At 42.2% G+C, this 72,089-nt stretch overlaps 1 protein-coding gene across 1 annotated transcript; it reads right to left on the bottom strand.

Moving 5' to 3' along the window:
• Positions 1–37,128: 37,128 nt before the first annotated feature.
• LOC131227066 (probable F-box protein At5g04010) lies at positions 37,129–38,030 on the bottom strand. The gene has a single exon (XM_058222772.1). The coding sequence runs from the start codon at positions 38,013–38,015 to the stop codon at positions 37,209–37,211; it is 807 nt and encodes a 268-aa protein (XP_058078755.1). The 5' UTR covers positions 38,016–38,030; the 3' UTR covers positions 37,129–37,208.
• Between the last annotated feature and the right edge of the window lie 34,059 nt (positions 38,031–72,089).

Genomic DNA, 72,089 nt, shown 5'->3' on the forward strand with positions numbered 1-72,089 from the left:
TGTGATTGTGTCTTGGATGCTTTGAGATGCGGTTACTAGACCATGATACTAATTGTATGTCCACTCAATCAAGTGAAATTATGACATCGACAACCTGCCCATGTGGGAGCTTAATAAAGTGGTTGCCCATAGATGTATGAGTTGTAATATAATAATAATAAGTAACCATCTCACCTTAAGTCTCTTATTATGACAAGTAGAGTGACATTTTTGTGGCCACTCAGCCATACAGACTTCTGATAATAGAGTGGCCATAAGATTATATGGGCATATGAGAATTGTGTGATTATTTAGACTTGTGGACTATGCTGATGGTGTAACCTCTTCTGTATGTGAACTTAGGGCATGTGTCAGATTGATTATGGACCCTACCTTGGTGTGAGTATTGCATATTTCATCATTTCTTCATTAGGCTAGCTAAATCTAGAATATGATTCCAAAATGGCCTAAATCCAATTCCTAAATAAGTCAGACGACATGAAATAGTGTTAATTGAACGTATAACTTTCAAACACTTGTGAACCCACTCAATGTATGTATTTTATCCACACTGTTCAATTGTTTTGCTAACTAAATAGTTTAATGATGGAGCCTGCCGCTGTGTGCCTTATGCATCTGAACTGTTCTTCCTTGTACTACCTTAATGTATGTGAATTACCTATACTATCTACTTATTAAGACCCACCGTAATATTTGTATGAGGACCTATCAGCTTACAGTACCACTTGGAAGTAGGACCCACTACGTTGTATGAGACAAACCCGTGTCATCCCAACCGTGACTAACCCTTATGTGTATATTATATACCAAGTCGTTCAACTTAGGGTTCACTGTATCTTATGAGGTTTACCTGTTCCTTTCAAACCATTGTAAAACTAATACGATAATTATTTGCAAATCCAACCTACTAACAACCTAATGGAATATCTATCTTGCGAAGGATATGGTGTAAATCTGAATATAATTAATGCTCGTGATTATGATAGCTATGGATGATATTAGTGATGTTAGTGATTATGGTTAATAGAAGTATGTGATTTAATATCTTGATTAATGTTATTCCATTTCCTAGCATACTAAATTCATCTACTTAACCATGTTAATATTGATCATACTCATGTACTATGGAATGATAGTATGTGCAAGTGTACTTCAATACATTTGTTCATGTGTAAGACATGCCCTCTTCAGTTTAGTCACATGATCATGGATTGATATAGTTGATAGTGGCATATGATGATTATACATCATTTTTGCTTTAAAGGTTAAGCAGACCCTAAACTCATGACATTATATGCATACCACATGCACTTGAACGTATGCCTTATCATGGTTGCTTGAATTCATACATAATCATGACATCATGATGATCGAAATACCACAGTCGTGCCTATAACATGAGTTGGATCCTGACGATGAAATGTACATCTATGATAATGACTTGGGTAATCCCTGAAAATGAACGGGACACCAGAAGTGTGGAAATAGTAGGGGATGATGTGCCCCTTGGGTTGAAAGTCCCTAAACCCCTATGCTAGCTAGGGTTTCCTCACCGTCGGGTCGAGTGGATATATGGGTCCTGGATTTGACTCCCACTGATGAGGCCAGGTTGAAAAGAGGTGGGTCCAACCTGCTTAAGGGCTGAGGTGCAAGTAGGGACCGGTCTGACTTGCTGGCGAGGAGAAGCGCGAATGAAGTTCGCTACTGGCATGCCGGGTGGAAGTCCACCGCAGGGCTGGTATGCGAGGTCGATTACTAGTGTCTGGTGCATAGGTGTTGACCACGGTGTTTCCTATGATATACAGTTGGTGGAAGTCCAACACAGGGCAGGTATGTGAGCTCGATTACTAGTGTCTGGTGCATGTATCGACCACAGTGCTTCCCGAGATATACAGTTATGATATGGTATGACAATATGATGATGATGATGTGATTACGGATGCGTGTAATACGGTTATGGTTGTGGTATAGGAGAAATGAAAATATGACTTGGTGATACTGGTAGCATTGATTCAGAGTATTATTATGATGCATATGCATTGCATTGGCATTGGCATTATATCTTACGTACTACACGCCTTTCACTATACATGATTTCTTCGTGGCATATTTACCTTTCTTGCATATAGGACACACTACACACACGAGTGTACTCACTAGGATTTTTTCCTAAGCTTCCTATTTCTCATTTTTTTCAGGGCTGGAGTAGCTCAGAAGACTTAGCTTTCTCAATACATTGCATCTATTTTTCTATTTGGTAATGTTGATGTTATGTACCTTTTGTAAAGCATTATACTTGTAATCATTAGGATTTATAATGGAGAGTGTTGCTTGGTATTTTGATCATGGATCTTCATGCTTATGTATTATTATGTATATATATTTATATAAAATCAGTCAAAAATCTTCCTTGTGGTGCATTGAACTCGGGACTTCATGTATGCAAGTCAAGTGCCGGATTCGGGGCATCACGGAAGCTGTCCGTCCCCAAATTTGGGGCATGACACAGACCACCGACTATCGACCCCTTTTCCGACTGGATATTTTCCCAGGTCGATGATTTGCATGGGTGATGAGCCCAAATTCCGCACGGATGAGCATCCCCGGGGTGATGTGCATTCACGCATCCATGCATTTAAAAAGACTGCATCATATGTTGTTTTGATTGCCTTGTTGTTTTATAACTATGCTTACCTAATGCGGCAGTGTGTAATCTTAAGAGAAATTTACACTGAGTTGGCCACTCATCCATCAAATATATAACCGTATAGATAACACAGGTGGCCCATGCGACATTCATGTTTATATCGATGAGGAGCAGGCTATAATTGACAAGGAAGTATGATTGTAATTGCTAAGAGTTGCTACAGGATTTCACAGCTCAAGATTGTTACAATTTACTTTATTTCACCTTTAATGTTATTTCATTTATATTGTAAGAATGAGGACATTGGTTTGTATAAGTCATTATGGGCAACCTCTTGTATATTCTAAATGTAATTGTAAAATTTCTTTTGAGCTTACTTGTCCATTCTACGCTCATCTGCTTACTTTAATAGTTTAAAAAAAAATATAGACTTGAATTTGACCATCTTTTAAGGTTAACACTCAAGTTTTTGGAAAACGGGTAGTATACTCGGGTCCTGAAAACACGAGGTGTTACATGGCGGGCTGCCGCCGACCACCAAAAGGGGTGGCGGAGTCACCGTCGGAATTTTCTACAATTTCTATCTTTTTGGACTAACTTTAAAAAGTCATATCTCCCTCCATATAACTCTGATTGGGGTGATTCAAAATCCAGATTGAAGCTTGATAAGTCTAGTTTCATATAAAAATAAATAAAATAAAAATAAAAATTATAATATAGTTAAATTTAAGATGATTTGACAATTATCCAAAAATTATTAGTTTCAAACAGTTGTTACTTCTAAAATTTTAGTAATTTATCTACAACTCCAAATGTGATGAAATTTTGTAGGATGAATTTAAACTTAATGATAAATATTTATAAAAAATTTAAAAATAATTTAGTTACTAAAAGTGTAGGAAAAGTTACAAGAAATAGATACATTTCGCGATCATATAAAAATCGTTAGTTTCAGACAACTGTCACTTCTAGAATTTCGATAATTTTTTTATAACTCAACACGAGATAAAATTTTATAATAGAGAGTAAAATTAATGATAACTCACTATAGAAATGTTAAAAATAATTAAGTTACTTTAAGTATGAAAAACGTTAAAAGCAATTGAGGTATTTTAGAAACAAACAGAAAATCATTGGTTTTGGACAACTAATACTTCCTGAATTTTTATAATTTTTATGGAACTTCAATTGAAATAAAATTTTGTGAAATAAAATTAAGCTTAATGATGAATTACTATACAAATTATAAAAATAATATAGTAACTAACGGTGATAAATATGTTATAAATAATAGAAGAGTTGAAACTAAAATTTCTGCAACTTCGAGTTGCCAATAGGCTAGTCATGTCTTTTCATATTAAAGTTTGGTATTTGGTGTCTAATTAGGAATTATTTATAATCATACTAGGAATCATCCCGTGATTAAATTTGATTATATATATTTACACATATTTTTTTGTTTAAGTTGTTTTGGTGCAATTAAGTTAGGACCCTTGAGTAGGATTGAGTTTCATAGTTCAATACTCTGTAAGCTCATATTAGATGCGGACTACTGTAAAATATTTTGAGTTTTCTTATTCTCTTATGGACTCGAGGTTCAAATAACATCGAGAAGACGATATTCTTCATCTTTCCTTTTGTACGTTCTTATTAGCATTATTAGCATTCCAAACCTCTAAAATATCTCAGAACTCTCGAATCTTCCTTCCTTCTCAAAGTTAACGAGACTGAAGTGCGGTTGCTCATAACCCACTAGACATAAGATCGAAATGGAAATATATTTATAAAATTTTATGCCATTAGAAACCTTTTTAGGATGATCTTTGATCATAGGCATATTGAGAGATTTATTAACCCCAAATTTGGACATAAATTAAAACGAGAACTCTCTTAGACCAAGACCCAAAGGACAACCTTATAAATAGGAGATTTGAACTTTTCAATGATGGGTGTTCCCTAAACATTTAGGTTGATTGGACTACAAAATTACGGAACTATACACCTGTGAAGCATTCGCGGCTTGACCCAATTCTAAATCTTGGGCGACTACTAATGAACTCACTACTTTGACCGAGCAGAAGATCGGGATCCACCAGGACTAGGAAGGGATACAATGAACCTTCTACCCTGGCCAGATAGATGATCGATGTATCGGGTTGAAGCCCACTACAACCGTCTCTCCATGTTGGCCGAACATTGAAAGTATATATTTTTACTTTAGATAGAGGGGAACCGTCGTCATGAACTCAAATCTTATAAAAAAATAAATAAAAATAAAAATAAAAATTGTAGTAAACCATCAGAGTGAAAAAGATTTAAGGGGGGTAGACTACAATAAGCTAGACTACATAGATAGTATGCACCTTACCATGCACATGAACATGAAATCAATGAAACTTAGGTGTATAGAATTAAAATACCTTTACCTATTTACATTAGGCAATTTTGAGGACGAAATTATTTTAAGGGGGGTAGATTATAACACTCTGAATTTTTGCTATTTTGGATTGCCAAAAATTCTTAAAATTTCATTTTTATTTATATAACTAGCCACGTCGTCACTTACTGACCCTTGATACTCAAGATGAGCTTATACGTGGCTGGTACCGATAAAGAACCGTACAAATAAGATTGATCAACCGTAGAAAATTAATGAATTCAACCGATCACTTAAACATCGAGTTTAGCCCCATGATTTGTTCACATAGGGCCCAAATCTAACCGACCTGCCACCGACTAATCAAACAACCATAACTAAATTAGAAATCTACCCAAACCCAAGCTAGTTATGGGTCGGACCTTAATTAATAAACCAAATCAACCTAATTACTCTTTTAGCCTAAAACCGAAGGTTTAGAGTGATCATGACCGAATCACCATTTTCGCTAATTTCGAATAGATCATACTGTGAACTTAGTTAATCCATACCTCAACAACCGCGCCCAAGAAATCTCCCTACCTAATTTATCCTAAAAATGCCCCGATTACCCGAATAAGCTCTAGACCGCTTGTTAGTGGGCCACTAGTTTCAAAATTATAAAGTAATGACCATCTCACTGGGCTTCTGTTCCGTCGCAGGTAATGGATTGAAACGACACCTAGAAACAGCTGATTTGCACCTTCCAGTCGGCACTTGTAAAGTACAACTCTCCCTAACTTTAACCTAAAATTTAAAATTTTAAAGCAAATGGCCTCGCCACTTAGGACAGTGAATTGAGGCATTTTAGCCATTAGATTTCACCCAAATTTGCACCGTAGGTTGAAGATATTTTCCTTCACTGGGTCCACCAAATCTGACCCTTGATGGAGGAACGGTGACCGTTAATCGCAAATCAGACCCTTGCGATAAATCCCTGCATCCGTTTGCCATCAAACCTTGGACAACCCCTCATCAGACCATGGGGCACCCATCCCATAATTCAGATGGGCCAGGGGGCCATCAGGGCAGCCCTGAAGGCCATAAGTGGGCCCCGAATGGTCACTTGAGGGAGAAATTAGCACCTAGGGCCAATTAGACAAAACTCCAGGTTATAAAAACCTTTAAACCCCACCCTCTCTCCCTTACTCCCACAGTAAATTCCAGCAACTGAGAGAGAGAGAGGAGAGAGAAGAGAGAGAGAGAGAGTGTGTATGTGTGTGTGTGAGAGTAAGGGGAGACATGAAATTGAAATTTCCACACTCCTACCTCCATCATTCGTCGGAGACCGTGGCCCTACCACCGTAGAGGTGAAGTGTGGCTGATAAAATGTAACAAATTCGAGCTCTCCTCCATTTTTCTTAGCTAGGGCCGCATGCATGTGTCCTGACATGTGATTCCTTTGGCACAGGGCTGTGACACATCAAATTTGCAGACCCGGCGCTGCTAGAGCGACCACAAGAACTTTCGATCGACGATAAGTGCGGACTATTACCTTTAGGTGGCCTGTTATCGTGCCTACAGCGAACTCTAGTGATTATGTGTGGAGAGTTTGCTTTGCATGTTACTGATTTTATAATGACATGGCTGAATTTGAATTTATGCATGAAATTTCCCTAATTGGGGAAAGAAATTTTGAACTTAACACCCTTGATGCATGTATTGATTGAATTGCTTGTCAAATTTTGAAGTTTCATGTGTATTATCCCCAATCTTGTTGATTTCATAGGTTAAATTTTATTGCATGTAAGTAACATGTGTAGATTAAGTGCACAACTGGTTATATTGTTGAATTGTTGAAATTTGTAGAACCCATAGTTGGGAATGTCCCTGATTTTGCTAAATTAGCACCATGGATTCGTGCACATGTCACTCATAGGTTTGAAATGGGTGAATTCTCTACCCACACCCCACCACGTAGGTTTAATTCTCCTTATAGTTGGCTGCGGTGCTCATTCCCCTTTCCATTGAGCTCTTGAAACTTAGTCCCATGTACTAGTATAACTAGGAATTCCCTGAATTATGCACTACGATAGCTTGTGCCTTGATTTCTAATGTGGACTATAATTACACTTACCTGATTTCCCTCACAACTACAAGTAGATTGACTTTTACTTGTTGGTATTGTATTTTTACATTTCGCCCTTTTTGGATCGGCTAGCCAATCAGAACTTTCTTAGGCAGCCCTTCTGTTAGGTCAGCCCACGAGTAAGCTTAGCCTGACTAGCCAAACTATGAGTTGTCGGCTGCAGTTGGACTACGTGAGACATTGCTCTCAAGTCGTATAGCCTGTGGTTCGTCTCGTGGGGGCAAATTGACCCACTGTTGGCTATCTTTATACGTTAACCATGTTTGTACATGCCTGCTAGAACCTGAGGCACCCTGCACCCGTTTGCACCTACTGACAACCATTAATTGCGGCCTATAAGACTCATGAGCCGGGGATGGTGGAATGAGACACTATGCTCGAGCTGTCGGATACAAGCTTGGCCTGACTAGCCAACCTATGAGTTGTCGGCTGTAGTTGGACTACGCGAGACGTTGCTCTCAAGTCGTACAACCCGTGGTTCATCTCGTGGGAGCAAATTGACCCACTATTGGCTATCCTTATACGTTAACCATGTTTGTACACGCCTACTGGAACCTGAGGCACCCTGCACTCGTTTGCGCCCACTGACAACCATTACTTGCTGCCCACAAAACTCATGAGTCGGGGATGGTGGAATGAGACACTATGCCCGAGCCATCAGCCTACGCTGGGGTGATGAGCCTCTCCATAGTGACTAGTGAACAACTAAACTCGTGAGCCAGGGATGGTGGAATGAGACACTATGCCCGAGCTGTCGGCCTACATTTGAGTGACGAACCTCCCTGTAGTGACCACGAGCAAGACTTTAATTATCTTAAATGCCTTCGTATGGTTCAAATTATGGGAATGACGAACCCAAACGGGCCAAGGATCGCGAGAGCCATACGGCCACGGCCGCTAGAGCCGCGCGATCAGATTAGGGCATTGATTTGTCGGGGTATCTCGGTTTCCCCAAACTGCTAGATGAATGGACATAATTAATCAACTCGGCTAACATTTACATTACATTGCATTGGTTACTTTGACAATTTGATAATTGTGGTCGCACTGAGGAAGTGTTGGTCATTCGCGATCGTTAGATGTTGTCGCTCGAGGGAGTGTTATGGTGAGAGCATGCATCATATCATTGAATCATGCATTTGCATTAACCAGAGTATTTAGGATTCTGTGAATGTATGCCTTTCACTAAATTTATTCCTGTGTATGATAATCTGTGTAACTTATTGTTAATGGTACCACTGAGTTGATCACTCACTCCCACTCTAGGACGGTGTTTTAAAACACCAACCAGAACCTGTTATAGATGCAGGGATGATCGAGCTTGAAGCACTGAGGATGCTAGCGTGGACGGTGAGGAGGAGCCGACGTATTACCAGACCTTCGGCGGCTCCTTCTAGCTTATGTATGGACGATCGCAGGGTATGAGCCTGGGCCCTAGTCGTTTTGGGACAGTTGCATGGGTGGGACTAGTTCCCTATCCTGGATTTTCTTGGGATTGTATTTTGGATACTTTACATATTTAGCGGCACTTGTTTCTATTTTATGACTTATTTATACTTCATGGTTCGCTAAACTCCCCATGGCTTATGAGATAATCCAAATGTAATTGAAATTTGAAGCCCATTAGGGCATAAGTGGTACTCGGGAATTCGGGAGCCGAGTTCCTACTCGGCCCCTGAAATTCGGGGCGTTACATAAAATGTTAATAGAAGCTCTATTGCCGACCAGAACCCGAGTGATTGGACATTCTTCCAAGTGAACGGAAATATACAACGACTTTAAATGTTGTTTCTTTATAAAAGCCAACCTTTTAATAATGATTTTTTAGAAGGGGGTCGTGGTTTGACCGCCACGGTTGACACCTTTTTGGCTTCGTCCTTGGAGTCAAAAGGTCTATGTTGTATAATTATCGGCGAGCCCAATTCTTCCACATCTCCTTTTGTCGTACTTGGTTGAGATGATTTATCTTGGAAACATAATAATAGAGTTAGCACCATATTACAATCCAATATAATTGTTGGCAATGAGCCAAACTGTATAACCGAATTCTTATACTGCCCCTCAGGTGTTTCTGAATTCGGTTGAGTATCCACTTCATATGTTACTTCGTTCATGCTCCCTTTGTTCAATTTAAAAGAAGATTCTAACTTTTTTACTTTAGCAAGTAACTCTTCAAATAGAAGATCATTCGAGATTTACTTATTGTTGAAGTATTCAGCCAATCATTTTATATTCATCCTTATCTTATTATAACTAGGATCTTCGATCTAGTCATGATCCGTACGAAATTCGGTCGATTCTTTCATATTGGCCAACATATATGTTCTTCTCCTACCAGCCTTGATCGAGTTGGCTGGTACTTCTGGGATTGATCCAAAGAAACGGCTAATTGCATTCTCTTTGTAGCCTGTTACCTTTGTTAATGTTGCTTCTGAGTACGAGTCATCTCCTCGGGCATCACTGGGAATTTTAGATGACTCAACATTTTCCAAATACCTTCTCAGCTAGACTAAGGTTTAACCATCCTTGGCCCTTGAAAAATTCGAGAGTAATCGCTGATGTATTTGTCCTTCTAAGAGTAGAAGACATTTGTTTCCTTATAATCTTGATTGGTCAATTGTCTCATTGGATATTTTGGTTAATAAAATCTCCCATTCGACTAAATCAGCTTCACACATTTCTAACAAATGTGCTGATATTTTGACATTATTGTGCATGAATATGGTTTGGTCTGATCGATCATTGTTTCAGGCCTCACGTCCCTTATGCCATTTTGCTTCTTGGGCTAATTCATATGAACTTCAAGATTAATCTTTTGTCACGGCTGAACCATCCTTTGAGGATTGATGATTGTCATATTGATCTCCTTTTTTTATGGGAATGGATTAGTATCGATCAACATTACTTCTTTTTCTTTTTCAGAAAATTTTAACAACCCTTTATTGATATTATCCTAAATAACATTACCGAAAACAATACATTTGTTAGTGAAATGTGACTGAATTCAATGCTATTTACAATAATTCATTTTCTTCAATATATCGAATGTCAGAAACTTATGATTAATCGAAATTTTGATAAATTTGCTAGCTAATATAATATCAAAGATTTCATCAGCATGAGAAATATCAAAGATGTATGATCTTTGAACTTTATGATTAGAAGTTGTCACTGTCCCAGCTTTAACAAAAGCTGAACTTGTGAATGAATGTTTAGCCACTATTTTAGATACCATAACATCATAATTATGGTCATAATAATAAGCACATGCCGATGAATTCTTTTGCCTAATTTACTTAAAGCCTCATATCAAGATATATTCGTGATCAAATCGTAAAAATTTGTTAATTCTGTTCCGATAAATTTCTTTTGAAGCTTGACTTCCAAACCATATTGAGCTAACTGGATAAATTTTGCTTCCGTCATAACTACCCTTACATTGCCTTTATGCTCTTTCGAATCGAGCAATATAATTCTTGATCGATTTCCCTGGTAGTTGCCAAAAATAAGCAAGATTGGCCATATAACTTAATTTCTTTGTCCTTACAAAAGAATTGAGTATGAAAATTTTCTTCAATTTGTTACTAATTCTTTATGGAATTCAGTAGCAAGTTGTCTACCCTAATGAGTGAATGGCCAAATAAATGTCATTTATAGTACTAATTATTAGCTAATTCTCCACATTGTATAGTAAATCAACTTATGTGTTGTACGGTCAATTGACCCGTATCACCTATAAACAATGTAAAATTAGGTAGATAGTTCCTCGGTAACAGATATTGCTGGTCGATCTAGTTAGGATATTGCTTATGATGAAATGGAGTAGTAGTTCAGCTAAGAACTTGGCCTGCTAATCTTGAACTGTTGAAAAATTTGGTTTCGCTCATAGTGTTGTTGTGCATTAATTGGAGGTACTTCAAAGCCATTATGATATTGTTCTTTATTATATGATTGATTTCTAAGCAAGGGATGCCCCCCAGGCATCCCTTGATTCCTGGCTTCATAAACCATATTCCTATTTTTATGTTTAGGACATCTAAAATCTATTGGTGATGGTAATTTTCACATGTCCTAGACATGAATACGTTCAAGATGCCTGAAATCTACCGGTATCGGTCGTGTATTGGATTAGGGATGAAGAATAGGTGGTATGCTTCATTGTAATGGAAGTGTCTGTGGCATTGGTTGAACTGGTGGTATAGGTGCCCAATTTTCAATAGAACTTGCATTGGCCTGTTGTTGAGGTGCAATAAATACTTTATCAACGAATAAAGTCACCAACTGATTCGTGCTCTCAGTGTGGCCGACCATCCACTTATTGAAAGCCTCAACCTGAACTCGTGAGTGTTTCGCTTAAACTTGCGATAGTTTTGTAATGTGTTGAATCCCCCTTTGCATATTAACCATCCCGACTGACATAATTTCAAGAGGTTCAAGTCAAGATGTCGATGGTTTGTCTGGATTTGAAAGAACAAGCACCAGACTAGGTGATGGATCTCATTGCTCACTGCTCAGGCACTTGTTGGACTTGCACCTCACTTTTGTGAGTAGGAGGCTCGATAGCCACGACATTGACGGTTGAAGTATTATAACCACCCCATTGGCTTATGATTTCAAATGATTACTGCACTGACAAATATACTTGAGTCAACCAAATGTTATGGTGACCAAGTAATTTGAGTCCCACAGGGTATGAAAAAATGTTGGCTTTTTGCACATTCGATGCAGGCAGCCTAGTGGTTGTGAGTTCCACAGGGCATGCCAAAAAATGTTGGTAGCTCAATTTGTTTTTGATCATGCGGTGTGCCATAATCGATACAACAACTCAATCCAAACTGATCAACTTTGACCCCAAGCACCAAAATAAGCAGATACATCCAATATAAACATATATGACCAGATTCTGAGAAGATCAGTCGCTTATTCAACCACTTACAAAATTTTGGTAATGATCAAGCAATAATCGGGGGATGGGGTTCTTCCTTCGAAGATAGATTATTTGTATCTTTCACAAGAAAGGACTTTCAGAATACTAGTGCAAATTAAATAATAAGAAAAACTTACAATCGGTCATTAGGAACAATTGCAAGAATGCATATCTTAGAAAGAACTGTTGATATTGGATAAAAAATAAATCCAATGTATGAGCATAAACTTTATTTATGCTAAAGATAAACATGACTAAGAATTGCCGCTACTGAATTATTACTAATCTTACCTTACGATAAACCGAGATAAAAGATAAATTGATAGATTTGATTAATTATTATGTTAGAATAATTAAACACATATATTTTTTCTATAACATCCTAATTCATAATTTATGCTCTAGCTTATTAATTCCTTCGTATCCTGATATCCTGTAATGGTTACAACCGTTAAAAACCTTTTTAGATTCTTTGGAATTTATTTTAAGCCTGTTTCTCCTTACCAGAGTTCTACTTTTAGGGCCCGTTTGGCCACCTGCATTAGGTGGGATTCAGTGGGATTGCACTCCGCTGCCTGCCATATCCACCGTACATTCCTGTTTGGAAACCATATTTCATCCTGGGATATTCAACATCGGGTCTCCCGCCAATACCTCGTGTCAACAGGAAAGGTTTTGCAATCCCGTGGGCGACGCTTCGTATTCACCACAGGCTAGACCGTTTATGCTGCCGTGCATAAAGAGTGACGTCCATTTGGGTACGACACGTGAACGTGGGCCCCTAGTGCTGTATGTGATTACATCTACTCCGTCCATACATTTTAGAAGATAAGTTTAGATCATTACCCATAAAACTGAAAATTTTTCGAAGCTCAAGTCGACCACACCATCAGAAACAGTGTGAATTGAACATCTACCATTTATAATTTCTTGGGGACCACAGAAGTTTTGTATCAATCTGATATTTGTGTTTTCACTTAATCAATGTCTTTGTGATATTATCAACAGGTTTTATGATAAAAAACATACATGTAGGCCATAAAAGGTTTCAATGGTGGAAATCATTATTCCCTATGGTATGGTCCACTTGAGATTTATATATACCTCATTTTTTGTCTCAACCATTAAAATGATCTGAAAAAAATGATGGACGGAGTGGATAAGACAATACACTGATGGTGGGCCCAACTAAGTGTACTCAGTATGAAAAAGACGTACTGAGTAAGTCAGGACGATATAACATGGGTACCAATTCGATTTAACATTTTTGCTCCTGTGAACGCGTGACAGACGAATCCACGTGCAAAGGATAGCTAGCTGGGTCCCACAGTGAAGTTTATGGGAAATCCACCACGTTCATTAGATTTTAAATAATATGTTATGACATTGAACCAGAAATAACGAAAATCTTTTTCACATATGGGGTGAATGATTGATGATTGAATGTCCATCATTGACACATACGTGGGGCCACACAACATTTGAAACATGATAACTTATAACTTTTCTAAAACATGTGTATAGAATTTACTTTGTGAATGGTATACATGGTATAAAAAAACACGATGGACCCAGGAAGGTTTCAACGGTAGGAATTTACCTACACATGTTTCTCTTATGTATGGCCCACATGAGTTTTGGATTTTGATCATTTTCGGGCCCGTCACCTAAATTAATATTGTAAACCTGTTGGGTGTGGTGGATTTCCTATATTCGTATGGTGGGTCCCACTGAACTTCACATTGTATGAAGTTCCTGCATAAGTGGTTTAGAGGAAATGCGCATCCATATCCAGGAGATTCAGATGGATTCTGTTTGATGGCTTGAACGAACTGTTTCTCCTTCTCATAGTCAGATAGGAGCAGGTCTACCTTCGGCTTCGAGACTACCTATAGGACACATGGCTCCATACAATGTACAACCATTATAGCCATACCGTCGATTGACCGTTGAGGTTGACGTTATAGATCGCTTCTTCCATTGCAGTGAAGTAAGGAAGGAGGTAGAAGTATCTAAAGGGGGCTTGTGTAATACCCAGTCTGTCACGCCCCAAACTCGGAAACAGGGCTTACAAAATTCCCGATCGCCGAATCTGGCACCGACAGCCTCCGTAGAACCCCATTCTCGGCTCCCAGCGCCTATTTGCCAGGTTCCGATCCTGGGATACTACAAGGAGGATTTTCAACATCAGTTTAATTCGTAATAAGCATAACCAAAGGCATAACCCACAAACAACAACCAAAAACTCCATCACATTTCCACTATAATCAAAAACTTTACAAGTACAATGAGCATAAGGGAAATACAATGATGGTAGACCAAAAGCTCCACAAAAGATCAGCTACGCGCCCAAGCCTCAGCGCTGCTGCGATCCAACGTCACCTGCATGCAACGGTCGTGCATAAGCTTATAGAAAGCTTAGAGGGTGGTGAAAGTGTATGCTTAAGGTGGTAATGCAGTTATGCAGTATCAGAGTAATATGGAACATGCTAATGAATGCCAAGAATACCATTAGCCGTACCAAGGCCATGCGGTGCAAAGAATGATGTCGGCCATACCAAGGCCATGCGGTGTGGAATGCAACTGAAGCATGCAAATCCTCATCTAAATCCACATATCAATACAGCTCTAATCTAGAATATCATCGGGGTCTAGTACACTCTAAGCTAGATTGCCGCCCTATCGCGCGTAATAAGGTGAGTGGAAAAGACCTCACTATCCGCCTACCAATATCGGGCTCGGCTCGTCAATAGCGGACTCATTCCTCGAGCTGGTCAGACTCAGCCTAGCTTTGCCCCCTCCTCTCGGGCGGGTAAGGCTGCACCCCCTTCCAACCGACCACGACACAATGGAAAGTGCAACCGTCTAGTAATCGGCACTCGGCGCTCATGCACCCACTCGGTCTAGACGTTGGAGCAACCTCTTGGTACCATAAGGGTTTAGGGACTTTCACCCAGGGATATCTATAGCACCTCATGTAGAACAGTATTTTCGGTATCAATCACCGCCAACCACGATACGTCGTGGAGGCTACGACCACGATGTCGCTAGGGCGTCTGATAACCATATCATTCAATGCGAATGCATGAATCACACTATCCAATCATGCAAAAATCCTGCATGTATCGTGCGCTCATGTAGGGCAACACCCCGTGTACGGGAGTAAGCAGTCCGCCGAAGGCATATGCTATGATCGATCATTTCTCATATCAAGCATACGTATGATGCATATGATCATGAATCATGGAACTAAACATGTTATATAGGATGGATGATAATCATAACAAAGATGGGCCTAGACGGCCTACACATCAGACACACGAGCCTAACAATGGGCCTTAGGGAAAGTCATAATGCGGACATTTAACCACACTATACCTGCAATGTGGACGTCAAACCACCATTGCTCCCAAGGCATAGCCCTGACGTAAACATCATTACATAAATCATGTTGGGACTGCACATTGCAATGAACCTTAGGTACATCCCATTGGGCTTTAAATACATCAAATGGGCCAAATCACATGGGCCTTATATTCATTAAGTGGGCCACATCAATGGGCCGCACCAATGGGCCTTATGTTCATTGCAATGGGCTATAACCCGTGGGCCTTAGAGTGCATCAAATGGGCCTAATCTTATGGGCCTTATATGTATCAAATGGGCCTCGCTAGTTGGGCCCCATACGTGCATCAAATGGGCCTCAACCCATTAGCCCCATTACAACTTAATGGGCCTCGACCCATGGGCTCCTAATACATTAAATGGGCCTCGACCCATGGACCTTACATATACATCAAAGTGGGCCTCAATCATGGGCCACAAGCAACTGAGGTGGGCCTTACCTATATATCAAAGTGGGCCTCAATCATGGGCCTCAACATTAGTAAAAAAAAATATATATATAATATAGTATATAATATACATATGCATAATACATATAATATTACATGAAATATAATATTTTATATATATACACACACACACACGCACGCATCACAGTGGGCTCCACGCCATCATCACAGTGGGCCCACACAATCATCACAGTGGGCTCCACCGTCCAGGCGGACGGTGGAAATGGAACACATACATCTATGTGAGCTCCATGTGGGGCCCACCGTAATGTTTATAGTCCATCCAAACCGTTGATAAGGCCACGTGGGCCTAGATGAAGGGCGACAACAATTTTCACGCTGATCCAAAACTCCTGTGGACCCAAAAAGGGTTTCAAAGGTAGAGGCTCAATTTCACTCTTTCCTACGGTGTGGGCCGCCTGAGTCTTGGATCAGGCTGATTTTTGGGGTGGGCCCACTTCAGAGGTTGGCCCACACTATGAACGGGTTAGATGACATATGAACATCAAGGTGGGGCCCACGGCTACATCCGTGGTGGCTGTACGTCCGCCCGCTGGGCGCTGGCGCGCAGGCAGCGCTGCTGCCTTTTGACACAGCAGCAGCAGCTGCTGTGTTGTTTTAATTTTTTTTTGATTTTAGAAAATCCGAGGATTTTATAGGTGGGGTCCACATCCAATGAATCCACGCCGTCCAGTGTTCTTCCATGGCTCACCACGAGCAAAACAAGTCCAATATTGGACATATTTTGGGGTATAATAGTTTTAGGAAAGGTTTCAATGGTGAAAACTACCATTTGCTATGGTATGGCTCACCCGAAGGCCCGATTGATCCCATCTTTTGGGTCAACACCTAAAAAGGGCTTGGGAAAGGAATGGATGGTGTGGATTTAATACATACATCAAGGTGAGGCCTACATGAGTGGACCACCCAAAGCTTCAAACCAAGCTAGTATTTGTGTTTTTCCCAAATAAACGTTCAGCGTCCAGGGACGCTGGACGGTCTGCCATACAAGGTGGGCCTGCTCAGGTGGGCCACCACTGATGAATGGTGAGGGTACTACACATATAAGGTGGGCCCCACTTATAAATAGTTGGATAAAATACCTACCTCATGGTGGGGTCCATTCAAGTGGGCCACATAACCTCATTAACATAAAAAAAAGATAAAATAAATAAAAATAAAAGGGAGAGAGATAGAGAGTGAGGCTCGCGTGATGGAGGGACCCCGGCACTATGGGCCCTCCCTTGCACTAAATTATACATCAAGTGGGTCCCATTACATGTGAGCCCATAAAATTAAATCCAACGGTGGAGATCCCTTCTCCACTAAATTAGACGGTCTAGATGACCCTAAGCATGCAAAGAAATAAACATCATGATGGGGTCCATGGAGAATGACCTCATCATGGAATGATCATGATGATTCAAGTGGGCCATCGGCCACATCTTAGGGTCCAAAGTGAGATCCAAACCATTGATCGGTCGGCCTCACTTGGCCCATCTTAAAAATATCAAAATCTACCCTATCAAGGCACCCACCACTTGATCTTTTTGCTCCCTTGGCTTCCTTAGCTCCTTGTGCTTCTCTTTGATGGAGGAAGATGAGAAATGGATGGTTGAGATGAGAGATCTAGGGATGGAAAGGTGGGCCACACATGAGCATTTTTCTCACCATGGGAGGGCTTGGAGAGGTTCATACGTAGGATATTTTTATTGCTTGGAAAAGTTGAAAATGAGAGAGAGACTTGTAAGGGAGAGAGAGAGAGGAAGTGATGGGTGATGGAGTGATGGATGGGAGAGAGAGGGATGGGTGTGTAAGAGGCTTTTTGACTTTTTGGCAAAAGTTGTAAGAAAGGGTATGGGTGGTGTAAGAACTTTTTGACTTTAGGGTTTGCTTGGGAAAGGGTGAAAGGTGATGTGTACTTGACATGATGGGATTGATGGGATTGATTGATTGATGTGACACCTTGTAGAGATTCTATCGGAATTCGCACGCGCGGCGTTTCCTCGCACCTAACGCTGGCCCACATCTCCCAACCAGAGCATCGCATCAGCGCACGAGTCGCGGCATCGGAACCGCGGCGACGACGCGGTCGCTAAGGTACAAGCCCTGGGTTGAGTCGACTCAGGTTGACGGCACGAGAATCCAAGTCGCGCGCAAATACCGATTAAGAGTCGAAGGTTGCCGGAATTCGACCGGGAAGACCGCGGAAGCCTATGGAACGGTACGGTCTAAGATACGGGGCTTACACAGTCTATTCCGTACCAGTTTCTATGCATTATGCACGATGATCGACGCCCTTAGCTAGACCTAGATTAGCCGTTCATAGTACACACCCAACTGACCGGGACCTCAAGACCTTGAAACCTATCTCATATCGACCGCCCCATCGCCGCGATCGTGGAGGTACCACCCGTTCATCGGTATGATAATCTATTAGTGAGATACGCCGTGAAGAATAATAAGTGTATCATGTGCGCATGGCACCATGTATTTCATTCTACACATGTGCACAACACATATCATACACACATGCACATGCCACACATGGGTGAGAGAATCCCTACCCATGTGTGTGATGTCACATACCCATACCTCTTCTCTCTTATGTGCATGAAAAGTCAACCTTTCTCCATGCCATACACTATGCATGACATCACCACACCATGCCATCCCATGCTCCTTTAATCCATCATTAATTACAAAGCATGAATTAAGTACCATAATCCTAGCCTAAGCTAATATTAATCACATTAGCTTAACTTAACCAAAAATTTATCCATTTCTTTATAAATACCCCTCCATTCCTTAGCATTTCACCATTTTTTCCATAAGAGAGAGAGAGAGAGAGAGAGAGAGAGAGAGAGAGAGAGAGGAGTGATCTTGGTGGGCCATCAACTCTATCAATCCCATACCTTCCATCCATCTCAACCATCAATTCCATCCCTTCCATCCATCTAATTCATCAAGGTGAGTACACCCATACTATTCATTCTTATTTTATTTTTATTGTATTTTTGTATGGTGGAGATGATGTTGATCATAATGATGTGACAATGATGTGTTTAATGGTGTGGATTCATGGGAGAATATAAAATAATAATAATAATAATAATAATAATAATAATAATAACAACAAAAACAATGTTTTTATAGACTTTATGTGGGACCCATTGATTGTGGGCCCTACTGTAATTTTGTAGGCCATCCAAACCATCCCAAAGTGAGGCCATTGTGCTGGCCAAACACACATGTGCACACACCAAATAAATAAATAAATAAAACAATAAAAAAGAGAGAGGAAGGCTGGACGCTGCAGCAAGTAGCGTCCAGACGCCCTGCCGCTTAAAAGAAAAAGAAGGAAAGAAGTTTGGGTCCCCAACGGGCCCCACCCATGATGTATGTATTCAATCCACGCCGTCCATCCAATTTCCCAGCTCATTTTAGGCGTTGAACCGAAAAATGAAACTAATCCAGTTCTCTAGTGGGCTACACCATTAAAAATCATGTGAAGACATGTTAAAACATATAAAAGTACTTGCTGGGGCCCAATTGAAATTTTTATGCATTTGAAACTTGGATTGAACGCTCCACCACATGGGACACACACAACAGATGAACTGGATCGTCCTGTTGTGGGCCCCATATATGAAAAAAAAAAAAAGCACTCTGACGCTGCAGCAAGCAGCGTCTCTGTTGACGCTGGAAAGAGGAGGGCCCCACCACAGGCCCTACCTTGATGTATGTTGAACATCAGCACCGTGCATTTGATGGGTCCCCTCTTAAAAATGGGTCACGCCAAAAAGCAACCGTACAAAGAACTTAAGTGGCCCACACCACACCATCTAAAATAATGTGCAGTCATGGCTAAAACATATAAAAGAACTTGCTGGGCCCCACCTGAAATTTGGATGCATCTGAAACTTGGACTAACCCATCAACCACGAGGAATACACACAATAGTCGGACTGGATCGTCCTGTTGTGGGCCCCATATTTGAAAAAAAAAATCAAATATATATATATATATATATATATATATGTTGCCGCCGTTAGTGTCTGGATGACGCTGCAGCAAGCAACGTCTGCTGCTGACGCTGGAGGAAAGTGGGCCCCATCACAGGCCCCACGTTGATGCATGTCGAACATCAGTACCATGCATTTGATGGGTCCCGTTTAAAAATGGGCCACCTCCAAATTTCAGCCATACATGGAACTCAGGTGGCCCACACCATCAAAACAATAAAATAAAAATAAAATAAATTTATGAAGCTGAATAAATCAGCAATTTTATGGGTCTGATCATGTGGTATATGTTATATCTAAACCATCCACCCATTTGGTGAGCTTGACCTAAGGCTTGAAAGAAAAATAAGATAGATCTAACTATTAAGTGGGCCACACGACAAAAGGAGCAATGATTGAACATCTACCTTTGGAACTCTTTTTTGGGTCAGAAGTTTTGAACCAATATAAAATTTGTCTTTCCCCTTAATTCAGTTCTTTATGACCTTATGAACAGATTGGGTGGAAAATAAATGTTATGGTGGGCCCGATGAATGGTTTAACAGTGAAATCATTATCCTAATTGCCAATTGAGGAGAGGTCTAGATAATCTTTGGTTATGATTCATTTTTGGATAATTTTCTAAAATGATCTCTAAAAATAGATGAACGGTGTAGATATAATAAATACATCACTTTAGCACCCATGTAACTTTGATCTCCTTGAACCATTCGTACAACTCGAAGCTCAAGCATGTAAAATCATGTGTTAGGTCCACCTGAAATTTGGATGTATCTGAAACTTGGTCTGACCCCTCAACCAAGTGGGATAATGGATGGGCTGGATTTATGAACCACACCTCTGCGGGCCCAACAAATAATTATGAATATTTAAGGGAGGGTAACCCTCTCAACTTGTGTGTGGTATGGCCCACTTTGATGTAGGTGTTATGCCACTTAATCCACCATGGTTATGACATGATTTATATTCAAGATCCTCGTCGTTTATTTATTTTATCAACCCCTTTGACAGTATGTTAGCAAGACTCAGGCCCATCTAATGATTAGATAGCTGTTCATTATGAAATAATGTAAATTGAACTCTCATCACTAAAAATTTATTATGGGTCATCCTGATGATGTATTAGATATTCAACCCATCTAGCCCATGCACTGGGTCCCCTCTACGGCATTGTCTCAAAGATCAGTCAATTCAACCTGAATTGGACCACACAATACAAGGCTGTGAGAATAAGGAATTAACTATTGAATCCAACCTAAGGCCACCATGGTGTATCTATTTAATCCATGCGGACCATCCACTTCCTCATATCATTTTAGGATTTGTACTAAAATCAAAGTAGACCTAAGTCTTAAGTGAGTTACATACGACTTAACCTCATGGGAAAGCCCCATGAGCTCCACCATATAGAACTCATTATAAATTTCATTTATTTGTGAGTCCAAGAATGTTAAGGCCCATTTTAAGTGAATGTCATGTGGGCCCATCAGTGGTAGCCTTGGGCCAACCATTATGTCTCTTCGACAAGAGTTTGTGATCTCCATGTGTTAAACATATGACGAATTGGTATTGTAATTTTTGAAGTAATGATGGTTAATCCCTTAAATGGGTTGATCGTGGACAACCCTTGATCACTTGGCACTTTGGTTAAAGTACGGCCCTAAGTAATAGGATCATGTGACTTGTGTTTAAACCCTTAAACATGTTTAATTATAATAAATATGTAAACTCTAGTGGTGTGAGGGTGTGATATACCTGTTTGGTCCATTAATCATGTAGGTATTTGATGTATATATAGCCGCCTAATCATAGGCAATGGTGGAGTATATGTAGTATACGTAGTCATCTAATTGTATGAATGTGAAATACGTACAAGGCCACCTAACCGTATGAAATCAAGTAGCATTGATGGCATTCAATGACGTAGGTTTGTGCTTATTGATATAGATACCGCCACTTGAATCACATATAACTAAGTTGTACACTAACTGAATGTGATGTAGAGTTATATTACCCAAGCTAATGCTATTAAGGTCCTGGATTCTATATGCTATGATCGCTAAACCGTAAATGGTACGATGAAACGTGGCTCTTGGCCCTTAACTATGCAGCACCAAATATGAGCCATTAATATGTGACGTGTGAAGTGGTTGTAGTATAAGACTTATCATAATTGGTGTAGCCATGTATTCATAGCCTATGAGCAAGGCCCATTGAGATATATTTCTGGCCCATATGATGAGGCTCATTGTAATGTATTTGAGGCCCAAGTGTAGGGCCCACCTATTGTGTATTTGAAGCCTATTGGTTGTGAAGCCTAATGTGGTGTATTCTTGGCCCATGTCGAGGCCCATAGCGATGTGTAAGGCCCATATGATACAGCCCAATGTGATGTATATGCGGCCCACGAGTGAGGCCCAATGTGATGAATGTGTGACCCTTGCGAGAGACCCAAAACGATGTATATGAGGACCAATGTGATGTGTGATTTCGCCATGATGTATGGTATGTATTGATGTTTATGTGGGTCACTCCTTGGGAGTAATGTTGGTTAAATGTCCACATTGACCGGCAATGATGGTTGAATGTCCACATTGTGACCTTCCTTTAGGCCTTGTTAGGCCCATTCTCACCGATTCCAATTGACGATGCCGATTATGAGTACATGATAGCATAACATCATGATCCATGCCCATACGCATTATCTGCATGTTCGTTATGAGATGTGGTTGATCATTGCGTATGTCATTGAGCATGTTACTATGAGACTCCCTGATAGGTGGAGGTTATCTTACATGAGTGCACGGTATTCGCAGGATTGATGCATGACTGGATTGTATGACTCATGCATCTTGCATTGTGTGCCCTAGCGACATCAGGGCCGTAGCCTCCACAGGCATATCGTGGATGGCTAGATGGCATACCGAAAATATTTGGTTCTAGCATACGGGCGCTATAGATGTCCCTGGGTGAAAATTCCTAAACCTCCGAGGCCAGGAGACGCCCCAACGTCGAGACCGAGTGGATATATGAGCGCCCGAGTGCCGAATACCAGGAGGCTGCGTCTCCCACTGTGTCGTGGTCGGTTGGGAGGGGGTGTGGCCTTTACCCTCCCAAGGGTAGGGGGCATTACTAGGCTGAGTTTGACCAGCTCGTAAATGGGTCCGCTATCGACGTGCCGGATAGGTATTGACAGACTATTGGCCAGGCGGATAGTGAGGTTTCTTACGCTCACTTGGACTGTGCTGCTGGGAGAGAGACAGTGCCATTTGGAGTGTACTAAACCCCGGTGATGATCCTAGAGATGAACTGTACTATATGTGGACTTATTGAGCAGGAGTTGCATACTCATTCATTCATTCATTCACTATCAACTCGGGCTGGTGGTGCGCAACTATTTGTTACGTGTACCTTCGCAATAGCCAGGATTTCGGTTGGGGCGCGTGACTAACCTGAGATCAGGAGTTTACCACAATGAGTCTGACTATCCAAATTAGGTATGGGACTAGTTTGGATAGAAGTCCTTTGTGATAGACCCCATAGTCTGCGATACTACGTACTACCATCCCGATTTCACTCCAGCATACTCATTTCATTCGCATCACATGTTGCATTGCATTAGTAACATTTAGCATTTCGGGTTACTATGTTTCAGTATTTAGATACGACTGACGGTATTCGTGAACTTATCAGGAACTGTATTTTGCATTACATCCTCAACATCTAATATTTGGCTCTTTATAACTCTTCATTTACATACTGGTTTATATTGCGTATTTTGATATTATATGACTCATGGACTTGTCAGTATTTCTGATATTGTATAATTATGGCATGACAATATGATGATGATGATGCGATTACGGATGCATGTAATATGGTTATGGCTGTGGTATGATTTCCTTGTAGCGTATTTATCTTGCCTGCATGTAGGACACATTGCACACACGTGTGTACTCGCTAGACTTTTTGCATAAGCCTCTTATTTTTCATTTTTTTCAGGGTTGGAGTAACTTGGAAGACTTAGCTTTCTCGATGCATTGCATCTATTCTTCGATTTGGCAATGTTGACGTTACGTACCTTTTGTAAAGCATTATACTTGTAACCATCGGGACTTATGATGGAGAGTGTTGCTTGGTAGTTTGATCATGGATCTTCATGCTCAAGTATTACTATGTATATAAATAAAAAAAAATTCAGTAAAAAATCTTCTTTATGGTGTGCCGAACTCAGGTCTTGGTGTATGGAAGTTGAGTGTCGAATTCGGGGTATCACGGAAGCTGTCCGTCCTCGGGTTTGGGGCGTGACAGCTTGGGCATGGAGTCAAACATGCATTTTCGGCCCAGTACGTGGTAAGGTATGTGTTGTATGTCTTGAGGAGCAACTACCTCTTTCCTTCCTTTCGCCACAGTATCTCTCCCACCAAACGGTAATGGCGCGATGGTATCTTTATACCATAGTGGGCGTTCAGATGTGTTTGCACTTCATGTTTTGTAAGACTCCATCTCTACTGATTCCCACCATGTACTAAAATATTTATATTTATATTTTCAGTTTTGAAGACACTCAAGATCTTCTCGTTGTCATCAGAATAGCAGGTATGTTGTGATCACCCCTAGTCTGATTGCTTTTTTCCATATTTTTTATTTTTATTTTGCCAATCACTACATTCTAAATGGATGGTTTCGATCAACGGTATGTATGGCTGATGTGGACCATTTAAAAAAAAAATAAAACAAAGACCTGTACTTTCAGCTGGACAAGCCAATGGTCAGGATAATCTTTGCAGTTTGATTGCTGGACAATACACTGTTGAGAATAGCAGGCAAAGAATGGACGGTTTTGATTATGTAAACATCATGTGAGTTCCACTATGTTCAGCTGGACACATGCTGTGTGAACGCGGATTGCAAAGAAACTGTAAACACCTGTAACGAGATTCCAGTATGGGTGAAGAAGTGACTGGGACTTGCTCATTCACCCATAGCAAATGTTTTCTATGGGTGTTCAGTAAAATTCGAGTTTAGAGACCCACCATCACGAAATAATTATTTGATTAAATGCCATTCTCCCCATCTTACATATGACACGTGGGTGAATGGGGCATTCTTATACCGTATCCAGGCCGTTCATCAGAAGTGGCCTTAATTAGACATTGTCCAAAATCAGGACCGTCCTATAATCTAAGAAGCTAGATTTGAGAAAGATGGATTTATGCTCAAATCAAACGCCTTGTACTTATATCCCTTGTTTGCACCCAAAAAAATAAATAAAATCCCTTGTTTGCACATACAGTCAGATGCATGCCAACTTATTCTCCAGCCATGAAACTGGTAGACCCCACCATTAGATAGCCTGAAGAGAGAAAGGCAGGTCCTACCATTAAGCTGATCACACATATATTTTACACGGTTTTGATTATGTAAACATCATGTGGACTGTTCAGAATGGACGGTTTTGATTATGTCAACATCATGTGAGTTCCGCTTTGTGGGCCCCACCATGATGTATGTGGTTTTATCCGTGCCATCCATCCATTCTCGATCACTAATTTAGGCATGAGCACAAATATTAGGCAAATCCAAATTTCCGGTGGATCACACCACAGGAAACAGTTGTGATTGAACACCTACCACTCAAAACTCCATTCAAGCCGTTCATGTTGTCACACAGACCAGGATGAAGGGAAGACAAAAATAACAGGTTGCTCATAGAGTTCAATCACCACATTTTCCACTGGTGTGTTCAACCTGAGATTTGAATCTACCTAATTTTTGGTCTCAAATGAACAGGCAAAATGGGTGGACAGCATGGTTAAAAACATACATCATTTTGTCATATCATTTCAGGGTGCTAATTTGGTACACGTGTTGACAGTTTAGGGGGCTGCCTTGGTCCATTGGCTGGGTTTGTAGTTTAGACCCGAATCCGATTCTTACTAGGCTCACGTCCAGAGTTGTTGGCTGGGATTGTAACTTAACAAGTTATAGTGCTCCTAGTTGCAATGGTTCACTTTGACAGTCTAATCGATTGATCTGAACCGTACATTAATTCCAAAACATATTTCACTTTGTACCATGAAAAGTTCACTGATCAGATGATCTAATCCATAGTCTATCAGACCTTTATGATTTTCACACGGTAGAAATGTGCGTTGGACCTAATGAACAGTCCAGATTATGGATTGGATTTTCTGAGTACTGGAGCATTTCTCCTTGGAAATTACTTATTTTATTGACATCCGTTGGATTAAAGTCAGTCAAATTGAGCTGAATAATGGGTCCCCATTTTGAAGCATCATGAACAAAAAATAATGCCTATTTTATTATCTGACGACCGGATTGCAGGATTCAATTGGACGGTTAAAAATGAAAAATGAAAACTGTCAAAACCCTAACCCTAGCCTAGAATGATTGTTTTACACACATGAACGTGATAAATAAATTATGAAATTTAATGGTGTAATCCTTTACACGTACATTAAAGGCCGACCGTCAGTCAATTTGGGTGGACCATTATCTTTGAGGCGTAGGTGATAAACAAGTAATGGATGACTTAGATGAAGAAGAAGTAGCTACATGCATATTTATTCTTTCCGCGGGAGCATGTGTCTTTGCAATTGGAGAATACTCTCATACGTACATGTTTAGACAACCATCTAGAGAAGGCAACGAAGAATGGTCCAGATTCATCAACTACATTGTGCGTACTAATGACATGGACTGTCTAACTCAACTTAGGATGACTCGAAGAGGTTTTTTCAGCCTTGCTCAACTGTTATTAGATAAGATACATTTATGTGATAGTAGGAATGTATGCCTTGAGGAGCAACTAGTACTCTTCCTGCACAATATTGGACATAATGTATATAATTGGGTGTTAGGACATCGATTCATACGTTCTAGTGAAACGGTGAGTCGTCACTTCCATCGCGTACTTAATGCAATCCTCTCCCTCTACCCCGATTATGTAAACCAAGCTGGATCACAAACACCTCATGAGATAGCTTCGAATCCTAATTGGGCAACATACTTTTAGGTAACACTTGTACTTTTGAATTTTTAAAACAATAATGCCTACTTAAACTTTAACACCTTAATAATGATAATGTTAATCTCTATTTAGGACTGCGTTGGTGCAATTGATGGAACCCACATTCTTGCCCATGTACCAGCCCTTGACAGTGCGAGCTTCCTGAACAGGAAAGGGTTTCTATCCCAAAATGTACTTGCGGCATGCTCATTTAAGATGCAAATTGTATATGTTTTGGCTGGTTGGGAAGGTTCAGCTTCAAATGCTAGGGTTCTTCATAATGCCCTCACCCGTACAGATGATCCGTTAGTGGTCCCACACGGTAACATTTACGAATGAAAACCAATAACTATCTACGTGTAAATTTTACTTCTAAGCCCACACCTAAGCACGTTCATCCATTAATATCAACAGGAAAATATTATGTTGTTGACGCTGGATATGCACATTCACCGGGTTTTATGGCTCCTTACCGTGGTGTTCGTCATCATCTACAAGAGTATCGAACTGGAAGAGCTCCCGCGAACAAGAAAGAGTTATTTAACTATCGTTACGCACAACTTCGTAATGCTATTGAATGCTGTTTTGGTGTTGTAAAAGAGCATATTCTTATATTGAAGACGACTATTCCGTATTCGTACAAAACGTAAGTTAAAATTGTAGTGGCGTGCTTTGTGCTACATAATTTCATACGCTTGGAGGATGAGTCTACTGAAAGCCTTCCTGCTGCTGGGATATTTGAAGGAGATTTAGAAACTAACCCGATGCCGAATGAGGTTTCTGCAATCGATGAGAGACAATGGTTGGTTCAAGTAACCCAGCTCCAGAAAGATGCATGGATTACCGTGCACGACGAAATTGCTGATCGGATGTGGGCGAACTCCCAAACCACCAGTAGGAATTTATGAAGAACTGTTCAATACGTTATTAATAATATAAAGCATGATAAGAATATGTAGTATAGCTTTAGAATCTCCTTTGTTAGAATATGAAGAACTTTTTATGGTTTTTCTGAAATGTTTAACATTTGTATGCACATTTCCACGGCGTAATGTTCCAATTGCGAACTATCTTGTCATAGTTAGTAGTGACAATATTAACTATATCTTATTTTAATAGGTGAGATGGCTGAGTCGTGGAGATCTCCTCAGAAGACACCTTCACCGTCCCCTGCTAGAGATTCACTTGGACCTACTCGTTGCTCACCGATGAATATGACTCAAAAGTCCTTAGCTGAGCCTTTAAGTAGATCAACGAAAGTGAAATGGACGCCTGAAATGGAAAAAGTGTTATTCTTTACTTTACTTGAGCAAATAACACTTGGTCGTAAGTCTGATAATGGGTTCAAAAAGTCGGCGTATGAAGTGGTAGCAACTGAAATTACAAAACAAACAAATGTGAGTGTCACATGGACGAACGTCTCAAATCGGATGAGGTATCACAAACGTGAATACAATGATGTGAAAGAAATGCCTGCAAGCGGGTTTGGATGGGACTGCGAGAGGATGGTTGTGACGGCCCTAGACGATGTTTGGGAAGGATGGCTAAGGGTAACATCTCAGTAACCATACATTGCATTGTTTGAATTCCACATATTACGATATCATATAGTAGTCATTTGTTTGCTAATCCTTAATCCATTGTTTTTTATAGTCTCATCCACGTGTGGATCGACTACGGGGCAAGAGGATAAATCGCTTGGACGATTTAGCTGTCATCGTCGGGGATAATCAAGCCACTGGAAGATATGTGAAAGGAAGTAGGAATTTGGGTGCCTCATCATCTCGAGTACAACGAGATTTAAACGAGGCTTGGTCAAACACTGATGACATGATGAATAATAATGTCGATCTATCTTCGGATAATTTGGGTGATGCCGGACCGGATTTATGCTACTCAACTGACAGTCACCATTTTACTACTAACCGATCATTTCACAATAGTCCGACCCCACCTTTATCTTCAGAGACTACTCGTAGCGGTAGCTCTTCTAAGAAAAGGACGCGACTCGTTCGTCCACGTGATCTACTTGGTGCATCTATAGATAATGTTGCCAATGCAATGAGTGAATTTGACATTCGCATGGGTACGGTAAGGAAGCCAATCGAATGACTAGAGTGTTAATTAGAAAAGGTAGAAGGACTAACACAAACTGACCTATTCAATGTCGGTGAATTACCCTCCAAGGATGAGCGGCTAGCTGCCATGTTCCTTAACTTAAGAGGAAGGGATCACTATGATTGGCTGAAAAAAGTTGCCCACAATGTATGGGGCCCATCTGATGGAGATATTTCACCTTAAGTTCACACACCACTGGTCTTAGGAATGAGACGGTGCATTCTCTCTATGTTGGTCAAGACTATTTGCATTTTCAAGTTTAGTATCTGTGTGTTTGAGTAATGGACTTATTTAGAATTTGCTTAAATGGTACGTTGGATACTTGGATATGGTATTAGCATAGGTGGACATGTAATATTTTAAATTATCGTTGTGGTGAATATGATATTTAGACCTTTTGGACTCGTATGATTTACTATATCATTTTACTGTTTTTTTTTAACAATCTACTTTTGAATGCCCATTGGTATGATATATGCCTATATCCTTGTATTAGCAATATTGTATTTTTTAATTGTCAATGTAGATGCCGAAGGCAAAGTATTATGTTGTATATGTTGGTCGTCGGCCTGGCATATATTCTTCGTGGGAGGAAGCACGCTTGCAGGTGGAAGAATTTCGCGGCAATAATCATCGCTCATTCACATGTTTGGAGGATGCGACGGAGGAATGAGAGAATTTTTTGAGGTCCCGTACAACAATTAGATCAGGCCAGAGACGAATGATGGAGACGTCTGCCCTTGCCAACATAGATTCCTACGTAAATATCCAGACTCCGAACTCGGACATCTCAACCCAACCTCAACGTTAGACGTCAACAACGGTTACACAATGTACATCAACGGAAGACTTAAATATGACATTCGAGATGTCAACAATGGTTTTTGAGGGTACATCCACCGATGACTTAAATTCGCCCGTTGGGACGACCTTTGTTTTCTTTTTCGTTTCGATCATAGTTCTTATTTTTGCATTGTATGTTGTGATCAAATTGTAGGAACTTCATTGATGCTATCTGCATGGTCTTAAATGTTATGTATTGCAACTTTTAATTTGGACGACAGTACTCTCTATTAGGTCTTTTTAATTTCCATACATAGAATTGCAATTAGTGTTTTCTCACCATTGTGAATAGAATTCAGCTCGTTGACAAGCCTGATTTCCTTTGTCTAGCCCCATTTTTGCTATGGAGCGCCTGATTTTTAGATCATTGATCAGATGATTCAACTACCTTGATCTGCACCGTATGTTGTAAGGTGGCCCATAAAGAGTGATCTGGATGGGGTGAATGGTCCAACTCGATGTTTGGATAGCAAGGATTGTGCAATCAGTGCAACTTTCGGGAGCATGGAGCTTCTGTTATTTGACAAGGCAGGACATCTAAGTTCTAATTGATTCTGACCGTCTATTTTGTGATCCATTGATGAGATAGTGAAGATCATGACCATCACAGTAGTGTGATTTTGGAATGGAGGCTAGTACGGAATGGAGTGGATGGACAGCCCACGTTGATGATCTGACCCTCCAAGTGTCTCAATATACGCACCCGAGATGTAATGCATTGGATCGACGTTTGTATTTATTTATTCTCAAAGGACTGATTTGTATAACCTGGCCCACCATGGCTCCCGTAACCATGCACAAGCCATTACACTCTTGGAACTACTATGCACTAACCCCAACCTAAACCGTCCAATTGGGTGGGGGGCCATGCTGTTGAGTCAAATGGGGGCATAATTTAAAAAATGACAGAGAACAAGTCTCCAATACTATCCAATCGGACCCATCAAACGAACGGTTAAAAATGAAAAGTTCAACAGTCCAAATTCAAAATCCAAATTCTCAAAATTCCATCGGAGCCATCATCCCTGCTGTAGACAAGGTTCGGACATTTTGGATTGAGGAAACAGCTACGACGGAAGGTGATTCATCATGGTGTGCATGCGTACAGATATTCATAATCTCTCAGAGTATCTTTATTCCCTCTCTCTCCCACTTTGGCTTTGTTACCGCGACAGATTGTGTCACGCCCCAAACTCGGAAACCAGGCTCACAAAATTTTCGATCGCCGAATCGGGCGCTGACAGTCTCCGTAATATCCCATTCTCGGCTCCCGGCACCCATACACCAGGTTCCAATCTTGGGGTGCTACAAGGAGGATTGCAAATCATCAGTTTAACTGTAATGAGCATAACCAAAAGCATAACCCACAAACAGTAACCACAAGAACACCACAAAAAAATTCACTATGATAAAAAACTTTTAAGTACAATGCGTGTAAAAGGAAAATACATGGTGATGATAATAACAAGAACTCCAAAAGCTCGATTGCGCGCTCCAACTCTGACGAGGTTACGGCTGCGTCCTGGGATCACCTGCATGCATCAATCGTGCATAAGCTTATAGAAAGCTTAGAGGGTGGTGTAAGTGTATGCACAATATAAGTGTGCTCAAAATGCAAGGTCAGAGTAATGCGGAATCATGGTGATGAGTACATGAATGCAATCAGCCGTACCAAGGCCATGCGATGCAGAATGCAAGTCAAGCATGTCGGCACCGACAGCCTCCGTAGTATCCCATTCTCGGCTCCCGGCACCCATACACCAGGGTCCAATCCTGGGATGTTACAAGGAGGATTGCAAATTATCAGTTTAACTGTAATGAGCATAACCAAAAGCATAACCCACAAACAGTAACCACAAGAACACCACTACAAAATTCACTATGATCAAAAACTTTTGAGTACAATGCGTGTAAAAGGAAAATACAAGGTGATGATAATAACAGGAACTCCAAAAGCTCGATTGCGCGCTCCAACTCTGACGAGGCTACGGCTGTGTCCTGGGATCACCTGCACGCATCAATCGTGCATAAGCTTATAGAAAGCTTAGAGGGTGGTGTAAGTGTGTGTGTAATATAAGTGTGCTCAGAATGCAAGGTCAGAGTAATGCGGAATCATGGTGATGAGTACATGAATGCAATCAGCCGTACTAAGGCCATGCGATGCAGAATGCAAGTCAAGCATGTCAATCCTCATCCACATATCAATGCAGCTCCTCACTAGAGTATCAAATCAGTGCGGTTCTCAGTATGGATAATCACTAGGGTTAAGTACACTCTACACCAGCTTGCCGCCCCTATCCGGACGCACAAGTGGGAGGGTGGAAGAGACCTCACTATCCGCCTGCCAATATCGGGCCCGGCTCGTCGATAGCGGACCGATTCCTCAAGCTGGTCAAACTCAACCTAGAAATTGCTCCCTCACTCAGGCGGGTAAGGTCACACCCCTTTCCAACCGACCACGACACAGTGGGAGACGCGGCCTACTGGTATACGGCCCTCGCGCGCTCGTGTATCCACTCGGTCTCGACGTTGGAGTCATCCTCTGGTACCATCGGGTTTAGGAATTTTCACCCAGGGACATCTATGGCGCCCGTATGTTAGAACCAAATATTTTCGGTATCTAATCCTGTCATCCACGATGTGTCTGTGGAGGCTATGACCCTGATGTCGCTAGGGCATACAGTAACTACAATCACACAAATGCAAGTGCATGAGTCACACTATCAGTCATGCAACAGTCCTGCATGTACCATGCATTATATGGGGCAACTCCGCCTATCAGGGAGCCCATAAATAGTCCACCCGAAGGCATATGAGTCACTCCTCACATCAGGCATACATATGATACGAATGATTATGAATCATGGATTTATACTAAACATGTATAAAGAGATGGGCTTTGTGTATAACGGAGATGGGCCTAGATGGCCTACTTACCACAAGTATGGGCCTATCAGTGGGCCTTAGGGAGAGTTATAATGCGGACATTTAACCAACATTATCCATTCAATGTGGACGTCAAACCAGCATTGCTCCCAAGGCGTGGCCCGTTATGGATGTCAATACATATGCTATGGTGGAGTCACACTACAAGGGACATTATGTACGTCCTATTGGGCCTCTAATACATCAAATGGCCTCATACATGGGTCTCACATATACATATCAAGGTGGGCCTTAATGACGAGCCACAAATGCATCAACATGGGCCTTACATACATCATGATGGGCCTCATAATATGGGCCCTATACAAATCAAAGTGGGCCTCAACAAGGGCCACCAATACATCAAGGTGGGCCTCAACAGACCACCCACAAACACACCAAGATGGGCCTTATCACACGGCCTTAAAATATTTTCCAAAATGATTGGACGGTTAGATGAAACATATGCATCATGTTAGGGCCCACACTAATGGAGGGTGTGGATCATAATATATACTTAAGTGGGTCCCAAGTGGGGCCTACCATAATGTTTATTTTCCACCCAACCTAGGGCCCAACATAAGGTTTATTTTCCACCCAACTGATCATAAGGCCACAGGGACCTTGGGTAGGGCCCACTGTAATATTTATTGCAATCCATCCTATTCATAAGGTCACGTGGACCTTGGGTAGGGCCCACTGTGATGTTTGTTTGCCATCCAAACTGTTCACGGGTCACATGGACCATGGGCCCACGGTAATGTTTATTGCCATCTAACTGTTGATAAAGTTACGTAGACTAGGGGGGCTCACTGGAATGTGGTCCCCAAATCCAGTCCACCCATTATGTGTGTCCCACTGGACTGACGGTTCAGACCAAGTTTCAGTCGCATCCAAAATTCAGGTAGGCCCCACCGAGTAATTTTATATGTTTAGGCATGTCCTCACATGATTTTAGATGGTATGGCCCACTTGAGTTCCATATACGGATGATTTTTGGGTGGATCGTAGCCAGGAGGATGGCCCACCAAACGCACGGTGTTGATGTTTGAAACGCATCATGTGGGGCCCACAGCTGGAGCCGTGAGGCCCAACCGGTCCGTCCGTCAGGCAGCCAGCGCAGGTGCTGCCTGCCCTTCTATCAGCGGCAGCAGTTGCTGCTACTGTTTTTTTTGTTTGAAATTATTATTTTTCTGCGGTTTTTCATAGGCGGGGCCTGCATCAGCAAGATCCACACCAACCATTGGCTCCTGTGGCTCGATACAAACCTATCGAGACCAATATTGAATGGTTTTTTGATGTACAGCAACATCAGAGTGTATTTCAATGGTAAGAAACTTGTTTGCTATGCTATGGCCGGATTGAGATTATTTTTCAGCTCAACACCTAAAATGATCTGGGAAATAGGATGGTCGGCTTGGATTATATAAAAACATCAAGGTGGGGCCCGTATGAGTGGCCCACCTCTCCCTTCTCTTTTGGCTAGCTCGGTAGTACACTCCCATGTCAGTTTACACTTCACTGTTCGCCAACGTCCAGCGTCCAGGGGACGCTGGACATACATAAACACATCATTGTGGTGGGTCCCATGTGGACGTGGCCCACCAACATATATACATATAATATATATCTTATATTATATATATACAATACATATTATATTATATTATATATATTATATAAAATATAAAATATAGAAAGAAGGATGTATTGGGCCCATCCAAACAGTGGATGGTGTGGATCATCACCTAAAATAGGGTGGGCCACACCGTCTGATGTAGATGGACGGGATAGATATAACACATATTGGTGGGATCCACAGCATCACAAAGAAAGAGAGAGAGAGAGAAAAAGAGAACAATAGAGAGAGATCGGTAGAGTGGAGGGACCCTGCCACTATGGGCCCCTCTTAGTTTAATCACATACATCAAAATGGGTCCCACCAACAAATGGGCCCCCAAATCAGGAAATCAATGGTGAAAACTCAAAGATCACCCACCTTATCTTCCTTCTTCTTGGTCCCTTAGACTCCAATGCTCCTTAGCTTGCCTTTTGATGGAGGTTGATGGGAGATTGATGGTGTGGATGAAAGATGAGAGGGTGTAGATGGAAGATGAGAAGGTAGACCACACTTGTGGTTTGGGAGAGAGGGGTTGGACGTGTGAAATTTTTTGTTGTTTGGGAGATTTGAGAAATGAGAGAGAGAGAGAGAAGTAATGGGTGATAAGAGGTTATGGAGTGATGGGTGATGTAAGGAGAGGTGATGGGAGGTATGGTTTGGTTTGAAAATTGGTAAAAGAGGGATGGGTAGGGAGAGAGAGTTGACTTATGAAAAAGAGAGAGATGGGTTGCATGTACTTGACTTGTACTTGAGGTATGGAGTGTACTTGATTGATTGATTGATTGATGGGACATGTGGTAGAGATTTCCTCGTAATTCGCAACGCGCGGTGTTTTTTTGGAATGAACGCAGGTCCATATCTCTTGGTCTGGGTATCGGTTCGGTGCGCAAGTTACGGCGTTGGAACCGCGGCGACGGCGCGGTCGCTATGATACAAGTTTCGGTTCGAGCCGACTTCGGTATGCGGGACCTGGTTTAGGATCGCGCGCAATCGTCGGATACGGTGCGAAGGTTGTCGGAATTCGACCGGAAGGATTGCGGAAGCTAATGGAACGGTACGGACTAGGACACGGGTCTTACAGATTGACCGGCCGAATTTTTGCAATCCTCTCTTTCCCAAACAGGATATGGCCCCAATCACGCGGTATAGAAGTTAGTTCCATATCTTCCAAATAATGCATTAAAAAGCATGGGATACACCCAATTCAAAGACAATCAAAGACAATACCTTACACATGCATTTAATACTACTTTTGCAATTCCATACAGCTTAATCCCACCTAATGCAGGTGACCAAACAGGCCCTTAAGTTTTAAAGATCTCTTATTTCACTTTTGTCGGCCATTTGTTGCTTTTTATATGCTAAATAACGCCACCACGCTTCCTGTACATCGATTGACTAGCATTCTCCAGTCGACACCAAGTCCACGTGACATTACGAACAGATTAGATAACACATAAACATTACGTACGGCCTAAGAAGGTTTCGACGGTGGACCATCCAGTTATTTGTGACCAAGCGGCTGCATGACAAATAAAAATTATTTTGTGCCCATGAAGGTTTCAACGATGGAAGTCATTGTTGCATTTTTTTTTCCGTGGTGTGACCCACTTGAGCATTGGATCTGCCTAATTTTTGGGCTCGTCTTAAAACGATCTGTATCCCAATGAATGGACAGCGTGGATGACAAACACACATCATGTGGGTTCCATGTATCTTTGACACCAGCCACACCGCCTCATTTTTTGAGGCAAGAATTTTTTTGGCAAGCGCACGCGCGTGCACGTACAATCACGCACGGGAGCCGGATTTCCTGTGAAAGGAAGTTCCTGCCTGGGGACTTATGTGGGTCCACTGATTTTTTTAGAAATCCAACCCGTCCATCCGTTTTGTGAGATCATTTTAGAATGAAACGCCAAATATCCGGATCCAATACTCAAGTGGACCGAAAACGTGAGGATTGAACTTTCTCAGTTGAAATATTCACTTGAAATATTCACGGGGCAAGAAATTTTGGCTAATATTTGTGTTTTCAGTTCATCCCGGCCGGTACGAATTACGTTATGACGTTATGAACGGTATGGATGGGCATGTAAACATCACTGCGATCAACGGTAGGAATTTCCCTTAGTGCGGCTCACTTCAGTTTTAATCCTTCTCGCTTTTGGTCTCTGTCCTAAAATTGGTCTCATGTCCTGGAATGATCTCACAAAACGGATGGACGGGTGGTTTTCTCACAAACATCACGTTGGCCCCACCTAGGTTTCCAGCGCAGGAATTTCCTGCGCAGGGATTTCGCAGGAAATCCGCGTCCCGCGCATGGCACATTGGTGCTTGATCCAATCCGCACATCGGGTTCGTCCGACCTTTACGCTGTTCAAAAATAAATATGGTCCACTCAGCATGTAGGGTCAATATAGGAAGCAGGTGGACGGGTTTGCGTTAGAAAACTTCAGCCAAAGTCTTCCAGAAAGCCGTGCATTAAATTAAAAAAAAAATAAAAAATAATTGCCCCACCTGGCCAGTGGTCTACCTGATCGACCCGATTCTTGAGCCGGGACATCCATATAAGTTCCTTTTTGATGGATGGATTGGATTGGATCCATTGGCAAAACTTTTAAAAATACAAATGATCAGCAAACTTCAAAATATACCATCTCTTAACAATAACCACATTCTCTATCTTCTCGCAACAAAAGATAGAAATTTTCTAGGCATTGGATGGCAGAAGGAAATGCTGTAAATACCTAAGACCATCATCCACACTCACATACCTCCAACTCAATACACTCATCAAACCCAAACTCACCTTCTCCACCACTCTCTTCCCATCACCCCCACAAAACCCTAACCCTAGTTCTGCCACCAGACCACTTGTCACCGTCGTTGAACAACACCCCGGCGATGGAAGTTCCTCCGAAAACCACCTCTCATTCCTCCCAACCAACTTCCCATTCCCTTTACCTTCCATCATAAAGAAAGCCGCTTTCCACCCTTTCGACACCACCGTCCACGCCACCTTCACCCCATCTTCCTTATCTATCGTCGCCACACGATCATCATCATCAGAGATGCATACGTCGAACCGGAAAACCCCACTTCGTCCATCGTCGAGATCCTCACCAGCCTCAGCTATAGACAGCAAGCGGGCGTCGTTGCAGAAGACATCAACGGTGAAGATGAGATCATGGAGAGAGATACGGGGTTCTGGAGGGTAGCGGCGTCGATGCATAGATGCCAAGTAACCGAGAGCGAAGAGACGGCGATAGGGGATGGTGGGGTCCACGAGATGGAGGGAGGAGAGAGAAGGGTAGTGGGAAAGGCAGATGGGCTTCCAGAGATGGTCATGGGACATGGAGATAAACCATGGCTTGCATACACATGAGGCTATAGCTAAGGTCTTTGGGTTAAGGTGCTGAGAGATGAGGAGAAGAACTTCCCATGGAAGAGGAGGGTTGGAAGGGTGTTTGGCGGGAGAGAGAGTTGAAAACGATGATGGTGAAGAAGAAGAAGACATTGTTGTATTTTGAACCAACAGCGCACTTGGGTTATATGATGGGCCTGAGCCTCTTTTCAGGAGCCACGTGTCTTGAAACTGTATGGTGCATGGATATGTGATAGGACACGTATAATAGTCTTTTTTGATAGACAGATTACGTGCAGCAATGGCAGGCGTTTTGATTGAGAAGTTAGGAGGAGGCCGACGCATGTCGAGATCGTACATTTTGTATGTCTCTGCACGGAATCGACTACGACGGCGTTTTACAGGCACGTACGGTCGGTCTTTGAGTCCGCCCTTTTGTACGTGTAACTTCCACTTTATTCATCAAGTGAAAAACAGTATTTGGATCATCTAATTAAAAACTGAGATTTTTAATGCCCGAAGGATTAGATATAACAGGGATGAGGTGCATTGTGGGCAGGAAATTATACAAATGCGTTTCACCTGTGTACTTAAAAAATAGTGAAAGTACAGGTTTGTGGGTCATCACATGGCATGTGTATAACATACAGAATTTTGAATAGGGTCGGCCCGAACAGTTCAAAACCTGGCACGAGACCTACCCCTGGCCTGGCCCATTGACAGACCTGCATCTAAGCCATCCAAATGATGAGACACATGAAAAATCAGGCTGATAAAATTATAGATAGGGAACAAATTCATTTAAATGTTTTAAATGATGTATATTATTTTTTATGGATTAGTCTAATTTATGATTCAATCCTACGTATTCTTTGTTCGCCGGGTAGTTATGTTGGTGTGCATCTGTGGGATGGGTAGATGTTATACATGGGTGCAGATTAGGTGTTATCCAGGTGACAGCTTAGTGGGTGTTACCCTTGTAGGGCCTACCTTGATGATATATTGGTATGTTGTATATCCACCCCCTTCATTTGATTTTATAGCCTATTTTAGGACGCGCAGTCCCATACGTCAAGGACATCCAAATCTCAGATGGACTACACCACAAAAAATCGTGATGATTGAACGCTTACTATTAAAACCTTTCCAAAGCTTACTATAAGCAGATCAACAACATTTACTTGTCATCCAACTCGTTGATTAGTAATTGCTTATTTGTCATGTAACTCATTGATAAGGTTAAATAGAGCCGAATGAAGGGAAAATGGGAAAATATAAATATTTGCTTGATTCAAAACTTTTGTAGTTTAGAAAAAGTTTTTTATAATCATTCACCAAATTTTATAATGGTATGGTCCACCCAAGATTTGGATCTCCTCAAGTTCTGGGATAGCATACTTAAATGCACTGAGTGGATATGAAACACAATAATAAAGGTGGGCTGCGTATATATGAAAGGTGGGCCCCGAAGAATAAGGATAGCGCCGGCTAAGCTATTACCGGGGTAACAACTAATCCACTCCGGTTAGACACTTACCAAGTACAACAGTTCTGAATTCTCAACTTTATAAAGGAAAAAAAAAAAAACCGAAGGTATAATTTCCCATATGAAAAAGGGAACTCCGGGAATACCGGTGGTGGAGGCACTATTAGGTAAAATCCCAATTGTGAAAGCATTTTCAAGTAAAAATTCCTTAAAAATTTATACAGGTCATATCACCCACGACAATATAAAAAGCACTTCTAAAACTAATAAAGGGTAATTTGGCAGGATGGATCGATTTAAGTGTATTATAGTGTATTCAAAATCTAAAAGCTATTTAGCCACGTGATTTGGTTTGGATTCTATGTTTTTTTGGAATCAAAGGCTACGCAATAATTTATTGTACATATGGCATGTTGATGATACCCTAAAACAATTAAATTATCAGTTACATCACTAAAATTATATCAACAAAATGATCCAAACATTGGCCATGTATATGGACGGTGAAAAAATGTTGGTGAGTCATTTGTTTGTGATCTTATGCTTATGGTGTAGGTGGGGCTCAAAATTTTGTCATTTTTGTCCGAGGAATATATTTCAATTAGCTTATTGAAATCATTATATCAAATATCACACATATGTACTAACTTAGGATATTAAAGTTGATTTAGTAATCAAATTCAAATTCTTATAAATATACTGTAGAATTTCAAAATATTTCTATTTTTGGATTACAGTGCAATCTGAATTAGGGCTGAAAGTCAGGTGGGTTGGTGCTCAACTCTAGTGCAATCCAAGGTTCCTATACCCCAACCCTAACTCAACCCAACCCAACCTCGGGTTGGGAATTTTCAACCGAGGCCCAACCCAAGCAGGCTTAGATGGGTTGGTCGGGTGGATAAATGCTAATATTTTCGTTATTATATTAGTTTATTAATTTCAATACACAACTTATTTTTTTTGTACGTATGATTTTATTAATTATATATGTATTTATTTATTATAAAGAACTTCATCTTTTTAAACAAACAAGTTAAAATATAGGACAACTACTTTAAAAGTGATCTTGCATAGCACGAAATCTATTTGGGAGAGAAATCCAGCATATCTTGTTAGCTTGAGTCATAGGAAATGACATGGACCAATGAGACCTGAAGACACTAGAATTTCTTGTGCTTTCAACACAGACGATCCACACTCAATTATAATTTATAAGTAACTTATATATTGATCGGGTTCGGGTTGGGTCTGGCAACTCAAGACCTCAACCCAAACCCGGCACAAGTTTTATCCGGTTATTGTTTGTTTAGCCCAAGCCCAAGAACAAACCCAATACATCCTGCCCGAGCCCAACCCAATCTCAGGTCGGTCAGGTTGAACCCGCCTGACTTTCAACCCTAATTTGATTACAAGTTAGCAAACACATGCAATTGAAGATTCCGAATCACCTTGATTTGTGATTCGGATTAGGTGATTCAGATTCCAATGCATTCCAAATACAAGCTCTCAAATAACCCCACATAAGTTTATATGTTATGACCCACGTTTTTTGTTTTTTATTTATTTCCTCTTCATTCATATTTCTCTCACCTGGAGTTTTACTGATTATTCAACATCAAAGAATTTAAAAATTGTTCCTAATGTTACCAGTCAGATATGGGTGTTCCATGAAATTCCAAAATATCAACCAGTGGCCACCTCATTCAAGGGCTAAGAATTGGCATGGAGGGAGTTGATCCGTCGCATATGGAATCGCCAAGATGAACCCAAGATCACCAAGTGGTCCAAAATGCATTGTTTCATATCATTCCATCCTTCAGACTGTGTAGCCCTGGTCTTCTGCCAAGCCTTTACATAGAAGTTTCAACTAGCTCAAGGCAAATCTTGGTTCAGCCAAGGAGATCGATTGGCTCTTGTAAGCTTGATATGGTACAAGATTAGCAATTCAAAGATTAAAAGAAGCCTATGTGTTATGACAATGGAAGAGGTCATTTTCAATGAAATAAACGCAGTACAATTTCTAGCAATTCGATGATTAAAAGAAGCCTGTGTTATGAGAATGGAAGAGGTCATTTTCAATGAAATAAATGCAGTACAATTAACTTCTACAATGTAGTCTCTTGTAGAATAACATGGTATCAGTAAAGGCGATCCACCTGATTTCTCTTTTACTCATCATTTGTTTTTAGATCCTTCAATCACTTACTACTACAACCTATCACGGAATCAGATCCCACCATCTCACACTTAGGGGTGTACATCGAGTCGAACCGAGTCGACCTGGCCTCAGCTCGACTCAGCTTAGCCACTAGCTGATCTCGGCTCGGCTCAGTCCTCGAGCCTGACCAGCTAGCTTAGCTCGGTTCGGTCAGCAGCTCGGGCCAGCTCAGGCCGAGTTCGAGCCAAGATCGAGTCGAGTTCGCCATTAAGTCATTTTCACAAACACCTAGACTGCACCTTCCAAATCTCATTGTATTTGAGATAGCAACAATGGTTTTACAGGTATTTTATCAAATACCTTCTAAGCAACATAAAAATCAAGAAAAAAGGGTGCTGCTTTCATATACATACCTTCCTTGCCACCAACCACACTTCTTTGAGTCATTTCATCAAACACTTGGTGATCAACATCAATATCGAAGTAACCGAGTCACCGAACTGGTTCGATCCAAGTTCAATTCAAGTTGGGTTCGATCAGAGTTCGATTCGAGTTGGGTTCGATCCGAGTCGAGTCGAGCTAGGACCAGCTTGAACTCGGCTCAAACTCATTTTCGACCTTAAAAAATCAGCTCGACTCGGCTCGAACTTAGCTTCGAACCGAATCAAATCGATCTTTTTTGAATCAAGTCGAGTGAGCTAACCGAGCTAGCTCGGTTCGTGTACACCCCTACTCACACTGCCTTCTAATCCAAACCCATCGTAGCCACTTATGCCGCTACACACAACCACTTTCAAATATGTTGTACTCTCTAGATCCACGACACTTGAAGCCACATCTCTGACCTTACCATCAACGTTGTCCCCCTTGTTGAAAATATTATTTGAAAATAAATGATATTTTAGAAATATCTAGAATGTTTTTAGAAAGTGTCTAGAAAGTATCTAGAATGTGTTTAAGAAAAATCTAGAGAGTGTCTCTTGAGTTTCCTAGGTAATTAATGAACTTTATAGAAATTTGTAGAGCATTTACTCTTATGGGTAGATTATTCCTCAAGAGTCTATAAAAAGGGACTTGATGTATACGGAACAACAACAAAAATAAGAAGAAAAATCCTCATTTCCAACATTTCAAAGCATTGTAATATCTACTTTCATAATACAAAATATACAAAAGCATTCTACTTGCAATACTCCAAGTCTAAAAAAAATCTCTTCTTCCTCTCCTCTTCTCTAACAAATTTGGCATCAAAGTAAGGTTCAAGAGACATATGACAACAATTTCCAGTAACACCATCTTCAACTATTTACAAAATATAGTGCCGATATTCGAAGGAGAAAGCTATGACTATTGGAGCATTCAAATGAAGACACTCTTCATCTCACAAGATTTATGGGAGTTGATAGAAGACGGATATGAAGTACCAGAAAATGCGGCAGTGTTAGCAACATAGACAGATGCAAGACAACAAGCATTTAAGGAGAATAAAAAGAAAGATGCCAAAGCCCTACTTTACATCCAACAAGGAGTGAGCAAAAGCATCTTTCCCAGACGCCATCCTGTAGCAACTTCAAAAGAAGCATGAGAAATTTTGAATAAAGAATTTCAAGAATTAGAAAAGGTGATCACTATCAAACTTCAATTCCTTTGGAGAGATTCAATAATTTATAGATGAAGGAAGGTGAGTTAATTCAAACTTACTTCTCTTGTGTTTCTGGCATCATTAATCAAATAAGAAGTTATGGAGATACAATTCAAGATAAAAAAAAATTGTGGAAAAGATTTTAAGAACTCTTCCGATAAAATTTGACCATGTAGTTGATGTCATAGAAGAATTTAAAGATTTATCTAAGTTAAGTTTACATGAGTTGATGGGTTCTCTTCAAGCACATGAACAAAGGATGAGCAAGTTCGTGGAGCAAAGCATAGAACAAGCTTTTCAGTCTAAAATAAATATATCGGAAAAGAAGAATATGGAAGTAGACAAGAGAAGTCAAGAGGCATATTCAAATCTAAGATGACAATCTGAAAGAGGTCGCGGGAAGACAAACTTTAATCGTGGCCATGGAAGAGGCAGAGGATGGTCTGATTTCAACAATCAAAGAAATCTAAGAGGTAACAAGCAAAATGATTCTCAATGCTCTATTTGAAAAAAGTCTAATCATATTGACAAGGATTGTTGGTATAACAAATGCAACATATGCAAAAAATCGGGGCACATAGATAAGGATTGTTGGTATAAGACAAAGAATGAAGCAAAATTTTCTGAAAAGACAGAAAAATCAAAAATTTTATTTTATTCTTGTTTGAATACTGAAGAAGAATCAAATAATATTTGGTATTTGGATAGCAGTTGCAGTAACCATATGATAGGAAATCAGAGTTGTTTTGTTGATTTGAATAAACCGATACATTCTCAAGTAAAGCTTAGAGATGGAAAGCTTCAAAATATTGAAGGAAAGGGAGTCATAGTTGTGCAAACAAAGGGACGTAATTCTAAACTTATCCATAATGCTCTTTATGTTCCTGGCTTGGCTCAAAATTTGTTAAGTGTTGGACAATTAATTCAGAAAGGACATTCAGTCAATTTTGATAAAGATGAATGCATGATCTTGGATAAGAAGAATAAGCAAATCGTGACAAAAGTAAAAATGACACCAAACAAGGTTTTCCCTTTCAACATGCTACTAAAAAGAAATTTTGCATTAAAATCTGAAAATGTTGATGAAACTTGGATATGACATTTGAGATAGGGGCATTTAAATTTCAGAGGCCTAAAATTGCTAACGCAAAAGAATATGGTGATCGGTCTACCTTTTATTAACAAAGAAGGTAAAGTTTGTGAAGGTTGCATCTATGGTAAATTTCACAGGCTTCCATTTACGAGTATGTCATGGAGAGCAAAAGCTCCACTTGAACTTATACATGCTGATATTTGTGGTCCTACACAGACACCATCTCTTAATAAGAAGAGATATTTTCTACTCTTCATTGATGATTATAGCAGGATGATGTGGATATATTTTCTTAAACAAAAGTCGGAGGCTTTTACAATTTTTCTTCAATTCGAAGCATTTGCAGAAAAACAAAGTGACCAATAATTCTTAAAGGTTCTAAGGACAGATCGTGGTGGAGAGTTCACATCAAAAGAATTTTGGAATTTCTACAAGTCAAATGGCATTAAACAAGAACTGACAACCAAATACACTCCTCAGTAAAATGGCGTGGCAGAAAGATACAACTGGACAATTGTAGAAATAGCTCGGAGCATGCTAAAAAGCAAAGGGCTTCTAAATGATTACTGGGCAGTTGTGCAGATGGCGGTTTATATCCTTAATAGATCTCTAACAAAAGAAGGAACATGATTCCATATGAAGCATGTCATCAAAAAAAGCCATCGGTAAAATATTATTTCAAAGTTTTTGGATGCATTGCATATGCTTACATTCCATCACAAAAAGTGAAAGAAAAGTTCGATGAAAAGGAAGAAAAATGCATATTTATAGGCTACAATGAAGACCATAAAGCCTACTGTCTTTATAATCCCACTTCTAGTAAATTGGTGATTTCCAGAGATGTGGTATTTGATGAAATGATAGGATGAAAATGGGATGAGAAACAAAAACATGCTCCAAAGAAATTTGAAGAGCATGAAATTATACCAAGGGTGACTACAACTCTATGTTCTTCTCCACAAAGCCTCACTACACCAAATTCAAGCTCAAGTAATTCTTCAAGCCCATCAAGTAGCTCTTCATCATATTTTGATTCACCTTCAAGGAAGGTACGTTCTCTAAGAGAAATTTATGATAAATGTGATGTTGCCTACTTTGCATGTGAACCGCAAATATTTGTAGAAGCAGTAAAATAAGAAGCTTGAATTAAAGCAATGAATGAAAAATTGCAGTTATTGAGAAGAATCGCACATGGGAGCTAGTTGATCTACCTAAAGGAAAAGATGTTATAGGCTTTAAATGAATTTACAAGACCAAGTATAATGAAGATGGCTCGATCCAGAAGCACAAAGCTCAATTGGTGGCTAAAGGTTATTCTCAACAATAAGGTATAAAATTTAACGAAACATTTGCTCCTGGCAACCAAAATGATATGTGGTGAAAGGAAAAAAGAAAAAGTATATCGACTCAAGAAAGCACTATATGGGTTAAAACAAGCATCAAGAGCATGGAACAACATGATTGATAAGTACTTTCATTAAAACTACTTCAAAAGAAGTCCAAGTGAGCCATCCTTATATGTGAAGAAAGAAGGTATGCATGATTTTCTTATTGTCTGCCTTTATGTTGATGACTTGATATAAACTAGCAACAGTCCAAAGATAATAAAAGAATTCAAAAGGGCAATGATGAAGGAATATGAGATGACTGATCTCGGCCTTATGAGATACTTCATTGGCATCCAAGTAAGGCAAAACCATGGCGAAATATTTATTTCATAAGAAAAGTACGCCAATGATCTCTTAATGAGATTCAACATGTCAAAATGTAAATCCATCGCAACTCCAATGGCTATAAATCAGAAGTTGTTAAAGAATGATGGAGCATAGAAGGTCGATGCCTCAATTTATAGAAGCTTAGTGTAATGCCCTAAAAATCGGGGGTCAAGCAGAAGCTCAACTCCCAAGTTCCAATGCACCACTTATGTAACATAGATAATGATGATTAAATGTTGTCTGTATTAGTGCATTAAACATGAGTGGGATTATCCTAAATCAGCATATCATACTCCAGAGACAGGTAAATTATGCAAGCAGAAAACTGTGATAAATATATAGAGCATATAAGTGATTGTAAGTCCCCAGAGTATGAACGTCACCAGGTTAAATAATTACATGTATAACTTCAAAATTTACAAAATGATAAAGTATAATGTTCAACTAGTCTGTATTCCTGTAACTGCGGCGACGCAACTCCAGGTCTATATGGACCGGCTAGAGAGTTACATGTAGGAGAACTCCTCCTCGTCGTCATATAAGGTCGGCTCCAACTCGTAAGCCGCAATATCATTTGAAACTAAAATAGGGTCTGGTTGGTATTTTAAAACACAGTCTCAGAGTGGGAGTGAGTGATCAACTCAGTGGAGCTATAAGGCAAAGTTTAACATGTTATCAATTCAGTTAAGCAGTAATGATAAAGCAATACAATAATCATGTCCTAAGTATTCTTATTAATGTAAGAATGGTATGTATTAATGATGTATGCCCACGCCTGCACTCCCTCTACGACATCATCTCACGGTCGCGCATGCTAAACTCCCACTGTACTTAACACCCACACCAAAGGCACATGCAATGCGGTGCATGGTCGTGTTAGATAAGTTCTTAATTAAACCTATTCATACAACAGATTCGGGAAGCTAAGGTACCTCCCTTTATATCATTTACCCAAACAATGATCCATCTAGGGTTGTCAATCTTAGTTAATCACATATGTAGGTAAGTTCACGAGTTTACACTATAGGTTGTTACGGGAGGCTCGTCACCTCAGCGTAAGCTTAATTTACACTCGAGGTCATTATGAGGAGCTCGTCACCCGATCATAGGCCTATTTTATACTCGAGGTCACTACGGAAAAGGCTCGTCACCTTAGCGTAGGCTGATAGCTTGAATACAGTAGTGTCCCATACCACCGTATTCGGCTCACAAGTTTGGTTTGCTCACTGGATATACGGGGAGGCTCGTCACCCTAGCGTAGGCCGACAACTCAACCACAGTGTCCCATACCACCATGCCCGGCTCATGAGTCTTAGCAGATCGTAGTACCATGGTTAAACAGGTTTTTTAATGGTAAGTGGTACCTTAGATTCAAACAGTAGCGTCCATACATGACGAACATACATTAGGCCAATCGGGTTACTTGACAAGCTCGACTAGTATGAGCGTACGTTGAATTAATCGACATGGGGCACGTAAGCACTCCGCATGGCTTAACCACTGTCGACAAACGGCGTACGACACAAATTTATCGAACGTGTCTTGCGTGGTGAAATGACCTCAGCCACTAGTTCGGAAATCATTGCCGATTGCCTGAACTACGCAGTAGTCCCAATGTATCCAAACACAATAGGCATTCATATGTGATAGTCAAATAGCAGGCAACAACCAATTCAAATATAAATCTCATTTGAGCATTTTAACAAACACATAATACATATGTTGTCATACATAGGGATTTCATCTATAAAGCACGAAGTAGTAAGATAGGTTACAAGAAGGAAACTGTAACTATAGATAAGGTAATTGAGAATCCTATCTCAATACCCTTATTAAATGCATTTCAACAAGCATTTTCTCATTCAAGCATTTTATCAAACACTTAGACTACACATATCAACATACATGTAATTAATTTGTTATGACAAGGAGTTGCCACCCATGCAACAATCATGTATCCCCAAACAATAATCATGGTAAGCATAAATTATAGTTCCATATACATTTAAACATTTTAACAAACACATGGAATGCATTTATTTCAACATAGTTCATATATATATGTAATACGCGGAAAACGTCGCATCTAAACAAATGTAATCGCAATCAAGTTAGTCATATATCATTACTGACATTGAAAGCTTTGAAAACCATAACCTAAATGTTTATAGTCCGCACCTTCCGTCGGTAAACTCGTATCGAGCTCAGTTTAAACACTACGTCTTTGTCTACGGCACAACGGCTACCTAAATCATGAAATAGGTTAGCTATTTCACCGATCTACCTATCTGAATACCTAAAGCAGATTAGGGTTAGGATTCCTTATCCAAAAGTGGATTTCGATTCCCCAGTGTTGCGATACAGGTAGGATGATTCAGCACGTGGAGTGGTGGGAACGAATCCCGACAACTATATCTCACACTCTCTCTTTTCCTCACTTTATCCTTCTCTTTTCTCTCTTCTCTCTCTTAGTGTTATGAATTTCGTAGGGAATGAGAGAGGGGTGAGTTTAGGGTCTTATATAGGCCCAGAAGTGAAGTTAATGGCTCCAGGGCTATGGTATACTTAGGTTAGAGCCAAAAGTCGTCCATTTCGGGCCAACGGAGCTCATCTGGAGCTCCATTTTCTGCATACGATCTGGAGAAAGTTTCTTGACCATGGATCTAAGCCAGGCTAAGATTTTGGTCCGATCAGATTTATGGATCAACCGCGGTGGACCTGTTTCAGTTCAACGGTCGATGTCTCTCGATTAGGGCCACAAGTACACTGCCATGTGTAGGAAAATTTTCCTGATCCGAGGGTGTAGTTGGGTCAGAATCTGATGGTCTGAACCCTTAAATTTGGCCCACAAGCGAACGGCCCAAATCACTTAAGTTTGAGTTCATTTTCTAGAGATATTCACGTTTCTCACACACTTCGCTCCGGGCTCAAGTTGTGCATTTCTGGATACTATTTGGACTTAATTCCCGAGATGATTGTCAAGCCCAGTAAGGCGGTCATAACTGTATAGTTTCACATTAATCGGACTTTCGACGCACGGTCCAGGTCCAATACGGAGTTTCAATGTGCTCCCATGAGCAACTGGGTTTTAAGATGGATCCTAGATTTTTAAGTAATGTAGAGTTAGTATTTCTACTAGTTTTGGGTCTTGCAGTTCACATAGAAAGCGGTTCAAGCTAATCTACCAATTAATTTAGTTTAGTACTTAATTAATTTTCATCTAATTTCTAAAGGATTTGGTCTTTAGCGATTTCTGCCTGAGGTGGTACTCGGGTCATTGTACGGATTTTTCTGAGACATTACAATCTACTCCCCTTAAAGAAAAGTTTTATCCTCGAAATTAGTATCTTTTTGTACTCCTCGAGAATCTAAGGGTAGTTCTTACAAACCATGGCTTCGGTTTCCCAAGTAGCCTCTTCCTCAGTGTGATGCGTTCACAGTACCTTCACAAGCAGGATAACCTTGCTACGTAGCACCTGTTCCTTCCTGTCCAGGATACGTGTCAGTCACAGTACGTAAGTGGCATCTTTACTTAATTGTACCTGCTCTTAAGCGAACTCAGCATAAGGAAGACAGTCATCCCAACTGTCCTTGAAATCAAGCACACAAGCTCACAGCATATCTTTCAACACCTGATTCATCCGTTCCGTCTGCCCATCCGTCTGTGGGTGGAACGCGGTACTGAACTTCAATTTCACACCCGTTGCTTCCTAGATACGAGTCCAGAAGATCAAATGTGAATCACGTGTCTCGATCCAACATGATCTCCATAGGCACTCCATACAGACGTACTATCTCCTTGATGTACAGCTCGGCCAACTCGTCTATAGGTTTAAAACTCTTATCAGGAGAAAATGAACCGATTTCGTCAACCGGTCCACAATCACCCAAATGGAGTCATGTTCCTTCCTCGTCTTCGGTAACCCTGAGATGAAATCCATAGAAATGAAATCCCATTTCCATTCTAATATGGGCATGGGCTGAAGCAATCCAGGAAGTCGATGGTGTTTGACCTTAACCTGCTGGCACATGAGACAATAGGATACATAGTTTACTATATGAGCCTTCATGTTGTCCCACCAGTACGAACGCTTCATATCTTGATATATCTTTGTACTACCAGGATGCATCGCCATCTTCGAATTGTGAACAACTTCGAGAACTTCCTTTCTCAAGTCATGAAGATTTGGGACGCATAGGCGGCCACGATAATGTAGACCCCCATCCATACCAACTCTCCATTCAGAGTCTTCATCGTCGCTCACCTGCTCTCTCATCTTTGCCAATAGTTCATCATCTTTTTGAGCCGCAATAATCCTGTCATCAATGAGGGGCTGCACACGAACGTGTGCAACGCTCTCGAATGGCTCCTCTACCGTAAGTTTTTGCTCGAAGTCTCGCACAAACTCGACCATATTCCATTCCTGTATCATCAGCGGAGCTGCAAATGCTATCATCTTCTTGCGGCTCAATGCGTCTGCCACAAGGTTGGCTTTACCAGGATGGTATGAGACCTTGAACTTGAAGTCCTTTAAGGTTTACATCTACCATCGCTGCCTCATATTCAAGTCCCTCTGCGTGAATATGTACATGAGGCTCTTGTGGTCGCAAAAGAGATCGAACTCCTCTCCATAGAGGTAATGTCTCCAGAGCTTTAATGCAAAAATGACGGCCGCTAACTCTAGGTCGTGCGTAGGGTAGTTTTCCTCGTGCTTCCTCAACTGTCGCGATGCATAGGCAATAATCCTGTCTTCTACATCAGAACACAACCCAAACCAACACGAGAAGCGTCAGTGTTTATGGAATACTTGACCCCTTGCTTTGGCAATACTAGAACAGGGGCGGACATCAACTTGTGCTTCAGTTCCTGAAAAGCTGCTTCTGCCTTCTCATTCCAGGCAAATTTAAGGTCTTTTCGAGTGAGCTGAGACAACGGCCTAGCTATCTTGGAAAAGTCCCTAATGAATCGATAGTAGTAACCCAGGCCAAGAAAACTCGTCACTTCAGTAACCAAACCGGGCCACTCCCAGTCCTGAACTACGGCTACCATAGCAGGTCTACCGCTACTCCTTCCTTGGACACCACATGTCCCAGGAACTTAACCTATTCTTTTCAAAAGTCGCACTTCTTGTACTGGGTAAACAACTGGTTCTCCCTGAGAGTATCAAAGACTGCTCGTAGGTTCTCCTCGTGATCTTTCCGACTTTTGGAGTATATCAAGATGTCATCGATAAATACGATGACGAATCGGTACAGATACAACCGAAACACCTGATTCATCAGATCTATGAACACGGCGGGTGCGTTTGTGAGTCCAAACGACATCACAAGGAACTCGTAGTGTCAAGCCCAAGCTCAGAAAACGGGCATAAAAAATTTCTAATCGCCGAATTCGGCACCGATAGCCTCCTTAGTGCCCTATTCTCGGCTTTCGGCATTCATATGCTAGATTCCGATTCTGGAATCCTACAAGGAGGATTTTCAGTATGAATTTATATATATATATATAATGAAGCATAACCACAAGCATAACCAAGTCACAAAACAACATCATCACATATCCACTATATCAAAAACTTTAAGTACAATGCAGAAAGGGAAATACAAGGTGATTAAAAAGCTCCAAAATAGTCTGAAGCGCGCTCCTGCCTCATCGCTGCTGCGATCCAATGCCACCTGCATACAACGATCGTGCATAAGCTTACAAAAGCTTAGAGGGTAGTGTAAGTGTGTGTGCAAGGCAAGTGCCAAGTATACAATATCAGAGTAATGCAAAAATATGCTGGTAAGTCCATGAATACAATCAGCTATATCAAAGCTATGTGATATAAGGCGTGAATGCTATCAGCCATACTAAGATCATGCGATGCGAGGCCTATGTAGCCAAATGTCATATGCGAGATGCAATACAAGCATGCCAGTCCTCATCAAGTACATATATCAGTACGGTTCTTCTTTGGGATATCACCGGGGTCTTATACACTCCACACTGACTACCGCCTCCCTAGCTACACAGCCCAGCGAGCGAAATAAACTACACTATCTGCCTGACTAGTAGTCTACCAATACTTACCTAGCTCGTCGATAACGGACTCATTTACAAGCTAGTCAAACTCAACCTAGCTTACAACCCCCTCACTCGGGCGGATAAGGCCACACCCCCTTCTAATTGACCACGACATAGTAGGAGACGTGGCCTACAGGTATTCAGCACTCGGACACTCATGTATCCACTCGGTCTAGACGTTGGAGCATCTCCTTGTACTAAAAAGGTTCTGGGGCTCTCACCCAAGGACATCTTAAGTGCCTATAGTGCTAGAACCAAGTATTTTCGGTATCCGATACGACCATCCACGATGTGCCTGTGGAGCCACGACCCTGATGTCGCTAGGGCGTACAATGATCATGACACACAAATGCGAAATGCATGAATCACACTGTCCAGTCATGCAACAATCCTGCGCATACCACGCGCTCATGTGGGTAACTCCTATCAGTGAGTCCCATAAATAATTTGCCTAATGGCATATGCTATGATAAATCATAACTCATATCAAGCATACATATGATGCATATGGCATGAGTCATCGAATTATACTAAGCATGTTATAAAGTAATAAACTATCCTTACAATGTAGATAGGCCTAGACGGCCTACACACAACAAGTATGGGCCTATCAATGGGCCTTGAGGAGAGTTACAATGCAGACATTTAACCAACATTGTACTTATAATGTGGGCATCAAACTATCATTGCTCCCAAGGCATAGCCCGCTATAAAGGTCAACACATAAACCACGGTGGAATCACACATGCAATGGACCTTATGTACATCCCATTGGGTCTCGACCCATGGGCCTCATAACATGGGTCTCATATATATCAAGGCGGGCCTTAGCGGATGGGCAATAACTACATCAAGATGGGCCTAATCATATAGGCCTCATATATATACCAAGTGGGCCTCAACGGACGGCCACAAGTACATCAAGATGGGCCTAATCATATGGCCTTATATATATGAATCATATCAAAAGATCAACTGGATAATACATACATACATACAATATATATATATATATATATATATATATATATATATATATATGTCTATATATATATATATATATGAATCGTGACCTCTGGCAATCTAACTGACAGTCTGACAAGGATAGCTCACCATTTAAAACTCTCGAGGCCCACCATAACATTTATTTTCTACCCAATCTGATCATAAAGTCACATAGACCTTAATTAAGAGGAAAAACAAATTTCCTAATGATCTAAAACTTCTGTGATAACAAAGGTATTAATGGTAGACACTCAATCCCCATTGCTTTTGCTGTGTGGTCCACTTGATACTGGATCTGTCTCATTTTTGAACTCAAGCCTTAAAATTATCTATCAAAATGGTTGGACGGTTTGGATGCAACACATGCATCATGGTGGGTCCCATTGGGATAGACAACACGGATAAAGCATATACCCCATGTTGGGGTCCCCTGCCGTCCAGCAGCCTAGCCAAAATGGCTGGACGGCATAGATAAAACACATATGTCATAATGGGTCCCACCATCCAATGGTGTGGACGGTGTGGGTAAAACACATACACCATAGTGGGTCCCACGTGGGGCCACCATAACGTTTATCTGCCATCCAATCTGTTGATAAGGTCACGCAGACCCAGGAGAAGAGGAAAAATAAATTTCATAATGATTCAAAACTTCTGTGACAACCCAAAAGGGTTTTAATGGCAGACATTCAATCCCACTGTTTCCTGTGACGTGGGCCACCTGAGTTATGTACATGGCTGATTTTTGGGGGGGCCCATTGTCCCAAAAGGGGACCCAACAAATGCACGGTGTTGATGATCAACACACATCATGGTAGGGCCCACGGCTAGGACCCCTGCCTCCAGCATCAAACGCAGCAGGACGATGCTGGAGTCCTCTGATGGTCTGCAGTAGCAACTGCTACTGCTACCTTATTTTTTTGGGGAATTTTCCTAGGTGGGGCCCGCATCAGAGGAATCCAACCCAGCTAATGATTTTTATGGCCCAAGACAGACCCATCAAGCCCAATATTCAACATATTTTGTGGTACAAAAACATCAGGGTGGATTTCAACAGTAAAAACGCTGTTTTCTATGCTATGGTCCGCTAGATAGTCGGATTTGCTTCATTTTTCAGCTCAACGCCTAAAATGAAATGGGGAATGGAATGGATTGCGTGGATTGGATTGATACATCAAGGTGGGGCCTGCATAAGCAGCCCACCTCAAAAGCCTATACCAAGCTAATATTTATATTATATATTTCTTTTTGTTTGGCCGTCCATACACCACACCGTCAGTTCGCACTTCACTGGGTAGCAACGTCTAACATCCCTGGACGCTGGACAGTTTGCATACAACAAAAATTCAAGGTGGGTCCCACTTGCAGACATGCTAAGGAGGGGTGAGCCCTACCTAGGTCGGCCACTAAATGGTTGGATGGTGTGGATAAGACAAACATCAAGGTGGGGTCCATCTGAGTGGGCCACACAGCCACATCATCATACACAACAAAAAGGAATGAGAGAGGAAGAGAGAGGAAGAAAGAGAGAGAGACCGAGTGATGGAGGGACCCCGACACTATGGACCCTCCCTTCCATACATCATAACTTATATCAAGTGGGTCCCATTACATGTGGGCCCACCGATCAAAATCAATGGTGGAGATCTTTTCTCCACCAAAATGCAAGGTCTAGATGACCTTATTTATGTAAGGAAAATAAACATAATGATGGGGTCCATGGAAAATGGTCCCATCATGGAATGATCATGAGAATCACGGTGGGCCATCGGCCACATCTAGGGTCCAAAGTGAGATCCATACCGTCAATCGGTAGGCCTCACTTGGTCCATCATCAAAACATGAAAATCTAGCCTATAAAGCACCCTCCGTTCAATTTTCTTGGTCCGATTGAATGTCGAGCTCCTCGTGTCTCACTTTAATAGAGGGTGATGAGAAATGAAGGGTTAGGATGATGGATTTTGGGGTGGGAAGTGGGCCACACAACACTCTTTCTCTCCTTGAAAATGCTTGGACGTCCACTCCTTTTTTTTCTTCTTTGCTTGCTTGGAAAATGTGTTAAGAAAGAGAGAGAGAGAGAGAGAGAGAGAGAGGTGGTTGTAAGAGAGGTGATGGGTGTGAGGTGAGTGATGGATGTGAGGTGAGTGATGGGTGAGGTGAGAGATTTTGTTGACCTTTGGGGTAGATTGCTTGACTTGTGAAAAAAGAAAGCATGAGTTACTTTTATACTTGACATGAGGTGATTGATTGATGGGACATGTTGTAGAGATTCTCTTGGGATTGCAAACACGTGGTGTTTTTCTCGAACTGAACGTGGACCCACATCTCATGGCTAGGGTATCGGATCGGTATGCAAGACGCGGCGTTAAAACCGCGGCGACAGTGCGGTCGTAATGGTACAAGTCTCGGTTTAAGCCGACTCAAATCTATGGGATACGACTTAAAGTTACGTGCAAACGCCGATTATAGGTTGCAGGTTATCGAAATTCGATGGGAAGGATCGCGAGAGTCGACGGAACAGTACGGACTAGGACACATGCCTTAAAGTTCTTCCCACCTAATAAAAATTTCATCCTCGAAATTTATACTACCATTGCAGCTAACCATAACTCATAAGGAAATAGAAAGCATAACATCATATATAATCAAAACACAATACAACATACAATCACCCATCGAAAAGATGGGGATAACGCTCTCGAATCTCAACCTCGCGCTCTCAAGACGCCTCATCCATACTATAATGGCCCCATTGCACCTTCACCAAGGGAATGACCTTGGTCCGTAGGACCTGCTCCTTCCGAACGAGGATACGAACTGGCTGCTCAATGTAAGAAGCGTCCTCACGAACCTCCAACGGATGCCAATCAATAACAGGAACAATGTCTGACCCACTTTTCCTTAACATAGAGACATAGAAAACGTTGTAGATGCCAGACAATTGAGATGGCAAGGCAAGCCGATAGGCCACGGCGCCAACATGCCCGGTGATCTCGAAAGGTCTTATAAATCTTGGGGCAAGCTTATTCTTCATTTCAAAACGAACCACACCCTTCATGGGTGAGACCTTGAGATAAACATGGTCCCCAATGGCAAACTCCAAGGGACAACGCCGACGATCAGCAAAACTCTTCTGTCGGCTCTGAGCTGTGTGCATCCTCTGCCTGATGATATCGATAGCCTCTGACGTATGCTGTACAAGCTCAGGACCTAAGAGACGCCAATCTCCAACCTCGGTCCAACAACTCAGAGATCTACACGATTTGCCATATAATGCCTCAAAAGGAGACATGCCAATGGTCATGTGATAGCTGTTGTTGTATGTGAACTCAGCCAATCTCAGGTACTTGTTCCAACTATCTGAGAAGTCAATCGCGTAAGCTCGAAGCATTTCCTTAAGGATCTGATTGACCCTCTTGGTCTGGCCATCAGTCTGCGGATGGTACGTGTGCTAAGCCACAAATTAGTCCCCATCACTCTCTAAAAGCTCCCCCAAAATTGAGACGTGAACTTCGGGTCTTGGTTTGAAACGATCGAGACAGGAACACCGTGTAGTCTCACGATCTCATCAACAAACAACTTGGTGAGCTGGTTCGTATACTAGGTCTCACAAATCGTAAAAAAATGTGCCGACTTCATTAGACGATCCACGACAACCCAGATGGCGTCATGACCACGCCGTGTCCTCGACAAACCCATGACAAAATCGGTAGATATGTGCTCTCACTTCCACATCGGGACGCTCAACAGCTGCAATAGACCAGAAGGTCTTTGATGATCGGCCTTGACACGCTGGCATGTGTTACACTCGGCCATAAAACTGGTTATCTGGCGCTTCATCCCCGCTTAAAAATATTGATGCCTCATATCGCGATACATCTTCGTCGAGCCAGGGTAGATAGAGAACTGCGATCGATGTGCCTCAGTTATAAGATCTCGGCACAACTCAGGAATATTCGGGACATATAATCGGCCTCTGAAGCAAAGTCCACCATCAGAACCAATCTGCCACTCTAATTGACTTTCAGATGCTGCCTCAATCTAACAACTCTACACTAACTCATTTGCCTGCTGAGCCTTGATCACCCTTGCGACAAGAGAGGGTTGAAACGATAGGCTTGATAACTGCACAATAGAATACTGTAAGCCGATCTCGAAGTCAAATGTAGACACATCCTCAAGCATCTTCCACTCCTGAATCATCATATGCGCCATCAGGCCTCGTGGTTGACGGTTGAGGGCATCCGCCACCACGTTCGCCTTGCTCGGGTGGTACTGAAGATCAAAATCATAGTCCTTTAGGAGTTCCATCCAACACCTCTGCCTTATGTTCAACTCGGACTGAGAGAACGAATACTTCAAGCTCTTATAGTCGGAGAAGAGCTCGAACCTCACCCCATGTAGATAATGCCTCCACACCTTCAGTGCGAAGACAACTACTGCCAGCTCCAAATCATGCGTGGGGTAGTTCAGCTCATGGACCTTGAGTTGGCGAGACACATAAGCCATCGACTTTCTATGCTACATCAGGACAACACCCAAGCCAACTTGCGAGGCATTAGTAAATACAACAAATCCATTACTTCCAAAGGGAAGAGTGAGGACAGGAGTGGACATGAGGCGGTCCTTCAGCTCCATAAATGCCTGCTCAAAAGCGTCGTTCCAAACGAACTCGGCACCCTTTCAGGTCAACCTGGTCAATGGGGCTACAATACGAGAGAATCCCTCAATGAAACGTCGGTAGTAGCCTGCCAAACCAAGGAAACTGTGGATCTCGGACGCGTTCGTGAGCTGGCCCCACTGACGCACGACATCAATCTTTGAGGGGTCCACTGCGATGCCCTGCCTCATCACCACATGACCGAGGAACTTCACCTCCTCCTGTCAGAACTCGCACTTCTCCAGCTTCGAGTAGAACTGGTGTGCACAGAGGGTCTGCAAGGTAATCTCCAGTGCCTCTCATGCTCCTCACAAGTCCTCGAATATATCAAAATATCGTTAATGAACACCATAACAAATTGGTCGAGCACGGACAGAAGACTCCGTTCATCAACTGCATGAATACTGCAGGCGCATTGGTTAGTCCGTAGGACATGACCTGGAACTCAAAATGACCATAGCGCGTCCTGAAGGCTGTTTTCAGGATGTCCTCCTCTTAGACCCAAATCTGATGATAACTAGAACGCATGTCAATCTTCAAAAAGAACTGTGCACCCTGCAGTTGATCACATAAATCATCGATCCTCGGGAGCGGGTACTTGTACTTGATCGTGACTTTGTTGAGCTCACGGTAATCCACGTAGAACCTCAACGAGCCATCCTTCTTCTTCACGAAGAGTACCAGCACTCCCCATGGTGAACTGCTCAGACGGATAAAGCCTAACTCACATAACTCATCCAACTACTTTTGCAGTTCCTGTAACTCCAACGGTGCCATACGATATGGGGCCTTCGAAATAGGCGCGGTACCGGGCACGAGATCAATCTGGAACTCAGTGTGCCGATGAGGTGGTAACCCCGAAATCTCCTAGAACACATCGAAAAAATCACAAACGACTGGCAACTGGTCGATACTCAAAGCAACTGACTCCTCAACGGCACACAACAACAGCCAGAAAAATTGCACTCCTCTGGGCTCAGCAACAAACTGAAACTCTGGCACACCAGGTATACAGAACGTGATTGTCCTCGCCGAGCAATCCAATATGGCATGGTACTTGGTGAGCCAATCCATGCCCAGGATGACATTAAACTCAGATATCGGCAATATGAACAGATCCGCAGGCAAAAAGATATCCCCAATCAGAACGGGGTAAGATGCGCAAAATCGGTCTATTACTACAATCTTCCCTAAAGGCTTTGACACCGACAAACCCTCATGACCAGACTTCAACAGCAAACCAGTCGATCTGCAGAAATCATCAGCCACAAAGGAATGCGATGCACCAAAATCAAATAATACACGTGCAATGCATGCGAAAATAGGGAGAGTACCCTCGACGACCCCTCCTGATGACTGAGGTCTTGCTGGGCAGTATAAAATCTACCCTAGGCCTACCGGGGAGGTGCAAGTCCCCTCTGAGGCCTCTACTGCCACTGCTGCCATTGTGGTGGCTTGATTTGCTGCCTCTGCTGGTGCTACGGTCGCTACTGCTGCTATGGGGGCTGTCGCTGAGGCTGATACGGTGCCCTCGGTTGCTGCTGCTGTGGATAGGAACACTCATGGCCGTAATGTCCTGTCTTATCGTACCCAAAGCAAGTACCTAAAAATGGTCCCGGTGGTGGTGCTGGGGGTGCCACTGGTGCTCAAAATCCTAGGCAGATTGTGCATCGCTGCTGTGGATGATGGTGCTGCTGATGGGAGCTACCGGAGGGTGCTTTCTTCTTCCGGTCTCCTCTCTGATCATGGGTCCTTTGCAAACTGGCCTAATCTGCCTCGTAGATCTGGGTCCTCTCACAATTTGCTTAAATGTCGGAAGCATGTGTCCGATCACACGGCTCCTGAGGGTAAGACGTAAGCCATTCTCAAAATGGTGGGCCTTCCGCCCCTCATCATCAACAAGGTACATCATGAATCTCGATAGTGCGACAAAACGTGCCTCATAGGCCTCATAGTGGGACACAGTCATGTCCCCCTAGACCAGAGTCTCAAACTCTAATGTACGCTTGCTGCCGCTCATGCTCAAGAAAGAACTTCCAGTCAAACCGATCTACAAAGTCCTCCTAGGTCCACACGAAATCGGTCACTATCGCTAGGGCTACAGATGCCCATCAATACTGAGCCTCACCCTGGAGAAGAAATATGGTTAATGGGACTCGCTACTGGGTAGTACATCTTATGGTGTCGAATATCTTCTCCACCTCGGAGCACCATATCTCTGCTGCAGTAGGGTTTAGCTCACCCCAAAAATGCGGGGGATCGTGCTGTCGAAAGTCCTTGATAAGGGCGCTCGCACGCTCCTGTTTTGCCTCGGCTAGCGTAACAGTGGGATGCCTGCTATGAGCCTGAAGAATAGTGGTTATCACCTGTAGCATCTGTTGTAGCTGGGCGGCACTCACAGGTATGGTCAGATCCCCACCGCTCTCAGGTAGAAGAGTAGTATACTCAGGCTAAAAAGCAGGAATATCCGGTGGTGGAGCGAAAATCGCAGGTGGTAGAGCGAGAGTCGTAGGTGGTGGAGCGGGATTCACTCGGGTTGCTCTTCTAGGGGGCATTTCCTACAAGAAGGAACGATGGCCTATCAGCCTTGAGAATTCTCGAAGGCATAAACGTTAAGGGTCTAAGTCAGAAAATCGCTAAGTTATTCAGACTCGGAACCTATTCATTCTAAGTTGATAGTAGTTATGTGATGTGATCCTTAGGTATTCCTAAGTTATGCTCTGATACTAACTTTTGTCACGCTCAATCTCAGAAAATGGGCTCACAAAATTTTCGATCACTGAATTCGACACCGACAGCCTCCGTAGTGCCCCATTCTCGGCTCCCGACATTCATATGCTAGATTCCGATCCAGGGATCCTACAAGGAGGATTTTCAGTATGAAATTTTTTTTGTAATGGAGCATAACCACAAGCATAACTAAGTCACAAAACAACATCACCACATATCCACTATATCAAAAACTTTAAGTACAATACAGAAAGAAAAATACAAGGTGATCAAAAAGCTCCAAAATAGTCTGAAGCACACTCCTGCCTCAGCGCTACTGCGATCCAATGCCAGCTGCACGCAATGGTCGTGTATATGCTTACAAAAGCTTAGAGGGTGGTGTAAGTGTGTGCGCAAGGCAAGTGCCAAGTATACAATATCAAAGTAATGCGAAAATATGCTGGTAAGTCCATGAATACAATCAGCTGTACCAAAGCTATGTGATGCAAGGCGTGAATGCTATCGGCCATACCAAGACCATGTGATGCGAGGCCTATGTAGCCAAATGTCATATGCGAGATGCAATACAAGCATGCCAGTCCTCATTAAGTACATATATCAATACGGTTCCTCTCTGGGATATCACCGGGGTCTACTACACTTCACATTGACTGCCGCCTCCCTAGCGGCACAGCCCAGCGAGCGAAATAGACCACATTATCCGCCTGACCAGTAGTCTGCCAATACCTACCCAGCTCATCATAACAGACTCATTTGCGAGCTGGTCAAACTCAGCCTATCTTACAACCCCCTCACTTGGGTGGATAAGGTCACACCCCCTTCCAACCGACCGCGACATAGTGGGAGACGTGACCTATTGGTATTCGGCACTCGGGCACTCGTGTATCCACTCGGTCTAGACGTTGGAGCATCTCCTGGTACCAAAAAGGTTCTAGGACTCTCACCCAAGGACATCCTAAGTGCCCACAGTGCTAGAACTAAGTATTTTCGGTATCCGATACGACCATCCATGATGTGCCTGTGGAGCCACGGCCCTGATGTCACTAGGGCATACAATGATCATGACACACAAATGCGAAATGCATGAATCACACTATCCAGTCATGCAATAATCCTGCATATACCACATGCTCATGTGGGTAACTCCTATTAGTGAGTCCCATAAATAATCTGCCCAATGGCATATGCTATGATCAGTCACTACTCATATCAAGCATACATATGATGCGTATGACATGAGTCATGGAATTATACTAAGCATGTTATAAAGTAATGAACTATCCTTACAATGCAAATGGGCCTAGACGGCCTACACACAACAAGTATGGGCCTATCAATGGGCCCTAAAGAGAGTTATAATGCGGACATTTAACCAACATTGTACTTACAATGTGGGCGTCAAACCATCATTGCTCCCAAGGCATAGCCCGCTATAAAGGTCAACACATAAACCACAGTGGAATCACACATGCAATGGACCTTATGTACATCCCATTGGGCCTCGACCCATGGGCCTTCAATACATCAAATGGGCCTCATAACATGGGTCTCATATATATCAAGGTGGGCCTCAGCGGATGGGTCATAACTACATCAAGATGGGCCTAATCATATGGGCCTTATATATATACTAAGGTGGGCCTCAACAGACGGCCACAAATACATCAAGACGGGCCTAATCATATGGCCTTATATATATATGAATCATATCAAAAGATCAACTGGATATATATATATATATATATATATATATGAATCATATCATAAGATCAGCCGGACCGCACTCCAAATAACAGTGGTGAGAAGGATTTCCACCATTTAAAACTCTCGAGGCCCACCATAACATTTATTTTCTACCCAATCTGATCATAAAGTCGCATAGACCTTAATTAAGAGGGAAAAAAATCCTAATCATCCAAAACTTCTATGACAACAAAGGTTTTAATGGTAAACACTCAATCCCCACTACTTTTGCTATGTGGTCCACTTGATACTGGATCTGTCTCATTTTTGAACTCAAGCCTTAAAGTTATCTGTCAAAATGGTTGGACGGTTTGGATGTAACACATGCATCATGGTGGGTCCCATAGGGATAGACAACATGGATAAAGCATATACCCCATGGTGGGGTCCCCTGCCATCCAGCTGCCTAGCCAAAATGGCTGCATGGCATAGATAAAACACATACATTATAATGGGTCTCACCGTCCGATGGTGTGGACGGTGTGGGTAAAACACATACACCATAGTGGGTCCCACGTGGGGCCCACCATAACATTTATATCTCATCCAATCTGTTGATAAGGTCACGCAGACCCAGGTGAAGAGGAAAAACAAATTTCATAATGATTCAAAACTTCTGTGACAACCTAAAAGGGTTTCAATGGCAGACGTTCGATCCCACTGTTTCCTGTGACATGGGCCACCTGAGTTATCCCAAAAGGGGACCCAACAAATGTACGATGTTAATGATCAACACACATCATGGTGGGGCCCACAGCTAGGACCCCTGCCTCTAGCGTCAAACGCAGCAGGACGCTGCTGGCGTCCTCTGACGGTCAGCAACAGTAACTGCTGCTGCTACCTTTTTCTTTTTTTTGGGAGATTTTCTTAGGTGGGGCCCGCATCAGGGGAATCCAACCCAGCCATGGGTTTTTATGGCCCAAGACAGACCCAGCAAGCCCAATATTTGACATATTTTGGGGTACAAAAACATCAGGGTGGATTTCAACAGTAAAAACACTGTTTTCTATGCTATGGCTCGCCAGATAGTCGGATTTGCGTCATTTTTCAGCTCAACGCCTAAAATGAAATGGGGAATGGAATGGATGGCGTGGATTGGATTGATACATTAAGGTGGGGCCTACATGAGCAGCCCACCTCAAAAGCCTAAACCAAGCTAATATTTATATTATATTTTTTTTGTCTGGCCATCCATACACCACACCGTCAGTTCGCACTTCACTGGGTAGCAACGTCCAGCATCCCTGGATGCTAGACGGTTTGCATACAACACAAATTCAAGGTGTGTCCCACCTACAGACGTGCTAAGGAGGGGTGGACCCTACCCAGGTGGGACACCAAATGGTTGGATGGTGTGGGTAAGACAAACATCAAGGTGGGGTCCATTCGAGTGGGCCACAGCCACATCATCATACATAACAAAAAGGAAAGAGAGAGGAAGAGAGAGAAAGAAAGAGAGAGAGACCGAGTGATGGAGGGACCCCAACACTATGGGCCCTCCCTTCCATATATCACAACTTATATCAAGTGGGTCCCATTACATGTGGGCCCACCGATCAAAATCAACGGTGGAGATCCTTTCTCCACCAAAATGCAAGGTCTAGATGACCCTATTTATGTAAGAAAAATAAGCATCATGATGGGGTCCATGGAAAATGGCCCCATCATAAAATGATCATGAGAATCACGGTGGGCCATCGGCCACATCTAGGGTCCAAAGTGAGATCATACCATCAATTGGTAGGCCTCACTTGGCCCATCATCAAAACATGAAAATCTAGCCTATAAAGCACCCACCGTTCGATCTTCTTGGTCTGATGGAACACCGAGCTCCTTGTGTCTCACTTTGATGGAGGGTGATGAGAAATGAAGGGTTAGGATGATGGATTTTGGGGTGGGAAGTGGGCCACACAACACTTTTTCTCTTCTTGAAAATGCTTGGACGTCCACTCTTTTTTTTTCTTCTTTGCTTGCTTGAAAATGTGTTAAGAAAGAGAGAGAGAGAGAGAGAGAGAGAGAGAGAGGGGTGGTTGTAAGAGAGGTGATGGGTGTGAGGTGAGTGATGGATGTGAGGTGAGTGATGGGTGAGGTGAGAGATTTTGTTGACTTTTGGGGTAGATTGCTTGACTTGTGGAGAAAGAAAGCATGAGTTGCTCTTGTACTTGACATGAGATGATTGATTGATTGATTTGAGTGCTTGATTGATGGGACATGTTGTAGAGATTCTCTTGGGATTACAAATGCACGGTGTTTTCCTCGAACTGAACGCGGGCCCACATCTCCTGGCTAGGGTATCAGATCGGTATGTAAGACACGGCGTTGGAACCGCAGCACGGTGCAGTCGCAATGGTACAAGTCTCGGATTAAGTCAACTTAAATCTACAGGATACGACTTAGAGTCGCGCGCAAACGTCGATTATAGGTCGCAGGTGACAGGAAGGATCGCATGAGTCGATGGAACTGTACGGACTAGGATATGGGCCTTACACTTAGTGCCCAAAGCTAGTTCTGAACGCTGTCTTCTGCACGTCCTCATCCCTGACGCGCAACTGGTAACACCCTAACTGTAAGTCGATCTTAGTAAAATATTGTGCCCCTTTCAACTGATCAAACAGATCATCTATCCTGGGCAAATGATACTTGCTCTTAATTGTCACTTGGTTCAACCTGCGATAATCAATACACAATTGCAGTGATCCATCCTTCTTCACGAATAACACAGGTGCTCCCCAAGGAGGTACACTCGGTCGTATGAAGCCTGCATCCAACAGATCATTGATTTGTTTCCTCAGTTCCTCCATCTCACATGGAGGCATGCAATATGTCGGTAGAGATATAGGTGTCACACCAGGCACTAGATCAATGGTTAAATCGATCTCGCGCTGAGGAGGTAATCCAAGTATCTTCCTGAACATATCCGCAAAATCCTGAACTACTAGCTTGTTTCCAAGTGTCGGACCACCAACATTCTCTAGCAAGGTAACATAACAACTAATGTGGTAGTACCAACTGACCTGAACCGGAAACGTAAAACTCATGCCCTCAGGTCCATGGGCTGTCACCACCCTGGTATCACAATCGATCTCTGCCTTTATCTTGGTGAGCCAATCCATACTGAGGATCACATCGTAATGACATAGCGGGGTAATAATCAGGTCGACGAGTACTGTTCTGCTCCTTAAGTCTATCGAACAACCCTTACACATCTTGGTAGTATCTGAGAAAGTCCCTGTGGCGATAAGGAGTCTCAACATAACCATAGGACTAGTTTTCAACCCAGGCACTTGACTGCTGTGCATGATATTATAGAGATAATAGACCCGGTGTCCACCAATAAGAAGACCGGTATACCTTGGATATGTGCTGTGACTTCGAAAGCCATCGGTGCTGTAACTGCTGTCTCGGATGCCTCAGCTGCGAGTGAGTGCACATGAGCCTGTTGGGAACGGTTCGGCTACGGTGCCATATTTAGGTCACTAAGGTGGCCTAAATCGAGGTACAGGTGGCCTATAAGAAGGCGTGCATGCAGTAAGAATGTAGAGGTGGAGCCAAGATAGCTGGTGGTATCTGACGGTTAATCTTCTGAGGGGGCATAAATTCGTTGTCCCTCATCCTGGTGAAGCAATAAGTGTCAGAATGGCCCGACCTCTTGTAGTAGGTACACCATACATCAGGTCACCTCGGCTGTGTCGATGGAGCCGTAATCTGAGGAGAATCTGTATGAGGCCTCTTACCGAGGAACGGCTTGCTCAGCAAAGCTGGCCGAGGCCTAGGAGTCATAGGTACGCATGTACGGGATAGCCTATCCCCATCCTGCTCAGCTCGCAAGGACATGCTCACTAGCTTAGCATAGTTGTTAATGTTAGCTCAACACATCTTCGAGCGGATCTTGGACCGCAAACCCTCAGCAAATTACTGCATCCTCATCGGCTCGTTCGCTAGGATTACAGAAGCGTATCTGGCCAACTCTATGAATCTATTCTCGTATTTTGCCATTGTCATCCCTCCCTATCAGAGGCGAAGGAACTCTCCCTCCTCATTACGATAAGTGAGAGAGAAATACTTCTCATGGAAGTGTGTCTCAAAGGCCTCCCACTTCCATATGTAACCAGGAGCAACGGTCCGAACGATGTTGTCCCACCAGAGATTGGCCACCTTCTCGAACATGTAGGTGACCAACTCCACCTACTCTACCTCAGTGCAGTGCAGCGGCTTGAGCATCTTAGAGATGCGGTCAAGCTAATACTCGGCCTCCTCGGGTCTGTGAGTACCCGCAAACATGGGAGGTCAGAAGTGCTGAAATCGCTCAAATAGGCCGCTGGCACTCATATTCCCAGCAGGGTGTACAGGTGCACAGGTGATGCTGGCGGAACCACACTCATGTTCTGGGTAAGGGCCTCAGCAATAGTGGTCCAAATCTGCTGCTGCTACTGCATAAGGAGCATCATCTGCTCCAACCTATCAGGAGGAGGAACTTGATACATGTGAAGCGTCGACGAAGATGCACAATTCTGCTCTGGAACCGGTGGTGCAATAGGTGTTGGCCCATTTGTAGGGCCAGTGGCTGGCTGAGGATCCGGCATAGTGTCACTGTCAGGGCCCAAATTGGGGTCCATGTGGCTATCGCTTAGGGGAGGTGCCCCGTCAAATGATCCGCCAAGTGCAAGATGTGCTGTAGTCTAGGTGACTTTCGAAGGCATTCCCTATACACAACATATGATACAACACGTGTAAGATATTTGTATAAAAACACTCAATTTCTCAAGCATTCTACACATTTCATAACAAAAGGAGCTTCATGCATTTTATTTAACCAAAATTGTCACAATACATGAGATGCAGTCTTACATGGATTATGACAGAAGATGCATGTGAGCTAATCTAAACAAAGTCTTAAACATTAACACATGCCAACAACTCTACCCTACTACTAAGCCTAGTAAGGCCATAACATAGGAAACAAGAAAACAGAGAAAACCCCAAAGATGACTACAATGTGGGACTAGTCGTCTGAATCTAATGATGGTGGAGGTGCACTCTTGTCCTGCAGACAGCACAGGAGAGCCTTTAAGGTGTGAGACACCTTCTTAAATTTTTGTTTCATGAAGGCCTGACTCTCTTTAAGCTTGGCTTGGGTCTCACTGACCTCCTGTTGCAGGGTGACCTGACCCTCCTCGATCTGAGCCAAGTGGGCTTCTATAGCAGCCCGATCACGGTGGGGCTCATGTGTAGCAGGTGGAGAGCCCCCATCAGAGTCTTGGGCATCCTCTTCTTCCTCTTCCTCGCTTTCTTCCTCTATCTCATCTCCGCCTTCTTCATCACTCTCTTCCTCTTCACTTCTCGTCTCATCTTTACTCTCATTGAGTCAGGCTTGACATTGTCGTGGCCCAATATTCATGTCGTTGAGAGTAGTGTCTTTGATGAAATGGATCAACGTAAGCCTTTCTGAGCCAAGTCTGTAGTCGAATTCATGAGCAAGCTTGCATATAAGTCGGCCAAATGGGAGTGAAATGTCTGTCCTAGGAGAACGTGTGGTCTGAACTATTTGTAGTAGTACATACGTAGGCAGGCATAACTTGTCTCCTTACCTAGCTCGGTATAGGAAGTCTACCATCAAACGTGTGCATTCACTGCGATTACTCCACCTGGGATACACATTGTATGTGAAGATGTGGTGGAGCAGACAAAAGTCAGGAGTCATCTTGGATGCTAGGAGACAGTTGCCTCGACTCTAGTGGACCAGTCGGCCACAAGGAAATCACGTACGTCGATCTCTTTCACACACACTCCTGAGACTCGTCTCGCTAGCATGAACCTCACCAGGCGGCATCCCCATGATTTAGGCTATGAAGTCCACATTGACAATAGCTTCCCGCCTTCTCACGGGGATAGAGAACTGTAGAGGCTCTAGCAATGGCTCTCGTTTATGGGCATAGAAGGATCAGACAGTGCTCTCATTCGCATGAGACTTGCCCTCAAATATGGGACCCCACCCAGCACCCAACAGGAGATCCACGCCAAATAAAGCCCAAATAGTTTCTCGTCCACGTGTGCTACAAAGAGGACCCTACGGCCTTGAAACCTTCCATGTGCCATATCCGCCAACAGAGCTCTTTCGAGAGAAAGCTGGGGATTGAGTTCCCATTTCGTCCATAGCTCCCAATCGATGCTTGTGCTAGCCTCGGTGCCTCTTTGCCTTCTTGAACGGGTAAGGCGGCTAGGCGCGGCTTCATTTGTGGGAGCCCTCTTCTTTCCCAAGAGAGAAAGAAGTATGAAAAGCGAAAATACAGCCGCCACAATCTCAAAAAGGGCCATGAGAGTGAAATAAAGTGGAGGGATAAGATGGGTTGCTGGACCTTGAGATTTTATGAGACACCAAGGAGGGTTTGTGTGCACAATAGGAAGAAAATAAGGGAGATAGGTGATGGTTTTAAAAGGAATGGTGGGAGGTGTGTATGTAGTAATGAAGAAGAAGATGATATGAGAATGGAGGGGAGATTAGAGAGAGAAAAATGGGATTTTCAGAGGTTTGGAAAGCTTGGAGGGGTAGGAATGGAGGAAAAGAAGCAAATGGGGAAGATATAAGGGGCCCCACATGATTTCGTGGGCCCCACACATGTGGACAAGGGTTGGCCCGACAAGCTCACTGCGACCCGATAGGCCCGGACGATCCGGATCGTGAGGCCTCGCGGTTGGGGCGATGTCATCACGGTCCACTAGACCTAGGGAGATGACATCCCCCCAGGGTGCTGAAAATGTGTGGGGTCTACTTTAGTCCCCACCGATTTGCGTCGTTTGGGCTCCCGAGTCCGTTTGAGTCATTTCAGGTTCCATCTCGTGCACATTCACATTTTTTGGGTTATTTGGGTGTGGAGGATGTGAAATTAGCATCTAAACTCGTCGATTGATAGTTTAGAATAGAACGGGGATCACCTCACATGATTACAGACATATACGGGTCTCGTTTCTATGGTCTGTTTTGCCCGTCGGCGAAACCTGGAATCATACGTTCGTTTTTATGTTTTAACGCTCCCTCCTAAGTCAAAGTACGTCAGTGTGCATCATGTGTCCATAACCCAAGTCCAGTTTAATCCAAATCATGCTCTGATACCAACTTGTAACTCCCTTAAAATCAGGGGTCGTGCAGAGGCTCAACTCCCGAGTTCCAATGCACCACTTATGCAATATAGATAATGATGATTAAATGTTGTTCATATTAGTGCATTAAACATGAGTGGGATTATACTAAATCAGTATATCATACTCCAGAGACAGGTAAATTACGCAAGTGGAAGACTGTGATAAATATATAAAGCATATAAGTGATTATAAGTCCCCAGAGTATGAACGTCATCAGGTTAAATAATTACATGTATAACTTCAAAATTTATAAAATGATAAAGTATAATGTTCAACTAGTCTGTATTCCTGTAACTCCGGCGATGCAACTCCAAGTCTACATGGACCCGCTAGAGAGTTGCATGTAAGAGAACTCATCCTCGTTGTCATAGAAGGTTGGCTCCAACTCGTAAGCCGCAACATTATCTGAAACTAAAATAGGGTCTGGTTGGTGTTTTAAAACACTGTCGTAGAGTGAGAGTGAGTGATCAACTCAGTGGAGCCATAAGGCAAAGGTTAACATGTTATCAATTCAGTTAAGCAGTAATAATAAAGCAATACAACAATTATGTCCTAAGTACTCTTGTAAGAATAATATGTATTAATGATGTATGCCCTCGCCTGCACTCCCTCTGTGACATCATCTCATGGTCGCGCATGCTAAACTCCCACTGTGCTTAACACCCACACCAAAGGCACATGCAATTCGGTGCATGGTCGTGTTAACCAAGTTCTTAATTAAACCTATTCATACAGCAGATTCGGGAAGCTAAGGTACCTCCCTTTATATCATTTACCTAAATAATGATCCACTAGGGTCGTCAATCCTAGTTAATCACATACGATAGGCAAGTTCACGAGTTTACACTATAGGTTGCTACGGGAGGCTTGTCACCTCAACGTAGGCTTAATTCACACTCGAGGTCACTACGAGGGGCTTGTCACCCGATCATAGGCCTATTTTATACTCGAGGTCACAACGAGAAAGGCTCACCACCTTAGTGTAGGCCGACAGCTCGAATACAGTGGTGTCCCATACCACCGTATTCGGCTCACAAGTTTGGTTTGCTCACTGGACATTATGGGGAGGCTCGTCACCCTAGCATAGGCCGACAGCTCTACCACGGTGTCTCATACCACTATGCCCGGCTCATGAGTCTTAGAAGATTGTAGTACCATGGTTAAACGGGTTTTTCAATGGTAAGTGGTACCTTAGATTCAAACAGTAGCATCAATACATGGCGAACATACATTAGGCCAATCAGGTTACTTGACAATATCGACTAGTACGAGCGTACGTTAAATTACTTGACAATATCGTAAGTACTCCGCGTGGCCTAACCACTGTTGACAAACGGCGTACGACTTGAATTCATCGAACATGTCTTGCGTGGTGAAACGACCTCGGCCACTAGTTCAAAAATCATTGCCGATTGCCTAGACTACGCAGTAGTCCCAATCGTATCCAAACACAATAGACATTTATATGTGATAGTCAAACAGTAGGCGACAACCAATTCAAATATAAATCACATTTGAGCATTTTAACAAACACATAATACACATGTTGTCATACATAGGCATTTCATCTATAAAGCACGAGTAGTAAGATAGGTTATAAGAAGGAAACTGTAGCTATAGATAAGGTAATTGAGAATCCTATCTCAATACCCTTATTAAATGCATTTCAACAAGCATTTTCTCATTCAAGCATTTTATCAAACACTTAGACTACACATATCAACATACATGTAATTAATTTGTTATGACATATATTATAGCAAATCCTTTCACAAGGAGTTGCCACCCATGCAACAATCATGTATCCCTAAACAATAATCATGGTAAGCACAAATTATAGTTCCATATTCATTCAAACATTTCAACAAACACATGGAATGCATTTATTTCAACATAGTTTATATATATATGTAATACGTGGAAAACGTCGCATCTAAACATATGTGATAGCAATCAAGTCAGTTATAAATACTACTGACATTGAAAGCCTTGAAAATCATAACCTAAATGTTTATAGTCTGCACCTTCCATCGGTAACTCGTATCAAGCTCAGTTTGAACACTACGTCTTTGTCTACAGCACAACAACTACCTAAATCATGAAATAGGTTAGCTATTTCACCGATCTACCTATCTAGATACTTAAAGTAGATTAGGGTTAGGATTCCTTACCCAAAAGTGGATTTGGATTCGCCGGTGTAGCGATACAAGTAGGATGATTCGGCACGTGGAGCGGTGGGAACGAATCCCGGCAACTATCTCTCTCACTCTCTCTCTCTTCTCCTCACTTTCTCCTTCTCTTTTCTCTCGTCTCTCTCCTAGGGTTAGGAATTTCGTATGGAATGAGAGGGGTGGGTTTAGGGTCTAATATAGGCCCAGAAGTGAAGTCAATGGCCCCAAGGCCATGGTATACTTAGGTTATAGCCAAAAGTCATCCGTTTCGGGCCAACAGAGCTCATCTGGAGGTCCATTTCTTGCATACGGTCTGGAGAAAGTTCCCTGAACATGGATCTAAGCCAGGCTAAGATTTCAGTCCGATCAAATTTATGGATCGACCGCGGTGGACCTATTTCAGTTCAACGGTCGACATCTCTCGATTAGGGCCACAAGTACACTGCCATATGTAGAGAAATTTCCCTGATCCGAAGGTGTAGTTGGGTCATAATCTGATAATCTGAACCCTTAAATTTGGCTCGCAAGTGAACGGCCCAAATCACTTAAGTTTGAGTTCATTTTCTAGAGATATTCGCGTTTCTCACACACTTCGCTGCGGGCTCAAGTTATGCATT

This window comes from Magnolia sinica, chromosome 15 (assembly GCF_029962835.1).
Source record: "Magnolia sinica isolate HGM2019 chromosome 15, MsV1, whole genome shotgun sequence".
Taxonomy (NCBI): Eukaryota; Viridiplantae; Streptophyta; class Magnoliopsida; order Magnoliales; family Magnoliaceae; genus Magnolia; species Magnolia sinica.

Excerpts from the sequence above, each read along its gene's own strand:
- LOC131227066 (XM_058222772.1), bottom strand. The coding sequence starts at position 38,015 with ATGTCTTCTTCTTCTTCACCATCATCGTTTTCAACTCTCTCTCCCGCC.